The sequence below is a fragment of the Adiantum capillus-veneris genome, chromosome 7, assembly GCF_014529385.1.
Source record: "Adiantum capillus-veneris isolate H3 chromosome 7, ASM1452938v2, whole genome shotgun sequence".
NCBI classification, from domain to species: Eukaryota; Viridiplantae; Streptophyta; class Polypodiopsida; order Polypodiales; family Pteridaceae; genus Adiantum; species Adiantum capillus-veneris.
The window spans coordinates 158,342,347-158,414,435 of record NC_140937.1 but is presented as its reverse complement, the minus strand read 5'-3'; the positions used below and the strand labels follow the sequence as shown (position 1 = coordinate 158,414,435).

The window sequence follows — 72,089 nt, the reverse complement described above, 5'->3', positions numbered from 1 at the left end:
GGACTTGAGGATTGCAAACCTATTGCCACTCCCATGGAAACAGGTTTGAAGTTAAGTCTACATGATGCTGGTGATCCTGCTGATGTCACTCTTTACCAAACTGTTGTTGGCTGCCTGATTTATGTATGCAACACGAGGCCAGATATTCAATTTGCAGTCTCACAAGTCAGCAGATTTATGCATAGCCCAAGGTCTAAGCATTGGGAGGCTGTCAAGAGTATTTTACGCTACCTTAGTGGCTTTACATCTTGGCTTGTTTTATCCCAAGGGGGGATCATTACCGCGCCGGATTTACATGCTTTTTCGGACTCATATTGGGCTGGTTGTTTTGACACGTGAGTGTCCACAAATGGTTTTTTTTTCATGCTTGGCAGTTTGTATATCATGGTTGAGCAAGAAGCAACCTACTATGGCCACTTCGAGTTCTGAGGCTGAGTATAGGGTAGTCTTCACAGCTACGGTTGATGAGTGTGTATTTCAAGTTTGACCTTATTTTCTTCGATTAGGAAAAATGTATTTTTCTAGCCCTTAGTCAAACCATATACACACATGCGAGCACTAGGTGTCAAAAACTACACACATACACACACACACACACACACACACACACACACACACACACACACACACACACACACACACGTACGCACGCAAAATCAATTTGGTAGCTTTGAAAACTTTTAATATCTCAAGCTGAGTTGCGTGCGCGGGCACTCACACACACACAGAGAGAGAGAACATATACACACCTTAAATAGCAAGGTTTTGGAGATCGAGATCAGGGGGCTAATGAAGCTCAAAATGCAAGATCAGTGGCTTGTCAAAAAGCTTGCAAAGAGTGCTTCGAGAGGATGTGAGCAATGCAAATGAAAAATGAAGTTGATGAAATTAGAAATGCAAATCACACAATATCGACACAAAAGAAGCACTCTAAATGAGGGAGATTGAATCAATTGATTGGAGATTGCTTCCAATCACACAAGCATAGAGGTGAATGCTTAATGCATGACCTAATTGTGCCTCTAATGAAACTTAATGCTCCCTAATCAAGCCCGCCTAATCCATGGAGGATAATGGCCTCTTGGGTCTACCAAAGACGTGCTCACACATACATAGGGTTAGAACTCAACTAGTGAGATATGCAATTAGCTAGGAGAAAATTCCAATGGACCTAATGATGATTAAAAGATATGAATCACCCCAATGGCTCTAGGACCAATTTAAAGGATTAGAGGGGATTAGGGAGCGTACCATTCATGTTAGCATACTTAATTATTACACTAATTACTCAATGCAAAAGAGAGAGAGAGAGAGAGAGAGAGAGAGAGAGAGAGAGTAGACTCAAATGATGAACTAACACCATGCTTGAAGTGTACAAGATGAAGCTACTTTATGTAGTAGTAAGTGGCTAGGTGCACCTCTCACATAGCATCTCTCTGAAAGGTTAAGGAATCAATCAAGTGGCTACATATGGCTCCTTGAAATATGAGAGGCTATCTTGGACTCTTGTGCAACTCATCATGCCAAGTGTGCTAGGCCATGATGGCTAAATTGTTGAGTATAGAAGAGATGATTCACGCACCAACTGTCGGTAGAGGCCACAGGCCACAATCCCAGAGAGAGAGAGAGAGAGAGAGAGAAAGAGAGAAAGGAGGGGAACGGGGGTTGTTATGTGTCTATTCAAAGAATGTTTTTGGATATTTAACTTCTCAAGTTTCAATAGAGGTTCTATACTCCCCAAATAATATGTCTCGAACACAACTTTTTTGTCCACTCAAGAGGTAACCAAAAAACAATACTAGAGTTCGAATTTCCTATAAACAACAGCGATAGTAGGATTCATGTATTGATGGTCAGTTATGTTCTCATGTATTGATGGTCAGTTATGTTCGTGATCCTCCTTAAAGCATCTATACTAATATAAAGCGGGGAGGGATTCAGCCCCCCCCTTCCACGTGGCTTCAGCTGATGCCTCTGATTGGAGGTCCGCCGGATGAGGATTTGAACTTTGGAGTTGACGTTGGAAAGCCGAAGCCGCCTGCATTCACTTCGCGTGAGTAGCTTGAATGAAGGAGGTACCAGTGCCGAAAGAGAAAGAGGGAGAGAGAGTCAGCGTTGGAAGAGGAAGAGGGAGAGAAAGTCCATTGCCTGCTGCGAGAGAGAGAGAGAGAGAGAGAGAGAGAGAGAGAGAGAGAGAGAGAGAGGGAGAGACTGCTACCACCTGCTATACAGCGGGGCCACCTGTGAGAGCGGGTGAGAGAGAGAGAGACAACTGCAAGAGCGGGAGAGAGAGAGAGAGAGAGAGAGAGAGAGAGAAGCAGACACGGCTGCGAGTTGACGAACACCTGCGGGCTCTTCTCTCCAATCTATGGGCTCCTCGACTGCTGCTATTGCTGATTCTACGGCCTCCTCGACTGCTGCTGCTGATTCTACGGGCTTTGTCGACTGCTGCTCAAAGGCTCAGGTACATTCTTCATTCTTCTCGCAGTTCTTCAAGAAGGCAGTTGTTCAAGTTGCTCCTGACATGCACCCTCCTCTGTCGCGTGCATCTGTCAACCCAACCTCCCCCACCCTCGCTGTCGTCAACCCGCAGCCGCTGACCAACCTCATTGCATGATGTGCAGTCCCCCGCCCCTAACTTGCACTCGCCCAACCTCCCCCACCCTCGCTGTCGTCAACTTGCAGAGCTGAGAGAACAACTGCGAGAGTGGGAGAGAGAGAGAGAGAGAAGCAGACACGGCTGCGAGTTGACGAACACCTGCGGGCTCTTCTCTCCAATCTATGGGCTCCTCGACTGCTGCTATTGCTGATTCTACGGCCTCCTCGACTGCTGCTGCTGATTCTACGGGCTTTGTCGACTGCTGCTCAAAGGCTCAAGTACATTCTTCATTCTTCTCGCAGTTGTTCAAGAAGGCAACTGTTCAAGTTGCTCCTGACGTGCACCCTCCTCTGTCGCGTGCATCTGTCAACCCAACCTCCCCCACCCTCGCTGTCGTCAACCCGTAGCTGCTGACCAACCTCGCTGCATGCTTTGCAGTCGCCCGCCCCTGACTTGCACTCGCCCAACCTCCCCCACCCTCCCTGTCGTCAACCCACAGCCACTGACCAACCCGCTGCCCTCTGACTTGCACTCCAAACCCGCCCGCCCCTGTCTTGCACTCGCCCGCCCTCTTCTTCGCACTGTCACCACCTCGTTGCACCCACGCTGTCGTCAAACAGCAGCCGCTGACCCCCCTGCCCCACCCTCGCTGCACCCTCTTCTTCGCGCTGTCGCCACCTTGCTACACCCGTGTTGTCATCAACCAGCAGCCGCTAACCCCCCTGCCCCACCCTCGCTGCACCCTCGATGCACCCTCTCTGTCCGTTGTGCACTCGCCCGCCATGCGTGAGCTGCAGACGACCCGCAGACACTCTCCTCACCCTTTGTCAACCCGTCGCGAGAGAGAGAGAGAGAGAGAGAGAGAGAGAGAGAGAGAGAGGAGAGAGAGAGAGAGAGAGAGAGAGAGAGAGAGAGAGAGAGAGAGAGAGAGAGGAAATTATCAAAAAGTCAAAAATGACGTGTGGGACCAAACTGGCAGAGAGAGAGAGAAAGGAAATGATATATATATCCTAGGTTTGTGTGTGTGTGTGTGTGTGTGTGTGTGTGTGTGTGTGTGTGTGTGTGTGTGTGTGTGTGTGTGTGTGAGAGAGAGAGAGAGAGAGAGAGAGAGAGAGAGAGAGAGGAAATGATATATTAATGACTTATGTGTTTTTTTATGTGTGTGTGTGTGTGTGAGTGAGAGAGAGAGAGAGGGAGAGATGTAATGAAATGAAATATTGACGTCTTCAATGAAATATATTAATGACTTATGTGTTTTTTTATGTGTGTGTGTGTGTGAGTGAGAGAGAGAGAGAGAGAGAGAGAGAGAGAGAGAGAGAGAGAGAGAGAGAGAGAGAGGTAATGTGTGTGTGTGTGTGTGAGTGAGAGAGAGAGAGAGAGGTAATGAAATATTGACGTCATCATCCAAAGGTCAAAATCATCTATGAGTTAATTTTTGTGTGTGTGTGTGTGTGTGTGTGTGTGTGTGTGTGAGAGAGAGAGAGAGAGAGAGATGTAATGAAATGAAATATTGACGTCTTCAAAAGGTCAAAATGACCTATGAGTGTGTTTTTTTATGCGTGTGTGTGTGTGTGTGTGTGTGTGTGTGTGTGTGTGTGTGTGTGTGTGTGTGTGTGTGTGAGAGAGAGAGAGAGAGAGAGAGAGAGAGAGAGAGATGTAATGAAATGAAATATTGACGTCTTTGAAAAGTCAAAATGATCTATGAGTGCGTTTTTTTATGCGTGTGTGTGTGTGTGTGTGTGTGTGTGTGTGTGTGTGTGTGAGAGAGAGAGAGAGAGAGAGAGAGAGAGAGAGAGAGAGAGAGAGAAAGATATATGTAATGAAATGAAATATTGACGTCTTCAAAAGGTGAATATGGCGTTATAAAATGGTGCGGATAGGGATAAGGAGAGAAGGAGGGAAATCGAGAGATAGGTAGAGAGGAAGGATAATATTTAAAGAGAGAGAGAGAGAGAGAGAGAGAGAGAGAGAGAGAGAGAGAGAGAAGAGAGAGAGAGAGAGAGAGAGAGAGAGAGGGAGGAAAATCTTTAGAGAGCGGTGGTGAAAAAAATCGAGAGATAGGTGGAGAGAAAAGGAGGGATAGCGGATAGGGATAGGGAGAGAAATGGAGAGAAAGAGGAAATCGAGAGATAGGTAGAGAGAAAAAAGAGAAATAGGGATAGGGAGAGAAAGGTACATAGATAGAGAAGTAGCCGACGCGGAGATTTATAGGGATGGAGAGAGAGGATGAGGAAAATATTTAGAGAGAGAGAGATGTAATGAAATGAGGAAATATTGACGTCTTCAAAAGGTCAAAATGACGTTATAGAATGGCGCGGGTAGGGATAAGGAGAGAAGGAGGGAAATCAAGAGATCGGTAGAGAAGGAGGAAGCGCGATAGGGATAGGGAGATAAATGGAGAAAGAAGGATAGATAGAGAAGTAGCCGACGCGGAGATTTATAGAGATGGAGAGAGAGGATGAGGAAAATATTTAGAGAGAGAGAGGGAGATATGTAATGAAATGAAATATTGACGTCTTCAAAATGTCAAAATGACGTTATAGAATGGCGCGGATAGGGATAAGGAGAGAAGGAGGGAAATCAAGAGATCGGTAGAGATGAAAAATCGTGATATGGATAGAGACAGAAATGGAGAGAAAGAAGGATAGAGAGAGAGGTAGAGAGAGAGAGAGAGAGAGTATCGAGCCAATCCTCTCCACGCTCTGTCCTAACTTATCCTAAAAACCTATCTTAACTTTCTCAAAGTAATGGAGCAAGCCCTTGCCTCTGGAGGAGATTCATTGGAGGTGGTCTTTTCTACTCCAGAGAGACACCAAATCAACAATGTGCGAACTGCCAAGTGTGTTGCACGAGGGGGGATGGACCTTCAAAAAGGCAAATAACAAATGGATCATCAGAGAGGCAGATTACAAATGAGCTAGGTGCCATCCGCACAATGTACTCCAACATTCAAGCCTCATGTGAGAGAGTGGAGGCATCACACAAAGAGAGCATTCACGGGTTGAGCCATTTACAACATCAGCAAGGGGTTTATCTTCGCCGCTTAGAGGTGCAGATGCAAGTACAGATCAATGATGTTTTGCAGCAACAAAACATAGTGCAAGTACAACTTTGTGAGATAAAAAGCAACCAGGACAAAATCATGAGCTTCTTGGAAATGTCTCTTCTTGAGAACAAACCTGACAAGGATGGCATTGATTTAAAAAGCATTGTGTCTGAATTGCGAAGCACCAGCAACAAATTGACTTCCATAGCAATACAACATAATACAGGTGTATCTGAAGTCAGGTCTATCACAAACAAGCTCAATGCATTGGTGTCGACCCATTGGCCCAAGAAGGGGCTTAATGTGACTGGAGATATTCCATCGAGTTCAAAGCAAGGGGCCCCTCATAGGAAGTGAAGTACGTAGTGGATGATAATACTCACGTCTTCCTCATTTATATGCTTTGCGGATCTACATGTTCTTCTCTCTCATTTATAGGCTACTATGGGGATTTACGTGTTGTGGTGGATGGATGATGAGCGATAATACTCACATCTTCCTCATTTATAGGCTTTGCGAATCTACATGTTCTTCTCTCTCATTTTTAGGCTACTATGGGGATCTACATGAGGAGGGTCTATCTTATGTATGTAGTGGATGGATGATGAGCTCTCTTTTCTAAGTGTTTTTTCCATTATGTCTCTTGAGTCACCCCCCCCCCCCCCCCCCCCCCCTCCTCTCTCTCTCTCTCTCTCTCTCTCTCTCTCTCTCTCTCTCTCTCTCTCTCTCTCTCTCTACCCCTAAGTGGTCAAGCTAATTTGGTGCAAAGAGTCCTCTTCCCTTCTCTCTCTCACCTCTTTCAAGGTGTATAGATTCGCGATGATGAGCGATAATACTCACATCTTCCTCATTTACAGGCTTTGCGAATCTACATGTTCTTCTCTCTCATTTTTAGGCTACTATGGGGATCTACGTGAGGATGGTCTATCTTATGTATGTAGTGGATGGATGATGAGCTCTCTTTTCTAAGTGTTTTTTCCATTATGTCTCTTGAGTCACCCCCCCCCCCCCCTCTCTCTCTCTCTCTCTCTCTCTCTCTCTCTCTCTCTCTCTCTCTCTACCCCTAAGTGGTCAGGCTAATTTGGTGCAAAGAGTCCTCTTCCCTTCTCTCTCTCACCTCTTTCAAGGTGTATAGATTCGCCTCTTTCAAGATCTCTCTCTCTCTCTCTCTCTCTCTCTCTCTCTCTCTCTCTCTCTCTCTCTCATTAAATGGTCATGTTAATTTGGTGCACAAACTCCTCTCCCCTTCTCTCTCTCGCCTCTTTCAAAGTGTATAGATTCGCCTCTCTCTCTCTCTCTCTCTCTCTCTCTCTCTCTCTCTCTCTCTCTCTCTCAAATTGTGGCCATAACATGTTGAAAGAAGTGATCTCCAAAGTTGTGTTATGCACGAGCTCTCTCTCTCTCTCTCTCTTTTCTTTTAGATCCTCTCTCTCTCTCTCTCTCTCTCTCTCTCTCTCTCTCTAAGTGTCATGCTGATTTGGTGCACAAAGTCCCAACGCCTAATTTAAGGTGTATAGATTTGCCTCTTTCAAGATCTCTCTCTCTCTCTCTCTCTCTCTCTCTCTCTCTCTCTCTCTCTCTCTCTCTCTCTCTCTCTCACACACACACACACACACACTCTCTCTCTCTAAAATTGTGGCCATAATATGTTGAAAGAAGTGATCTCCAAAGTTGTTATGCAGCGCATCTCTCTCTCTCTCTCTCTCTCTCTCTCTCTCTCTCTCTCTCTCTCTCTCTCTGCTACTTTTCGGAGTGGTCTTTGTGAGAGAAGTAGCCCCCTCTCCCCCCCCCCCCCCCCCCCCCTCTCTCTCTCTCTCTCTCTCTCTCTCTCTCTCTCTCTCTCTCTCTCTCTCTCTCTCTCTATAAAATTGTGGCCATAACATGTTGAATGAGGTGCTCTCCAAAGTTGTGTTATGCACCAACTCTCTCTCTCTCTCTCTCTCTCTCTCTCTCTCTCTCTCTCTCTCTCTCTCTCTCAACTATTGTTCCATAGTAGTCATTCTAATCTGGTACACAAGCTCCTCCCCCCTTTGTAATCTCGCCTCTTTTAAAATGTATAGGTATAAATAAATAAATATATATATATATATATATATATCATAGTTTCCATACATGAAACGTGAGGGATGGAGACTATGAGAGAAGATCCAGTCTCTCCTTAATTCTCCACATTTAAGATTACTTATAAGAGTTCTTTTTGAGACAGATGGCTATTGGTCCGAAGGTGTTGTCTCGTAGACATGCAAGACGTAGTAGGATCTGTCAAGCCTCTCAAGCTACACGCGTGAAGCAGCAAGAGAGAGAGTTCGGTGCTCTCTAGGGGGGATTAATGTAGCTCGCTTGGAAGATTGGCAGCATTTGATAAATGTGGATCAATGCAATGAATTCTCTCAGGGAAGGGTTGGAATGGATGTAGATATTGATCCAATGCTTCTACAAAATCGAGAGGAGATTGAAGTGAGAAGCAATTTGGAAGTCAATAATGGAAATGTTCATGGGGAGCCCATAGTTGTCTCTAGAGAGGGATATTACTCCAAAGGCGAAGGGCATTGCCTATCCATCACCTACATATATCCTGAAAACACACCCTTGATGCATATCTCTATGTTGTCACTTTTTCACAAAAAGTCTATACTTCACAACATAGGCAACTTGGATTTTTCATGTTCCCTTTGTGGTGCTTTTGCTTGGAAGATAGAAGCGAAGACCATTCGCACATTTGTGGGGAAAAGTTGTTGCAACTCAAGGAGTGTTTCTTTGCCACCATTATGTGAACCTCCTTTAGAATTAAGAGAATTAATGCACGGAGGTAATACTAGAAGCAAGAAATTTCTAAAACATATTAGAGCATACAATAGTGTGTTGGCATTTGCTTCTTTAGGAGCTCATATAGATGAATCTCTCTGTCAAAGAAAAGGAATCTATACCTTCAAAGTGCATGGATCTATCTATCATAGAATTGGTCCATTGATGCCTGAAGAACAGCCAGATCAAATCCCTCGCTTTGCTCAGTTTTATTTTTTTGACATTGAGAATGAGTTGAAAAATAGGATGCAACATGTTTCTAAACTCAGGCCAGATGTTTTGGAAATCTTGCAATCAATGATGCATCGCGTAAATCCGTACGTTCAAGCTTTCAAGCAGTTTGCATCAATGGTTCAAACTTCCAATATTCCTAACATAAGGATGGTCATCATTGAGAAACGTACTAATGGCTAGCAGTACCTTGCTCCAACAGGTGCGGAAGTTGCTGCAATCATGCCTGGTCAAGGCGATGAGAGCAACATTGGCCATCGAGATATTGTGTTGAATCTTTCTGGTGGTGGTCTAAGAAGAATCTCAAATTGCCACAGGTCGTACATGCCTCTCCTATATGTGTTGCTATTTCCAAGTGGTGAAGAAGGTTGGAATCCCTACATATAGGCATTAGACACGCCATGGGAAAACAGAGAGCAAGGGGGAGGGAATACAAGGTATATTTCTACAATGGATTTCTACAAGTATAGATTGCAAATCAGGGATGACACAACACAATGTCTTCTATGTGGTGGTAGGCTACTGCAACAATATATTTTTGATGCATACAGTTGTATGGAGGAGTTGAGTCTTTTATGGGTTCGCAATCATCAAAGTGATCTACGCAGTGAGGTGTATCAAGGTTTGGCTGACAAGATCGGAGCAAGAGATGGAACAAGGGGTGACAGAGAACAGTTATTGGGTGCTAATGTTGGCAGGAGGGTGGTATTGCCTTCATCATATGTTGGTAGTCCACGCTATATGAACCAACTTTATCAGGATTCCATGGCAATTGTACGCAAAAGGGGGAAGCCTGATCTCTTCATAACATTCACATGCAATCCTGTTTGGAAGGAGATAGAGGATGCGTTATTGCCTGGACAAACATCCAACGATCGTCCTAACCTTACTGGACGTGTTTTCTACCATAAGTTCAAGGATTTGATGGGCTTGCTGATTAAGGGGGAGATTTTTGGTAAGGTCATTGGACACATTTCTGTGATTGAGTTCCAAAAGAGAGGCCTTCCCCATGCCCACATTCTATTGATACTTTATCCTGAACACAAACCAACAGAGACATCCCATTATGATAAGATGGTGTGTGCGGAGCTTCCTAATAAGGTGATGTTTCCACAATTGTATGACATTATCAGTCGGTGTAATGTACATGGTCCATGTGGAAACTTGAATAGAAATGCTCCATGTATGGTAGAGGGAAAGTGCAGGTTTAAATACCCTCGAGGCTTCAGTGGATTGACTAATGTGGATAGGGAAGGATACCCAACATACATGAGGAGGGATGATGGAAATCACACTGTTTATAAGAATGTGCAAATGAATAATAAATGGATTGTTCCATACAATCCATTTTTTTCAGTAAGGTACAATGCACATATCAATGTCGAGGTTTGCTCCACTATATCCGCTATGAAATATCTCTACAAGTATGTATATAAGGGACATGACAGGACTACTATTGCTCTACAAGACACTGCAAGGATTTTAGATGAAGTTACAAACTATCTTAATGCACGATATGTATCAGCATCCGAGGCTATCTGGCGGATATTTGGGTTTGACTTGCATCAAGAGAAACCTAACATACAACGCCTCCATGTTCATTTACCTCATCAAAATCAAGTCTTCTTTAATGACAAAGCGACTCTACAAAGTGTGGTGGAGAGAGAGGCTAGCAAAAAGACTACACTCACTGAGTGGTTTGTTGCAAATCAAAGATATCCAGAGGCCAATGATTTTTTGTACATAGACTTCCCAACAAAGTGGGTTTGGAAGTCAACAAGCAGAACATGGACTCCAAGACAGAAAGGAGACGTGATTGGAAGAATGTACAACATAGTTCCCACTGCCGGAGAGTTATACTATTTGCGCATGTTATGCAAAGGATGTAGGTCTTTTGATGATATTCGTACCTTCAATGGACGAGTAAATGAAACATTTAAAGAAGCATGCAATGCATGGGGATTATTGCAAGTTGATGATGAATGGTTTCTTTGTTTAGAGGAAGCTTCATTTCAACAAACATGAAAACAATTACGGCTACTATTTGTAATCATTTTGGTTTTTTGTGAGCCGATATGTCCTGGTGCATTGTGGAATCACTTCAATAAGGAGCTTTCTGAGGACCATGTATATCATATGAGGACTTCCACAACTAATAAGCGTATCTATGAACACATGGCACAAAACCAAGCATTGTCGAACTTGGAGACAATGCTTCAACAATATGGAAAGAGGCTCTCAGATTACTCTCGAATGCCCCAGGTGGATCACACATTGCAAGTAATGAGTGATCATGGAGTGTTTGCTGAAGAGTTAATGTATAATGTGGAGGAACAAAGAGGCATGTCTGCTCGAATTGAATCATCTTTGAATGCTGGACAAAGGGAAGCTTACAATCGAGTTTTAGAAGTCATTGGCATGAAGAGTGGGACTGTGTTCTTCTTGGATGGGCCAGGTGGAACAGGAAAGACCTATCTTTATAATGCCTTGCTCTCTCGCATACGCGGAGAGAGCAAAGTTGCTTTGGCATGCGCATCATCTGGTATTGCAGCACAACTTCTTGACAATGGAAGGACCGCACACTCTAGATTCAAGATCCCTATTGATATAACTTCTGATTCGACATGCAATATTAAAGTAAATAGCCAGCTTGCTGAGCTGTTACGAATGGCTTCATTTATCATATGGGATGAAGCTCCCATGACTCATAGACATGCTTTTGAGGCTCTTGACAAGACACTAAGAGATGTGATGCATAATAACATGGTGTTTGGCGGAAAGGTTTTCCTCCTTGGTGGTGATTTTAGACAGATCTTGCCTATTGTACGTAGAGGTGGAAGGGCAAACATTTTTGATACATCTTTGTGCCGCTCATACATTTGGTGTTGTACAGAAATTCTGCGTCTAACAGAGAACATGCGAGTGGTCAATTGTTGCAATAATGTTAGAGAAAGAGAATTTGTGCAATGGACACTTGATATTGGGAATGGCAATGTTTGTGATGGGGAGAGAGATGATAATGTAGCTTTGCCACCCTGCATGATGCCAGCACAAAATAGTTGGCAGGTCTTATTGATTGCATATATGGAGACCTTGAAACACTCTCTTGCCATGCAACCTTTTTCAAGGACAGGGCAATCTTGGCACCTCGCAACAAGGATGTGGATGCTATAAACAATTTGGTATTGCGGAAATGTCTTGGTACTTATAAGGAATATGTCAGTGCAGACTTAGTGTGTGAATCAGATTGTGATAGCATTTTATTCACAACCGAGTTCTTAAATAGTGTAGATCTTGGAGGAGGTTTTCCACCGCATGTTTTGCATTTAAAACAAAATGCTCCAATTATGTTGCTCCGCAATTGGATCCAAGAAGTGGTCTTTGTAATGGAACACGCTTGATTTGTAAGCAATTCCACAGCAAAGTGATTGAAGCAGAAATCATTACAGGGTCACATGCAGGAAATGCAGTGTTCATCCCAAGGATTGATTTTCTCATGGGAGCTAGAGAAGGCCTCCCTTTTGAGTTGAAACGTCGACAATTTCCCCTGAGATGTGCTTTTGGGATGGCGCTCAACAAGGCGCAAGGCCAAACATTGAGAGTGCTTGGATTGTATCTCCCAACACCTGTTTTCACCCATGGTCAATTGTATGTGGCAATGTCTCGCGTGAGATCGTCTTCTGCCATCAAGGTTGTGGTTGATGATGGTCACCACACAAGTGTGAGGAAAGGGGAAGACCAAAGGACATACACTTCTAACATTGTCTACGAAGAAGTGTTGCAATTGACCTCATTATGAAATGAAATTCAGGTGTAAAGATCCATTCAGCCTTGCAAGATTTGGATTATGTAGTAGCTATGTAGATATAATATATAAGTACCCATCTCGTTTATAAGCTTTGTAAACGTACATTTTTAGTCTACCAATTTGCTCATAAATATCAGAGAGGTGTCTTCTTTGGGATATTACATTTTGAGGCCTTATATAGTGATATGATCGGGGATCTCCATAATTGTGCTATGTATTTTTGCTCTCTCTCTCTCTCTCTCTCTCTCTCTCTCTCTCTCTCTCTCTCTCTCTCTCTTCCCAAAATACATAGCACCAATCTTTGATCTTCATTTACTTTTTTTTTTTTGAATGAAGATGGATCCTAACGCCTCCGTGACCTATACGCTAGGAAGGCGACCTCGGTACATCCAAGGTAAAAGATGCTACTCTCTCTCTCTCTCTCTCTCTCTCTCTCTCTCTCTCTCTCTCTCACACACACACACACACACACACACACACACACACATGCACACACAAGAATTTGAAACTCACAATCACCAGTTATGTTCTAGATCCAATATTATGGAGGGGCCCTATCAGCGCCATGGAGGTTATTCATCTACTCGAGGTTTTGGATGTAGTAAGGTAACAATGTTGATGTCGTAAAGTAACCAGGTTCTATTTTGTCTCTATTTTGTTTATACTAATAGACTTTTGATTGGATATAGATTACAAAATTATCCACAATTCTTGCTGGTGGGATTTTTCGAGGTCTCATATAATCCAAGTTTGCTCTGCTACGTCCAAGTTGCTATCCGTAGAGGATTCTAAGCACATATCGCCATTGCAAAGCTCGGAAGAACCCTTTCGATGAATGTTGTGTTTTCTCAAAGTCTAACCCATGGTAGTTGGTCCCTACGCATTTTTGTTCTAGGGTCTATCCCCCCAGAGATTGGTCGATGTGTCTTACATTGTAGACCATGGGTGGTTCGATACCGAGGTAGAGCATCTCGTAGGTTGAGCTTTAGGATGTAGAAACCTTGCATCTCTATGTACTGTGCATAGATATTATTTTGGACATTTTGACATTTTGATTGCATATTTAGAGATCATTAACAATATCTTGCCATGCAAACTTTTCAAGGATGCTATAAATAATTTGGTATAGCAACGATTTGGAATATGTCAGTGCATAGTTAGTGTGTAAATCACATTGTGATAGCGTTGTATGTTTTGCACTTGAAACATAATGCTGCAGTTATATAGCTTTGCAATTTAAACGCAAGAAGTGGTCTTTGTAATGCTATAGTTTTGGACATAAGTCATTGCATAAAAAAATCTTTTTAAATGTTCATTTCCAAATTACATGAAAGCGCACTAGAGAGAGAGAGAGTACTTTTTTTCATCTGCTTTTATGAAAATTTTCAAGAGCGAGAGGTTTGAGGCCAAGAGGGGCCATGCCGCCGCCGAAGGTGGCGCCATTTTACCTACTACTAATAATTTATGTGGTCCATATTCACCATCTCTGAAAGTAACCGTACTTTTCTCGTTAATTTATCATAGTTGCATGATGCCTTTTAAACACCAGTATACCATTACTTGTATTTTCATGAGTGTCATTGCCTTGAATTGAACCAAATTATTCCTTACACACTAATGGCACGACCTACTACTAGCTCTACTTCACAAGAAACCAATTAGTTAGCCAGAATTCGATCCGTTTGGAATCTCTCAGCTTAAAGCACAAGGGGATGGAGCTCATTAGGATGGAAAGTGGAGGATATGTGTTGATGTTAAGCCTCTAAACGCAGCCATGAAGAGGGATCCATACCCTCTTCCTTTCATAGATGCCATACTTGATTCTATTGCAGGGCATGAGAGGTATAGCGTATGTGATGGATTCTCTGGATATTTTCAGCTCACCTTGGCTTTAGAAGATCGAAAGAAGACCACATTTATCACACCATGGGGATGATTTTGTTATTGTGTGCTTCCTTTTGGTCTTATGAATGGCTGTGCGTGGTATCAAAAGCGCATCAACAAGGTGTTCTCTCCCTTTCTTGGCAAGTTTGTGAAGGATCTTATTGATGACTTTTGTGTTTATAGCTCTAGAAAGGATCATTGTGCAAAGCTTGGGGTGGCATTGAAGCAATATGATGAAAGTTGAGGTCAGATCAACCCAAAGAAGTGTCATCTTGCTCAACCAAGAGTGAAGTTTTTGGGGCATATGATCTCAGAGAATGGGACTTCCAGCGTATTGCAAAACTCACACATAGTTTCTCTTTCCATTCCCTTTTCTTTTCAAGATGGTATCTCACCGAGATACCCACTAAAAAACAAACGTTTTGCCCACCTATTTCATATCTACTAGGCCTACTCGCTCCTCTTTAAGTAAAATCCCCCCTTCCTTTGGACTATTCCCCTATCCCCTTGCCCTCCTTTCAACCTGCGTTGTCCTCCCTCCTTCCAACCACGGCTCTCCCCTTCAATCTCCTTGCAGCCATGCTCTTCCCCTCTCTTGCTTGCCCTCCTCCTTTCCCCTCCTTGCTCCATTTCCTCCTCCTAGCCCCTCCCCTCGTCATGGTACTCCTCCCTCATGAGCCATCTCCCCATATGCCCTGTTTGCTTAATTATCGACCAAGCCACCATCCAGCAAGACACGGTTCTCTAGCAGCCCATGACCAGCAATCTCATCGTGAATTCTTTCACCCTCATCAGTGTCTGTACATCGAAAGCATAGGGGATTGCCTTTGGAGAGAGGCAACAAGCAAGAGAGCAATACTATCCGTTGTTAAAAAGATGCATGTGTTTATAGAGAGAGAAAGAGAGAGAGAGAGAGAGAGAGAGAGAGAGGACACATGCTACCGACAGAATTTGTGTGTGTGTGAGAGAGAGAGAGGGAGAGAGAGGGCGAACCCCTTGTAGTTCTGCAGTTCTAGGCTACACATGCAACAAGAAGGGTGGCACGTGCAAGCTTCACAAACTCAGACAACTTTCAAAATCTACACAAATTCTACCTATTGTTTCTTTTCCAAAATCGATAGAACCTACTACTACCTGCAATAGATAAATCTAAGCTCATTAGGTCATTTCCCATTATTGACTTCTAGATCATAAGAATAAAGGGTTTGATTTTAATTTATAGTTGGAAATAAATTTATGGTAATAGACAAATTGTGGAAACTTTGTTAGTGTCTATGTAATGTTCATTTGGCCTTTATTTACATCTTCAAAAGAGAATTGTTGAGAAATTTTCTACTATTGGCTCCTCTAAAATTAAAATAGTTCCATTAATTGAAAGATTCTAGATTCTACACGCTTTGACCTTCTCCCGCTCTCCCCTCCCCCTTCCTTCTCCTACTCCTCTGCTCCTAGCACTTTTGTGCCTTTGCACCTCCCCCCTTCCCCTTTCCTTGCATGTAGGCCCAAACCTTGTATCAACAATGGTGTCGTTGTGTGCACCCTCTCTCTCGTGTCGTTGTGCGCACCCTCTCTCTCTCTCTCTCTCTCTCTCTCTCTCTCTCTCTCCAGCTCATTGCCAGATCTCTCTTGGTTGCCCTAGATGACACCCCCTAAGGCTCCAATTTGCTGAGAGGTTTCCTTTCGTAAAGCAAGCCCACACATGCACATATATATATATATATATATATATATAGAGAGAGAGAGAGAGAGAGAGAGAGAACCATGCAAGTGACACTCTCAAAGCGGAGGCTCCAAGCTTTGCACTTACCTATGCTTGCATAGATGCACTCACCTATAGTGTTGCACATCATATGACGCAGAATGCAGTCACCTATGCTTGCGCCTTGAACGTATGCGGTACACGTGCACACCATGCAAAGAGAGAGAGAGAGAGAGAGAGAGAGAGAGAGAGAGAGAGAGTGCACCATAAATTTTACCCTTATTTAATATATACAAGGGTCCCAAACAAAGGAGGTTTAGATAGATTAAATTAAAAAAAAGGTGTGTTCTATTCATTAAAAATCTACAAGTAAGGGGTTTTTAAAATAGGACTAGAACGCACATGATAAGGAGGGTTTACATGTAGTGACCCCCCTAAGTTAGTGACTAAGTTAGCTACCATGCATGATGAGGATTGGTTAGAGTTAGATGCATTGCCTAAGTCAAGGCTTGAAAAAAGCAATGTACATTATTATCATCAATGAGAGAAGCCCGCATAGTCACTTTGGTAAAAATTATCCAACATTTATAAAAAGAGAGAGGTTCTATGAAGAAGCTCTTTGATATATGAATGAAAGAAGGTAGCATTGTTGCCTCACATCTAAATGATTAGAATGCCATTTTAAGCCAATTGTAGGCATAAAAGTTTATAATAGCTGAGAAAGTGAGATTATTTGTTGTGACTACCATTGACAATTCTACACTCGTTAGTGGTAGCCTAAAATCTGATGTAGCTAGCCACTTGCTACACCCATTGGTGGTACCCTAAATTTGATATAGCTAGCCGCTTGTTATCAAAGATTAAATATGTGGAACAAGGTAAGCAACAATGCTATGTAACGTAGAAAATGTATGAAATAAATCAAGAATCACGAAAAAACATTATAAAATTAGTAAAATCTCGTTTTTAAAGGATGGTAACTTCTTCTTTTTACGAATTTGGCTTCTTCTTCAATGTGTGGACCCAGTGCCAAGAGACATTGTAGTTGTCAGGTACTGAGAGATAGTGACTTTACAATATTTCTCGCTCCATTAAAAGCTTTCAAAACTCTATTTCTCTCCATTAGAAGGTTATCTTTCTTGTTACTCTCATAACCATGACATCTTTTTCTTCCAACCCAAAAAGCTCTAGGGGTTACTCTACTCTCTCCCCAACTAATCTTACCATGAGTCTACCAAGAAGGTCGTGCACTAGCATAAGCTTTATTTCCATTTAAACTCCCTCATTACAGATAACCAATGGCAAGAACAAAGGATAAGCAAAGGTTTATGGGTTCTCATGTACCCAAGAAGGAGAAAAAAGTCATGTTCTTTGTTCAGCATGGAAAGCAAGAGTACTAGATTTTAAAGTGAAAGTTGGTAAGAGGTTTTAGTTCAACACATTTTCACTAACTCTGATGTCATTGCTCATGGCGGTAATGTCTCAATGGAACATCATCCACGATGAAACTGTGAGTGGATTCTTATGCTAGCTCTTCCATTTTAAGATGCATATCCTTCATTTTGTTCTTTTACATTTACAGATGTTTATCCTTCACGTATGAGGAATAGGAAAAGCATAGATTCAGAATTGTCCAACTATAGCATATCATCAAAATATCTAAATGGGAATCGTAGATGGTAGACTTTGCTTTGTACTGCTACCTTTTCAAGTTTTTTTTGTTTTTTGAGGACATGTAAGTATAGGTTGCACCATATAGGGGAATGGTCACTAGGCGACCATTCCCTTCACCGTAAAGGTCGTTAAACTGGGGTTTTACATAACAAAAATTAAGCACTAACCTTCAAGTGGATAAGCTCGTGTGTATTGTCCTATAAATCGATATACTGTCGATTGACCAAATGGTCTAATACCATGTTAGAGAGAGAGAGAGAGAGAGAGAGAGAGAGAGAGAGAGAGGCAATGAAACTGTTCCCCTTTGTTCAAGGGCTAAACCGGAATCCATGAGGCCGTCAACTCTGCAAGTTGCGATGTTTAGAGCCAAACCTCTTTAAGATGAACTAAGGGGTTAACCAAATGCCAAGAAACAAACCCTTAAAGAGGTTTTCCTACCAAAACCAACCTCAAAGCACTTCAACGACACCAGCTCCACATCCACAACATCACCTATTGTGGCCTCATCTTAATAATACAAATTGTGACCTAGCCTAGTAGAACGAATTGTGTTACAATTGTTTCCAGTCATGCCATAGGATGCCCAAATGCCCGAAGCCACCCCAAATCTTGACCTCTGTACAAGGACCACCAATGGGGTACCCCCATTGTGCTAGACCTCGAGGATGTGCATAACAACCATCTCTCATCCTAGTCAAAACCAAGGTACCAAGGCCCTACAGGATGAAGTACTCCTACAGGTCGTGGACGTGGTATGGTAGCTTCTATTCATGGTGAAAAGGTCACTCTTGAAGATGAAGAGGAAGAGGAAGAAAGAGCTCATACTCATGCACCTATTGAGCACCAAGAAGGAAATCAACATTTTTTTGTGATTGAAGCTCCAGTTAGTTACCAAGGTAAGCATTTCAAATTGCTAGTTGATTCTTGAAGCACACCCTCATTCCATTCCCTGTATGTTAGTTAATTCTAAGCCATAAGGTTTCTAGGAAGATGATCGCCAAACTACCCACTGGAAAGGAAATTGTGACCAAAACAGTAATGTGGTGAAGTTCAAGTGTGATGTCTTGTCTTTGGTATCCACAATAGAATCCTCGGGATAGATTGGCTTAGGGCTAAGAAAGCCAACATCCAATGCAAGATAGGAGCAATTACCTTCTCTCTTGAGCAGGGACAACCACTCATAGTAATGGGTACTACGAGAAAGCCCAAATTACAGCTTAGCAAGCTAACGAGCTACACAAGGATCTTAGAAAGAAGCAAATGGTATTTGTAACAAATCTCAATAAGGTAGAAGACGAACCTTAGGACCACAAGTTAGTTTGGTTACAGGAATACTAAGACATGTTCCCTAAAGAACTGGCCCAAATGCCGCCAAGAAGGGGAGTAGACGACAAAATTGAACTCGTACAAGGAGCCAGTCTAGTAGCTAAAAGCCCTTACAAAGTGAGTGTCCTCGAAGCTACAAAGCTCAAAGAACAGCTTTGCTATTACTAGAACAAGGATTTATCCAACCAAGTGTTTCATCATGGATGCCCCAGTCCTCTTTCAAACAAAAAAGGATAGTACAATTAGGTTATGCATCGAGTTACCGAGCTTTAAACCAATCAACAGTCAGACAAAAACAAGTACCCCATCTCAAGGATTGGTTAGCTACTAGACCATCTCCATGGGTCTAAAATGTTCACAAAAATTGATCTCAAGATTGGATATTATAAGATAAGCCTAAGAGAAGAGGAGATACCAAAACAATATTTAGCTCTAGGTATGTGCATTAAAAGTTTATAGTGATGTCCTTTGAATCGACAAATGCCCCTATTATGTTTCATCAGTTAATGCAGAATGTTTTTGAGAAACAACTAGAAAACTATGTGCTAGTCTTCTTTGACGACATCCTCATTTACTCTAAGGATGAAATGGAGCATGAATATGTTGTCATAAAAGTCCTAGAACTTTTGCAAGAGCACCCACTCTTTGCCAAACGAACCAAGTGTACCTTCCTTGCAAGGCGGTTGACTATCTTGGATACAATGATCTAGCGAGGGGATATCTCTTAACCCATCAAAGATCAAGGATATAATGAATTGGCCTCAATCAAAGAACATCAGGGAGATCAACCTATTTCTTGGGATGACTAGATGGGGTAGGATTTTTCTCAAAGATTATGCCAAGATTGCACGCTCCTTAAGAAGAATAGCAAGGCGACACGGGCCAAAGAACAAAGCCATAACTTTGAGAAGCTTAAGGTAGCCTTAACAACTACACCGCCTCTAAAATTTCCCAACTTTGATATGGAATTTAAGATGGTCACACTGCGTATGGCCAAGGTTGCATTACCCCTCTAACATGGTCATACCCTATGCACAGGGTAGAAGCATTTGATCAAATACTGGAAGAAATGAAATAGCAAATAAGGTAAAAGGAGATCAAGATTGTATGCGACGAACTAAAGCCTTATGGAGAAACGCAACATTTGGGAAAAGGAAGGCGACCTTTTCTATCTCACACTTTGACCAATACAAAGCTCTCTTTCTCTAGGGAAGTACAAAAATCTTAGCTATAGATAATCTTCAAGAAGATTAATGATCAAGCCTACAAGCTTAACCTTCCCTCATTTTAAGATACACAATGTATTTCACGACATAAGAAGCAAAATTTGACCAAAAACAAAGGTCTCTTTCTCTAGGTAAGTACAAAAAGATTAGCCCTAGATAATGCAGCCCATATCCCATCATCAAGAAGATTAATGATCAAGCTTGACCTTCCCTCACCTTAAGATACACTATGTATTTCTCGTAAGCTTGCTACAAGCCTATGTAGCAAGCCCTGACCACGTATTAAATGACTCTCATATAGCCCTACCTTCAAACTTGGGACCAATAAAGATTTTGGATGCCAAAGAGAAGACCCTCAAGAAAAAAAATAGTTTGAAAAGATCTTGTTCATAGCTTCTCTATTGAAGATGCCACGTGAGAAGATGAGCAAAAGGTGTTTTTTCAGAATCGTTCTCAAGATCAAGAAGGATGTGACAATCCCGTCCATTAGGAAAGGGGTTTTAACATTTCTTTATTAAGGGAAGAGAACAGGTTAGAGACTTGCGCCAACCCTTCCCCTCCTCTCCTTCATCAACACATATCTCACCCCCCCTCTTCCCCCTTTTCTTGCCATCATGTGGCCGACGACCACTCAACACACACACACACACACACACAATGTCACTATTATTATTGCTAACTACTACTACACCTGCTTGCTATGGCAGAGCTCTTCTCCCATACACAACAAGCATGACTTGTGGGTTTAATACCATATATACCGTCCTAGTGTGGATTGGCCCTACGGTTACTATTAAAAGTGCATTATTTCTACTGTGTCATTTTATTATGATCCCCTTCAAAGACACACACACTTTGTGTCATTCTACTATTGCTGCTACTTCAGACACATAAGAAGCCGAACAAAGGTTCATATCGTGGTCTGTACACATGTGCCTTAGACCTAATCCCTTGAAGATGGACTCGAAGTAGTGGGATACTCTTCTTGAATAACCATGGATGGTCACTTAGAATTTGGTGGCTTTAATGTGGCTGACTCTTCTCTCCCTTATTCCCTTTTCCCTTCCCTACATATTTTGTGCCCACTACTAAGCCTGGATTTTTCTACTCGTGGAATCACGCTACCCCCTCTTTATGCTAGACCACGTTACTTCTTTCTCTTTTTGCTCTATATCACTGGAATACTTGCCTATGCACACCATGGTTTGTGCACTAGTCTCACCATGGACAAATCATGCACTGCAAGGTTAATTTTTTACATTCATCAACTTTACAATCACTGCCTTGGTGCATTGTATTGTTCCCTCTTGATTGCGTGTTAGGATACACATCCCCCCTCTCACAGGATAAAAGGTATGACATTTTCGAGTTTTACTCGTGCTACGACTTCATGCATTCTAGCTTAAGGCATTTGGTTTGCATCCATATGACATAACAATGGTTGTGATGATGCTCTTCATTGCCACTTCTGATAGAGCCTCCTCCACACACTTGAAGCAAGAACTGTTGAGAACCAAGCTTGAAGCTGTATTTGTTGTGAATGAGGATGCCACCTTGTAATGATTCCTACCACTATTTAAGGTGAGGGTTTCATAACCCTCACTTAGTCTAGGACTACCTGATCTTTTGCATTTCTGGATGGCTACTACCCCAGGCTTGGAGTAAAGGAATCTACTTTTCTTTAAATGAAGGGTTTTTATTGGGCTCAAAGTGCCATCGACGGGTTCCTTTTTATGGACTACTTATATTGCTCTTAACCTCTAATAATGATGGGTTATGGACTATTGAATTTTTGGTTGCCTTCTCATGGACTTTTTATATTGATCTTAACCTGTAATAATGATGGGTTATGGACTGATGAATTTCAGGTTTAACTCTCACTCCTGAATTTCAGGCATAGCCCTGTAATTTTGGGAGTGGGTCTAGCAGCATGTTGTTGGGGACTACTGCTCCTATTGGTTTGTTGATTTCTGTTTTACGTGGCTCCTAGGGCAAAGGTTTTACTCAACTGCCTTCTTGACTTTGCACAGGACTTAACTAGGAAATTTCACTTGGAATTCTTCTTCATATTGTGTGATTTTGTTCATTAGTCTCTTAGATGAATTGCTTGGTGGTTGAAGAAAACACCTCATGATGTTTTTAGACTTATGGTTTGCTTAGGGGAAAGAAAGATCTCATACCTTGACTTTATAGATTGTTGACCTTGATCTTAAGCTATGCCATGGTGTGATAGGGATTGTTTGTGTGGAGAGGGCAAATAGATGTTACCAATGCTTCGGTGTCTGCTTGTACTCGATGCTCTACGAGTATTGCTGCCCCTCCTCTAACGAGCACACTACTACAACTATGATGCAGGTTCATCACAGCCATATGTTGCGGCTCTGAGTCAATCTATGGATGTGCATGTGAGTTAACAATGGAGAATATGCCCCCTTGCATATACGAGTGCTACCCTTACTGCTACGCAAAATGTTCAAAAGGTCGAGCCAAAGGCGTTGGCAGCTCTATCTCAAAAAAGGAGGGTCGAGCTCATTCCATTACACCACCACCACCTTCGAGCTTTGGGTGCTGAAGGCTAATAAACCTTTTTCTCTTATGTTCGCAAGATTTTACGTTTTTGTCCTTAAAACTCCATCAAGTTTTCTCACCGTGCTTGAAGAGGCAAGCCAAGATTGCTCTTTTTATCAATACAAAATTGCTTTTCACAATCCAGCACTCTTGTTACCTACACAGGTTCAGAGGCGTGTTGTAAAATGAGGCTCAATCAATTAATGAAGATGATGCATCAATTATTTGGCAGTTATAAACCTTACCCTCCCAACATTTGGCTATGAAGACTGTCTCACTATAGTAAGATCCTCTGCACAGGAGAGAGACTTGAGTATCATGGACAAAATACAATATTTGGTATCTTGCTCAATACAACTCAACTAGGCAAGTTGTCTACTGTCATGCCAACCTTCAACTCTTCGAGAAGGTTGGAAGTCTAGCTGGTGAGACATGCTGAGCTGGACAGTCAGTGGTCAAGCAAGTTGATCATTGTTGAGCCAGCAAACATTTCAAGGCTTCAGCCACAAACATGAAGACGATGTCTACAACTTCATTCACGAGGATATCATGCACTTTACCAAACAGACACGGTCCACACTACGCCATTGTCTTCGAGTGGCATCAAGATGGGGTGCTGCTGCTACTGGTGTAACTTGGTGAGCATCTACTAGAGGAGGGTGTGGTGCTCTACTCGGCCTTGGAAAGTAGTGGATCTTGATAGACTTACTTCCCGTCCCTTACAGAATGAGAGTGATTCAGAGGCTAGCCATTCTAATGTTGATCATTGATGATATCACGACATTTGAGATATACTGCCTTACCAGATCTAAATCCGATACAACGCCAGCTGAATCAGACTTCTTCCGACAATTCCTTCCAATATGGCATGATTCACACACTTGTGAGAAATCGCCTCTTGCTTGGAAGCTCCACCACTTGCAAAAGTATCATCCTTATGTTGCTTTTGCTTCTGCTTTGATCTCGTGGATGACTGTTTAGCCAAGCCCCTTCTATGTTCAGAGCTCCAAATTAGTCCTCCCAATCCAACACCAGCAGAACAAGCTCCTCCCAAGTCAAATCAGTGGTCCCCTTGTCAGTATTGTACTCCGATGTGATCGCCGATCTTTTGAAGAGATCACCTTCCCTAACGAATCACCCATTCCATTATATATACCTTCATAAGTTCAGAATAGTCTGAACTCACGAATTATAAGAGGGAATAAAGCACTCATAAAACTATAAAAGCAAGGGACACACGAAAAGAAAAGAAAAACAAAAACAAACTAACTAACTAACTAAATCACTTTGTTTGCTTCGAAACAAAACTAGATAAAACAAAATATTATTAACTTAAAAATGTTTTCAGAAAAGGCATGTGTAAAATAAGTTGACGCAACTTACTTGGCTTAAAACAAGTACTCAACTTTAAGCAAAAAAAAAAAAAAAAAAGGATAAGACATCTTAAAAACTTAATCCTAGAAATCAAACTTCACACAACAACCTATAACGAAACACATTCTTAAGTCCTCAAGTAAGCTAAATATGAAATCGAACAATGAATACTACTACAAACCTACGAAGAGCAAAGAACCAAACTTGACAATATGTGATCTCAACTTCACTGCTTGTCCAAACAGGAAGAATAAGATTATCACCTTTCTCATGCATAGCTTGGACAACCGCTATGACATCCCTACTCACGTCGTCAGTGCCCAAGAGTAGGTGCAGGTTTATATAGAGATCATTCATGCTTTGAACGTACTCTACAAAACCAACGAGCTGAGTTTCTATCACCCTCCGGAGGCGTTGATCTGAAACACTGACCTTACTACAAAAATGAAAAACACTTTTACTTCTTCTTCAGCTTCAACCAGCAATGTTGATGACTCTCAGGTACATCTTTTCGACCCTTCTTTCTTTTCAGTAGCTAGAAGTAGTCATAATCTGTATCAAGAAAGATTTAAGTTTTTAACTAAGTCTAATTTGAAGAATTTGCATGTTTTTGGTAATGGTCCTATTCGTTGGGCTTCTTTTAAGAATGTCTTAGTTAGTACTCATTACACAAGTTCTTCCATAAAAGCCCTCAATCGTTTGAGGCGTTTAAGGAAAAAACATCTTGCGGTAGATCGTCCTCTAAGTCCGGTTCATACCTCTCAAGTTATTTATGTTATTTATAATATTCACGATAGTTCTATGATGTATGTTGGCCAAACCTTTCGAACAGCTTTTGTTCGTTTTCAGGAACATGTAAGAGAAGCGAGAAAAGTTCAAAGTAACAGCACCGTACGTGAAAGTGTGAAACCCTTGAATGCGGCAATAGCAAAACATGGGTTTGAGTCTTTCCGTTGTTTTCCCATTGAGCACATAGAAGGTAATTTTAGAAACTCTAAAGAGTTCTATAAATCAGCGTGGCCTCGAGAGTTGTTTTGGATGAGAACTTTGCATACTTTTTTCCCTAAAGGTTTCAACTTGGAAGGAAAGTCTTCTTTGCGTAAAAATAAGACAATTTACCATAAGAAACCTATGCTTTGGCCAAGGCATCCCAAACCCGAGTTAGTTCTCCCTTCAAGTCAGTTTAAAAGAACTTGGATTCCTAAAAGTTCTCGTTCAGATCCGCCTTCTATCCCTGAAATCAATCCAGTTGTTTTGCACAACACTATTTCTAGTAGAGTACAAGGTCTCCCTAGGGCTTCAATCTCTAGAATTGAGAGTGATGACCCTTCTAACCATAGAATTTTTGCTTATAGAGATTTCAAACGGAGATTGATTTACCTATCTAGAGCCATGGAATTGGGTTCTTTTTCTTATAAAATATTTGAAAGGTATAATATAAGGATCCTATTTAAGCTCTTGTATACCCTTGAGAACTACTCTTATGAAGATTTGGAGCTAAGAGAGTCTCATAGTACTCAACTTCGAGTACTGTTAGGCAAATTTCTGAAGTCCAAATTGACCTAGTCTGAAAAATCCCTTGGTTGGAAAGAAAGATTTGTTGATAACTATCTTTACCTCCCCTGACTTAGACAAGATTGGATTAAGCTCCATTGCCTAAAGTCTGTGAATGTGATCCCTCATAGTCTTGACTACAAGGACCCGAAGTCCACAGCATGACCTCAAGAGCAGCCCTCTTCGTTGGCATCATATGATTGTAATTTTTTGTCCAAGTGTTGCAAGATCCCTCGAGCATTTGTCATACTTTGACAGTGTCCAAGTGTCTTGTTGAATAAATTGAGAGAGAGAGGAGCAATTCTGTCACAAGTTTGTGACGTGGCATGGCCTCTTCACTTCAGCATGGTTAACGAAAGAGTATGAAGAAGATGTCGTCACAGCTTGGCATCATCTGAGGATGACAAAGGAAGGCACTTTGGCTGCATATTGCCAAAGGTTTTGGGATACCTTTTTACCAGTGTCTTCTTTTAGAAAAATCACCTAAAAGGAGCAAGTTGGGCGGTTTTAATGCGGACTCTCAAAAGAGATACGATGGTATTGCTTGAAGCAAAAGTCGAAATCCATTCAGAGGCTTATGGGACTATCGAGGAAGGATTTGATATGCATGTCGGCTCTTTGACATATCCTACAAAAAAGCCAGCGTCCACCTCAACAGGGCAAGACTCTTCTGACGGCAAAAAGAAGAAGGGCAAGTAGCAAAAGAAGAAACCCACCCGCCCAAAATTATCAACAGAGCAGCGTGCAAAATACTATAAAGAGCGCAAGTGTTACGGTTGTGGGGAACAGGGACACATTCTTGCAAAGAATCCCAAGAAAGCACCTAAGGAGCAAGTTGAGGACAAAACAGACACTAAAGGAGCATGCAAAGAAAGGGAAGACAAAGGCAGGACAGGTTCTAGATTTTGTGGGAGCAAGCCTACAGCAAAAGGACGAGAGTACGGAGCTCTGTAGAGTGTGGGGCAAAGTACAAGGTCAGGAAGTCCTTATCCTCTTTGATGGAGGAGCCAAGGCCAACTTCATCCCACCTTAACCTGAATTGGCGCTCGACTTGGAATAATGATTTTAAAATTGGGACCACTGATGGAGGCGGTTTTAGAGGCACCAGGGCCTAATGTCCCCATTACACGTCATGGGCAAACTTCAGTTGCAATGCCAGGGCTATTTAGGGCACGAGGACTTTTATATCGTGCCTCTGGAGGGGTGAGATGTATGCTTGGGGATAGAGGCACCAGGGCCTAATGTCCCCATTATACGTCATGGGCAAACTTCGGTTGCAATGCCAAGGCTATTTAGGGCACGAGGACTTTTATATCGTGCCTCTGGAGGGGTGAGATGTATGCTTGGGGATCCCTTGGTACCACAAGAACCGCGTCGTGGTCAACTATTGGGCAAGGAAGGCCACATTAAAGAATGAGAAAGGCAAAGAAATCATCCTTGATGTAAAATTAAAGGGCAAACTCATCCCACTCATATCAGCTTTGGCCATTTCCAAATTAATGAAATCCAATCTTTTGTTTACTCGATCTATTTGAAAGAATTAGACGAACATAACAAGTCAAATTTGTATGTCTTAGAACAAGAATGACAAGAATTTTTGCAAGATCAAGGCGATTGTCTCTCTGAGGGTTTGCCTGGAGAGCTACCTCTTGAGAGACTTGAAGGTCATACGATTGATTTGACACCCAACAATTCGCCACCGAACCGGCCACTTACACAACCCAAAATGTGGAAATCATGAACCAAGTAAAGAAGCTTCTTGAAAAGGGTCTAATTCAACCCAAAACATCACCTTTTTGCTCATTAGTGCTTCTAGTTTTGAAGAAAGCTGAATCTTGGAGAAAGTGCATTGACTATCGATCTCTCAATAAAATCATCATCAATACCCGGGATCGATGATATACTTGACACACTACAGGATTCAGCATATTTTAGCACAAATCGACCTAAAAAGGGGCTATCATAGATGTATACAAGACCACGTTCAGGACATCCTTCGAATAGTACGAGTATTTGGTGGTGCCTTTTGGCCTCACAAATCTGCAACATTCAACAGGATGATGGACCGGACTTTTAGAGAGTACAAGCCATTTGTGGGCACCTTCTTTAACGACATGATCGTATTCTCCAAGAATGATGTCACGTGTGCACTTCACTTGCGCTACGTGGACATGTTCCGCTACAGTCTAGCATGAGTCTTAGCTTAGGACTGAAGTCTGAGCCTGAAACTTTGTGAGCCTCTTATGCCCAAGCCGGTCATAGTTGCATACCCTCTCTTGCACAGTACAACCAGAGTTACCGGGGAACGCCCCCTAGCCCCCGTTCCGGCGTTCCAGGGGGCAATTCCCTTCCCGAACGTTCCGAAACGTCCCGGAACGTCTGACGTTCCAGGTGGCCAGTGCAAACCGGAACGGCCGTTCCGGAACGTCCCGGAACGTTCCGGAATGCCCCTGGAACGGCCAACAGCTACAAACAAATTTGGCAAAAATTGAAAAAATTGAAGTAAATGTTTGGGCTTCTTTTTGAAGTGTGCAAGGCCTCAAGGACTCATAAAATGCACCCCCCTCCCCCTTTCTCTCCACAAGCTAATCCTCAAGGCTCAAGCTCTCTCCCTCTCACACTCTCAAGATCTCTCCCTCTCAAGACTCACTCTCTCAAGGCTCAAGGCTTCAAGCCTTCAAGCTCTCTTCCTCTCCCTCCCACTCTCTCAAATCTCTCCCTCTCTCTCTCTCTCTCTCTCTCTCTCTCTCTCTCATCATCATCTAGTCATAGCAAGGTTGAATGGTCTTCAAAACGAGTTTTTTGTAAGTATTAGAGTCAAAGCACTCTAATACTCCTTGTATTTAAACACAAGGAGCTAAAAAATGCACTATTTGGGTGTTTTTTATACCTCCCGTTCCACGCCGTTCCCGTTCCGGACCCCTAGCCATTCCCCAATTCCGCGGGATCCCGTCGCCGTTCCCGTTCCGCGTTCCGGGTAACTATGAGTACAACATTTCAGTACGCACGCATTTTACCGCGTGAAACACCCCTTAGGACCTTATTATTTGATAAGTCAATTTCAGCCTATTATTTAAATGATCGTGGGCTGGCCCATTTGTCTGCTCGACCCAGCCTTTGGTGGGTATATAGGCAGCCAGGGGGCAGCACATGGAGAGCAAGGAGGAGGAGGAGGAGACAGCCAGCATTTTCTCTCAGAGTATTCCTCAGCGCTTCAGCTCAGACAGCCAGCATTTTCAAGCAACATGATCAGCATTTTCAGCCCTGTTTGCCCAGCGTTTTCAGCCCAAGACAGCCGGCGTATCCAGCCTTCGATCGCCAGCAGATTTCCAGCCCTAGCCTCGTCGTGGTTGCAGACCCAAGCCATTGACAATGCTAGCATATTGGGCATTCAGCCATAGACCCGTCGTCGTCACCGTCATCGACACAGTACCCCAGCCCCCAATACCCCTTGTGCCTTGGCTCGGCAGAAGGATCCCCAAAACCTCGTCGTCAACATAGAACCCATCAAGAACCTCGTCATCGTCGTCAACGCAGATCCACAGACCCGTCAAGAACCTCGTCGTCAATGTCATCGTCAACGACATAGATCCATAGACCCATCAAGAACCTCGCCGTCGACATCACCGTCGTCGACATAGACCCAACAATACCTCATCGTCGACATCATCGTCTTCTACACAAAACCTCTCAGTACCAGTACCCACCATCAATACCCATTAGCATCAGCATCTCAACATTTAGTCATTGTATCAGCATTGTGCAAGAATAAAGAAAGTACTTGCTCTGGCAACAACAAGGGGGCCCTTGAGGGTTTGGGACCTGACATTCGGTGTCGTCTCTTTTCTCTCTCTCTTGTGTGTCTCTCTTTCATTCAATTCAGTTCAGTTCTTTCAAGTGAAGTAAAGTGTCCCTTGTGTTTGTGCAGAGTACTAGATCCGAGCTAAATCCATAAACACTTCCGCTGCACCTGGCATTGGTATCAGAGCTGTGTGTGCTTCGGCTTCGCAAACTCAAGGAAAGAACCAAGAACCTCAAGTACCCAAGAACCATCAAGAACCCAAGCAAAACCAAAAACCCAAAGAACCTCTCTCGGTTTTTTTCTCCTGAAAGAATCTTCAAGTCCCAATCATGGACTTATTAGCTCCCATCTTCATCGCCATGTCTTTGAAGAAAGATCGACGTCGGATAAACGAAAACCCAGATCTTGAGTACCAGGATCTACTTGCCTCTTATGCAAATATGGAAGGAGTTGGAGAAAGGACCCCTAACTCTCTCTGCATTCGCATTTGCATGTAGCGTGCATCCACTTCCGTCGCCAAGCAACTCTCGGAAATACCTCCGAGCACCCTTACCTTTCAGCTTCACCCGCAATGTTTTCACAACAAGACTATTCGAGTGGTAGTACTTGCTCACAAGGCAGCGTCAGCACCAAGGCTGGTATTCTGCGACAAAAGTAAGCCTACCTAGTAACTCGTGTGGTATGTGTTTACATCGCACCAGATCTACATCCACATTACCGACGAGTTTGGAGGAGTTTTCATTGGTTATGCATCCACAAGCATCAGAAGCAGTCAGCATCAGAAGTACATAAAGAATCCAGGAATAGAAGTTCGGCAGTTGTGCCTTACCTTTAACAAGGGCGGATGTCACGTGTGCACTTCAATTTTGCTACGTGGACATGTTCTACTACAGTCTAGCATGAGTCTTAGCTTAGGACTGAACCTAGCACTTTGTGAGCCTCTGGCAGAGCGTGCATGCCCAGGCCGGTCATAATTGCATACCCACTCTTGCACAGTACAGCATTTCAGTGCGCAGGCATTTTACCGTGTGAACCACCCCTTAGGACCTTATTATTTGATAAGTCTATTTCAGTCTATTATTGAAATGATCGTGGGCTGGCCCTTTTGTCTACTCGACCCGGTTTTTGGTGAGCGAGGAGGAGGAGGAGACAGCCAGCATTTTCTCTCAGAGCATTCCTCAGCGCTTCAGCCCAGACAGCCAGCGTTTTCAAGCAACATGATCAGCGTTTTCAGCCCTGTTTGACCAGTGTTTTCAGCCCATGAAAACCAGCGTTTTCAGCCCAAGACAGCCCGCGTATCCAACCTTCGATCGCCAGCAAATTCCAACCCTAGCCTCGTCGTGGTTGCAGACCCAAGCCATCGACAGTGCTAGCGGATCCGGCATTCAGCAATAGACCCATTGTCGACACAGCACCCCAGCCCCCATTACCCTTGTGCCTTGTCTCCGAATAAGGATCCCCAAAACCTCTTCGTCATCATTATCATCGTCAACATAGAACCCATCAAGAACCTCGTTGTTGCCGTCATCGTCGTCGACGCAAATCAACAAACCCGTCAAGAACCTTGTCGTCGTCGTCATCGTCATCATCATCGGCATCATCATCGACATAGATCCACAGAACCATCAAGAACCTCGTCGTCGACATAGACCCAACAACACCTCGTCGTCGGCATCGTCGTCGTCGACACAGACCCATCAGTACCTCGTCGTCGACATAGAACCTCTCAGTACCAGTACCCAACATCAATAGCATCGGTACCAGTACCCAGTATCAATGCCCATTAGCATCAACATCTCAGAATGTAGTCATTGTATCAGCATTGTGTAAGAATAAAGAAAGTACTTGCTCTGGCAACAGAGCAAGGGACCCTTGACGGTTTTGGACCCTACATTCGGTGCGTCTCTCTCTCTCTCTCTCTCTCTCTCTCTCTCTCTCTCTCTCTCTCTCTCTCTCTCTCTCTCTCTCTCTCTCTCTCTCTCTCTCTCTCTCTCTCTCTTTCATTCAATCCAGTCAGTTCTTTCAAGTGAATTAAAGTGTCCCTTGCGTTTGTGCGGAGTACTAGATCCGAGCTAAATCCATAAACACTTCCGCTGCACCTCTGACAAATGAAGAAGATCACAGGATTCATCTCTTACAGGTTTTTGAGGCACTACGACGACACAGATTGGTGGTCAAAAGGAAAAAGAGCGAGTTTTTCTTGCCCAAAATACACTTTTTGGGACACATCGTCATAGCAGACAGTGTCCAGATGGACCCGGCCAAGATAGAAACCATTCGGAATTGGCCAAAACTAAAGAATGTACATGAAGTTCGCAATTTATGCTCTGACTACAGCTGGTATATTAGAAAGTTTGTGGAGATTGCTTTGCCGTTGCATACCTTGACTCACGAAGGTGTTATGTTCTCTTCGGGACCCTCCCTTAGAAATTACAGTATTCAATACACTCGAGGAGAAGTTGACGACTGGTCTTATATTGATTCTACCAGATTTACAAAAACAATTTTAAGATTTACTGTGATGCTTGTGATCGCAATCTGGGAGAGGTCTTAAATGCACGAGGGCCATGTCGTAGCTTACGAGAGTAAGACCTGAGAGGGCTGCACAGATCTACGAGAAAGAGTTGTTAGCAGTAATGCACGCTCTAACTTAATGGAGACATTTCTTGCTTAGAGCAGATTTCAATATTTACAGATTATTAGAGTTCGAGATACTTCTTGTCCCAAGAGCAGCTTTCAGATAAACAAATATGATAGGCAAACATTTTGTCTTAGTTCCATTTCCAAATTGTTTACATTACAAGAAAGAAGGATTTGGTGGTAGACGTGTTGTCTTGAAAGCCACATGTATCGGCCATCTCTGGATACATCAACATAACTTTGAAGAAATGCTTTCAAGACATCTCTTACGTCCCACTCATAAGAGAGGGGATCTACCCTAAACGCCGTCGGGATGGGCGATACATGTATCCCGACGGCGTTTAGGGTAGATCCCCTCTCTTATGGTGGTAGACGTGTTGTCTTGAAAGCCACATGTATCGGCCATCTCTGGATACATCAACATAACTTTCAGAGGATTTTTATCAATTTTACTGGTTTTCGATGAAAATCGGTGTATTTCTGCTGGTCTTAGCATGAATTCAGCATACAGTAGCTTTTGAAAACCTCTTTGTAATGTCCTTCTCTGTGCGAAGCATAGAGTGATCTCCAGCAACTGCGGACGCAAGTTGCTGCTTTTGAATGTTCACAAGGTGGTCCTACTGCCACCATTCCGTACAAAACGACTAATTTCTCGAGAGAGGAGAAAGAATGTACAGAATTGGCCGTAAATAACTGGATGCACCAGTGGACCACGTATTTCGACCATGATGAACGGAGGATTCAAACGATTCCTCTTTATTTGCGCTATAGGCGCTTACCTGGTGGCGTGATATGACAGAGAAGCCTACGACATGGGCCGACTTTTGTGTGAAATTCAATAGAAATTCGCCAAAATGGATCCTTCGAAAGCTTACGCCAAACTGTAGAGTCTTTCAATGAAAGCTCTATCTTTGGATAAGTACACAACGACTTTCAAAGAAGCGCTCACCTTCTGCAAGGTGGATTCCACGCACGTTGTGCACATGTACTTGCTGGGATTACATGAGGATTACCATTGGGGCTTAATCAAAGACAAAGCCCCGACTGATGTCAAGGATGCAGTGGCAAAGGCCAGGACGTTCCATTTGATAAATGGAGAGAATTATGAGAAGAAAAGAACTTCAGACCATCAATCTGGCGAGGGCGCTTCAAGGAAGCGACCCCGTGTCACGTGCACATCTAACCCTATGTGTACGTGGACAAGCTACTTCATGACATGGGTTCAGTTCAGTTAGATTAAGAAGTGATTTGGCACTTTTGTGAGTCTATTCGCAGACCGTGCATGTCAAGACGCTTAGAGGAGATGCATATCCTCTGGTTGCACACAGCATGATCATCAATTTACAGTCAGAATCCATCACGAGCATTTTTACAGTGCATAGACCTATTTTCCCTATTTTTGACATTTTTCACTTATTATCTTTAAGCGACTTTTGTTGGGAACTGGGTAGGGCAATTTGGGCAATGATATATATAAGGAAACCTAGCGCTAGCACTTTCTGGCAGAAGAGGCAACAGGAACCGCGTGTTCAACAGGAACCTTCTAAGCAAGACCCCCAAGGACACCTAGCGTTTTTGCAACAAGACCCCTAGCGTTTTTTGCATCAACAGTTAGCGTTTTCAGCAAGAACCAGCCTTGGCGTTTTGCACAGCAGATCGGCCCCGGCAGCAGTAAGATAGCGGATCAGCCCTAGCGTTAGTAGTTTGCATCAGCAGATCCATAGCGTTTTTGCATCAGAACCAAAATCAGCCCTAGCGTTTTTGCATCAGCACGCATCTCAACGTTTTCCAGATCCACCGCGACGGAACCCCCACAAGCACCAGCGTTTTCAGTTTTCAGCATTTAGACAAAGCAGAACAAGTCCCGAACCTCGCAGACCTCACCTTCCCGCAACAGATCCTCGCCGCACGGTCAGATCCATCGAAGTTTGCAGTTTTAGCCCGGAAAACACAGATTTCAGCATCTGCGTTTTCAGTGCGTCGTCGTTGCATCGCCGTCGTCATCGACATAGAGTCAGAATTCAGCAGATAAAGGTTTGCAGATTTCAGCATTAGCATTTTCAAATTTCAATCCGTCTCGTTGTTGTCCTCATCGTCGTCGACATCGTCGGCAAGCCCAAGCATTGTAGAGATTTATGCAATCAATAGTAGACCGCTCTCACCATAGAGAGTGGGGCCTTCGGAGGAGGGTTTGACAACATTCTGGTGTCGTATTTTTCTCTCTCTATCTCGCAATTTCAGCACCTTCATTCACAGTGTTTATCCACTTTGTTTGTGATCACTTGCACTCTCTCACTAAAGGAACGGAAGGCTCTCCCTTCCGTAAGTAAAAGGAACCTTGAGCACAGTTCACAGCACTCATCTTGAGCAAAGTTCAAGAATAACTTCCGTTGCACCTTACACCCCAATTTCAGCAAAGGTCCGAATCACCGCGGAGACCTTCTCACGAGAAGAAGAAAGCCAAAAATGCTTCAATTACTTATGCAATGAAGAAGGGAGCTTGCTTCGGATGTGGCCAGACAGGTCACCAAATCAAGGATTGCCCCAAGAAGAAGACAAAGAAACCGCAAGGTCGTCCTTGGGTTCAGATTCACGAGATCTCAGGTAACTCCGACGTCATTCAAGTTGAAATCCATCATTTAGCGCACAGTTCATGCACTAATTGTACTTTTAGTACCAAAGTGTTTGATAAGCACGATCTTCTCCGTTTCCCCGAGAAGATCAATGGTAACAACGTGACCGTACTCTTTGATACTAGAAGCTCACACAATTTTGTGGATGCAAAATTGGTGCAAAAACTGGGCTTGCAGACGCGGGACGGTGACCATGAGTATCGCGTGAAGATGGCTCGCGAAGAAAATACGGATGTATGGAATCAGATGGTTCCAGATTTGCCACTCGAGCTAGTTGATTACAAAGAGAACCTAGATTTCCAAATCATGCGCTTGGATAGAGCAGATGTTATTTTAGGAATTCCATGGTTTTATGATAAACAAGACTCATTGTATATAGACTATGTACAACACTCTTGTTTTTGTTAAGCAAGACATGCCTCATGTATCTGTTTCGATTTGTAATCACATTTCTGTAAATAATGGTTTTGCAATACCAGTTGTGACTGCTTTGGAAATGTATAAAGATACAAAGTCTTCTGTTGACTTTTATCAATGTGTACCATCTGCTTGGTTTGATTCATTAGTGCTTGGTACTTCTGTAACTGGATTTCGTAAAAATGTTTCATGTTCTTCTATTGAACTTGGGGATTCCGACAAATCCAACCTTATCCGAGAAATCATGACTGATTTCAAGGATGTTTTTCCTGATGATCTACCTCCTGGCTTGCTGCCTTCGAGAGGAGTAGATCATGGCATTGAGTTGGCGGCTGGTAGTCAGTCCTTCTCAAAGCAACCCTATCGGTTTAGTAAAACTAGTAAAACCGAGGAGGACGAAATTCAACGGCAACTGAAAGATTATCTCAATAGGGGTTTTGTTCGGCCAAGTAAATCCTCGTGGGGAGCGCCAGTGTTACTTTCTCAAAAGAAGGATAACACGATGCGCTTCTGTGTGGATTACAAGGGGTTGAATAAGCTCACTATCAAATGTAAATATCCGTTCCCACGTATGGACGATCTGATAGATCGGCTCCATGGAGCATTGTATTTTATGAAGATAGACCTACAATCAAGTCTTTGTGACCAAGAATGGACCACAATATCTAGCTGAAAGCTTATAATGCTTTCCCGTTTGCATAGTCTTGGAATCCTTGGGTATCTTCAGATAGACCCATTGTCCCACCTCTAGAGTCCTAGGAGATCTCTTTTGATTGGCATAAGTAGTGACCCAATTCGAGCATTTCTTGCATGTCATACAGGAAATCAGGAGCTTGGCGTTCCTTGACTTTCTCTAAGCCAATAGCAATCAAGGATTTAGGCTCAAATCCATACATCAGCATGAACAAGCTAAATCCAATAGCAGAATGCTTGCTACTATTATAGGAAAACTCTAATTGTGGAAGATACCTTTCCCAATTAGACTACCGGTGAGAGACATAGGCTCTCAACATGTCCTCTAACGTCTGATTCATCCTCTCAGTTTGTCCGTCGGGCTCAGGATGGTCAGAAGACGACATACTCAACTTCGTCTAAAGATGAGCAAACACATCTCGTCAAAATCGCCCAGTGAACTTAGTATCTCAATCATTGACGATATCCTCTGGCAGACCGTAAAGCTTATAAATCTAATCGACAAATAAAACCGCCAACTCATGGCCTTTTACCGACGACTTCGTTGGAATAACTTTCACCATTTTTGTAAGTCTATTGACCTCAACCCATCTAGCCTTCCGGCCTCACCATGATCACAGACATAGCGCAAGGAGTGATGGTCTGTCTATGCAACAAACGTAGAGCCATACAAGTAGTGTCGCCATTTCCTCAAGGCGTGGACTACGGCGTAAAGCTCCTTCTCATACGTTGGATAACGCATCTCAGCGTCAGAAAGTTTCTTACTTTCAAACACAACAGGACGTCCATCTTGGTATAACGCCGCACCAATGACATAATCACTAGCATCCGTTTCAACCACAAACTGTATGCTAGGATCCACAATGTGCAATATTGGCGCAGTAGTCACCAAGTGCTTTAGTGTTCGAAAGCTCTCGTCGAGACGCTCATTCCAGACAACAGGGGGGTTACCTTTACGATAAGGACCATAAGTCTTTGGTCCTTTCGCCCCTCCTTTTAAAAGTTGTGTAAGCGGAGCAGCAACTTTGAAGTAGTCTTTGATAAATTTGCGAAAGAATCCTGTAAAGCCTAAAAGGACTTTACTTGGCGCACGTTCTTCAGAACGGGCCAATTTCGCACTTTATCCAACTTTTCAGAGTTGACACGAATTCCATCCCGAGTAATGATGTGAACCAAGTATAGAAGCTATTTCTTGAAGACGTCACACTTAGAAGCCTTAGCATAAACCTTCTCAATTCTCAATACTTCGAGAACAGCGCATATATGCGCTAAATGCTCAGACAAACTTCGGTTGTAGATCAAGATGTCATCGAGAAATACAACAACGATGTTGCCTAGAAACGGTCTCAGCAGATCATTCATCATCTGCTGAAAAGTAGCTGGAGCATTGGTCAAACCAAAAGGCAAGACCAAAAACTCATAGTGACCATAACGCGTATGGAAGCCTGTTTTAGGAACGTCTTCCAGTTTGATCTGTATCTGGTGATATAGATTGGCCAAGTTGCCTATAAACTGGCTCTTCCTTCGGATGTTAGTGTACATCCGGTGTTTCATGTCAGCCGCCTTAAAGGAAAATTAGGCGAAGTCGACGTTGTTGTGCCTATCGAGAAAAATGTATGGCAAGATATGCAAACTGAGTATATTTCTCGAGAGCTAGAGGCAGTTTTAGATCATCGTACCCGTCATTCGCGCCAAAAGGCTTATGACGAGTACTTAATTAAATGGATAGGTCAATCTGAAAGGTTTGCTACTTGAAAATCAGTTAGATCTTTAAAAGCTCAGTATCCCCACTTCATTGATGAGGACATCAATGGTTCTTAAGGGGGGAAGTATGTTACGTCCCGCTCATAGGAGAGGGGATCTAGCCTAGATGCCGTCGGGATGGGCGTCCAGTGTCCGGGCGAACATAGTGTGAACCGGGCCAGTGTGGCCGGCCATTATTATAAAAGGGAGGCCAACGCCTCATTTGTAGTTATCGACCCTAGAGTGCCAATGGTTAGCCTGCGAGGTCACCTCGAGGAGGTGAGGCCAGGTGGTATGGGACGCTCAATCTTACAGGTCACGCCTACATCCTCGGACGCTGGCCCCAACACGAGGGAGCTATCTGATGGTGGCTATGGTCGGGTGGTTCGTCCAACGCATGTCGTGTCTGTAGGCTGTCTGTGTAGCCGGGAGATCAACTCCCTGCGTTCGTTTTATATACTATAAGGAAGGTTATTTAATGAGAAAGACCATATTGTGTGTAACTAAGGATTTGAGGAAAAAGGTGTTGACGGAATGCCATAATCGAGAGTACCTTGAGAGGGATGGAAAAGTATTTCTATTGATCTCAGATCCAGAAGGACGTGGATGAGTTGGTACGAACTTGTTTCATGTGTCAAAAGGTCAAGTTTGACGGACATAAAACCCGAGGACTCTTACAGGCTTTACCTATTCCAGACCAACCTTGGGAGTGGATTTCATCTTCGATCTTCCAAAGACTCGAGAGTGAACATGATGGTATTTGAACAGTCATCCACAGATTCAGTATGCAGGCTCACTTCATACCCGTAAAAAAATACAATTAAAGCCGATCACTTGGCCAAATTGTTTCTCTCACAGATTGGCATGCCTAAATCTATAGTGACAGGTAGAGACCCCAGATTCACGAGCTTGCTTTGGAAAGCTGTAATAGGACAGCACCACGTGCCAACGAAAAAGAACAGACTGAACAAACTTTGGACGCTTCAAAACAATTGAACTGGCAGAGAGACACTTCACATGAGACGCAGAGTGCCGTAGTTCAACCCCCACAATGCACTGGCCCCAAACTGTAGCGCCACTTTCGGTATTTCTTTATACTGCTTCGACACGTTACAGCACTCGTGGCTCTGCTCTGCATCTCCCATGGGTAGAATGCCAAGGAGTGAGCCCTTAGTACATATTTAAAGGCCCTTAGCCATCCAAAAGCAGTTACATGAAAAGCATTAGCTCCTAAAAGCATCTAGTCCAAAAGGTGAGCGTCCCATGGGCTGGTTTGTATAGCAGCCACATCATAAAGAGTCAATGCAATTCGAGGAAGTTTCGTACAACAACCACATCATCATCCTCTTGCCCAATTTTGAGTGTGGGTGTGAGTTCTACTTTATTTTGGGGGTTCAGGCTCCTTAGCCGGTTCCATAAGTAGTTGGGGGTTAGGATTAGAAATTTTAATGGGCCACTCGCAAGAACTTGTAAAGTTGGTAAATCCTTCTTCTTCTACTGTTGTTGCTAGGGTTAGGCCCCTCGCCCAACATCAGCAGTCCCCCTTCTTGGAAGAAGAGTAATCGTCCACGATTATATCTCCAAAACAACTCAAGTTGAATCAAAAATATCTGAGGGTCGTTCAATTTTCTCATTCCATATCAAAGGTCTTGATATTCTAGCATAGAAAATTAGCCATCACACTTAAACTGCGCCGATCTGTAACAGATGTCTCGATACACTAAAGTTACGTACCCAGGCAATCTCACCAATGAGGAATATGCAATGGATCAAGGTAGGATCAACACGTACGTCCGGATCCTTTCCGTACCGTACGGGTGATCTGTAAGGATCCGTACCGTACGGATCGATCCGTATGGTGCTGGTTTTTTTTTAAAAAAAATTCTGCCCCCTTTCCAGCATGAGGGTTTCGCTAGGCCCAGGCGACCAGTTTTTTGGCCTTATTTTTTAGGCGCTTGCATTGGGTTGCAGAAAACCAGTAACGCAGTCAATTATCTCTGCAGAGAAACAAAGTGTCACTGTGCAGGTAAAGTCTCTCTCTCTCTCTCTCTCTCTCTCTCTCTCTCTCTCTCTCTCTCTCTCTCTCTCTCTCTCTCTCTCTCTCTCTCTCTCTCTCTCTCTTCTCCAAGTTCTTATTGCAGGCTCCGGGGCTCCCCCTCTCTGTCTCTCTGTCTCTTTGTCTCACTCGTGTCGCGTGTGTCTTATTGTTTGCAACAGATTCATCATGCCTAAGCCATGCAACCCGTACTGGAAGGAGCATACCAATGTCATCCGCATTATCAACACTCCAGGCCAAGCGGGTTCCGGCACTCGACGATGGCAATGCAAGTACTGTAATTTTGAGCTCACGAGTACAATTTCTCGTGTCATCAAGCATCTGACGGGCATTGGCACGACCAACAATTGTGGAGGGTGCAAAAAGGTTCCACAGGATATTAGGGACAAGCTGATTGCAGAGAATTTTCCCGAAGTACCCACACCAAAAAAAAATACAGGTAGCCAGCACACACAAGATGCTCTTCATGATGCTCTTATTGGGGATTTTGGTGGTTCATCTTCCGAGGTTCAAGAGGATCATCCCACTGTTGGTTCTAGTAGAAAGAGGGCTCGAGTTGTGCAGGAGGAGGAAGATCGAGGTGATATGGATGCACGTAGGCAAAGCACCTTGCCTTCGTGTGTGAACTCTCTCTCTTGGGTGAAGGAGCGTCAAAAGGTGGCTGAGATGGAGATTGGGCATACTCTCATTGAGTGCAACATCTCCTTCAATGTTTTGAGGACTGAGCAATGGAAGAGGATGGTCCGGGCTATAGCTGATGTTGGTCACACAGATTCATGGTCAGGGGTGGAGTATAAGAAGATGCGCACTACAATGCTTGATGAGCAGAAGGCTTTGATAGATAAGGCTTTGGTCCCGGTCAAGGCCGGTTGGCAGCAGTTTGGGTGCACCATCATATCAGATGGCTGGAGTGATGTTCGTAGGCGGCACATCATTAATATTCTTGTGTCGTCTTGTCTTGGCACATACTTCTTGCGCGCTGTGGATGCAGGCAAGGCCGGAGAGCACATCAGTGGTGAGTTTATCTTTGGGCACATCAAGAAAGCTATAGATGAGGTTGGGAAGGATAATGTGGTTGTGACTGACAATGCCTCAAATTGTAAACTTATGGGTGAAATGGTCGAGGCAGCTTACCCTCGGATTTCTTGGACTCCATGTGCTGCGCATTGTCTTGACTTACTTATGGAGGATATAGGCAAGTTGCCTTGGGTATTGCCTATTGTTACAGATGCCACTAAGATGACCACCTTTTTCCGCAAGAAACATCAAGCTTTAGCTATCTTCAGGAGCCACAGTACACTTGATATCGTGCGACCCTCAAAGACCAGATTTGCTTATATGTATTTAGTGCTACAGAGACTCTTCAAATTGAGGGATCCACTTCTCCAAACAGTTGTGGACCCGAAGTGGAGATTGATGCATCACTCGCAGACAGAGCCCACTAAATACATACAGCGACGAGTGCTCGATGAGTCCTTTTGGACACAGGTTCAGAGTTTGACAGTGGCATTGCAGCCAGTGTATGTGCTTCTTCGAGTCACAGACATGGAGGGCTCTACATTGGGCCTAGTCTATCATCTCTTCATGGAGATGAAGAGACACCTTACAGAGTGCGTGTCTCTGACACAGACCTGGTAAGTACTTGTCTTTTGAAATCTTCTAGTAGACTTGTTGTCATTTGAATTTGCCAATTCAACTTTGTTTTATTGCTGAAAATTTCAGCCGAGATGACATCATGGCCATTGTAGAAAGGAGATGGACTTTCATGAGTCGTCCCATTCACGGGATGGCTGCATTGCTTCATCCTTTCTACAAGATGCCAGAGCTTTTCCATGAGAGGACTCTCTTAAAGCTCAAGGATGATTATATCAATATGATGTACCACATGGACGATCAGCTGGAGATTGATGCAGAGATGATCAGCTTCATGAACAATCTAGGACCATCCTTTGCTAGAGCTGTGGTGTTGAGGCCAGAGGCTACCAAGTTCCCTCTTACATGGTGGCAGAATTATGGGAGACAAGGTCTTCCAACGCTTACACATCTGGCTTTACGAGTACTTTCACAGGTAATTGAGAATCTTGAGACTTACAGTTTTTGCACAATGTACTTAGTACTTACTATTGCCATATATTAAATCTCAATGCTCATTGTTGTAGGATTGCTCGGCTGGTGCATGCGAGCGCAACTGGAGCGCTTATTCCTTGATACATACGAAGATCCGCAATCGTCTCAGCACTTCTCAACTAGAGAAGTTAGTCTATTGCCAAGCAAATATGAGGCTTGTGCGAGCCGACCACGCTTTGGGAACACCCAAGCAGGTCTACTATTAATTTTCACATGAATGATCGAGTCATGAATCATGATACACTCGGCCATTGAGTACTTAGTACATACTAAATAATATTTCCTTTGTTTTCATTTTTCAACAGGCGGACCCAACCAAGGTGAAGATGGTGGCAGATCCTCCTGCTATAGAGGAGGTGGAGGCGCAAATCAGAAATGAGCAGGAGGAGATTATTCGACTGCTTCACAGGGAGTTGGAGAGTGTTGATCGGCGTGTGACGAGGTCACGCGCACGAGCTTTGGCTATTCCTCTACGTGAGCATGATCCAGACCCAGATAGTGCTCGAAGAGAGAGCATTCGTAAAGGGAAGCTACCTGTTCGTTCTTCTCGGAAACGGGCAAACGAGGCTGTTCGTCTCATTGAGGCTTCGACAGAGGCAGTAGAGGATGATCTACATGTGGCACAGATGTCCGTGATGGCAGAGCCAGAGTACGACGAAGAGGGCAATGTCCTGATGGATGGGGACTTGGTTTCTTCAACAGAGTCTTCATCTGCATCTGATGATGATTTTTGACGATGGGGCCATCACATGGATGATGTGCTAGCTTTGAGCTAGCTATTTAGTGCTTTCTAGTATCTACTACTATATAGATAGACTTTTTGAGTAGGATGGTTTCAATTATGATGGCTGATGAGCCTTTTGTTATGGCGTGGGCCTTGTAGGCTATCACCTATGGTACTTTGTCATTTGATGTTTTCAACATTAGTGTGTTCATTGTTATTTCAGATCTCATTTGACTCTTGAGCCTTGATGTTCTTGTTCAATTATCAATGTCGTCTTAACTTTTAAGTCTCTTGCAGTAGTTACACAGTATGTGGTTGTCTTGTAAAACATGTCTTTGAATGTCTCTATAAGTTGTTGGCTTCTCTCTTGATTTATATTGGAGAAGTCCTAGAAAATGAGTATTTTGCAGTTTTTTACCAAGAGTACGTATTTTTACGTACATAAAATTTTTTCCTGTACAGAACAACGTACAGTACGTACACATACGCCACGTACAGTACGTTTGGTACCACCTTGCAATGGATGGCACTTACATATGCATGTTACAAGACATAGAAACACATAGTCGCCGATGAACACTCCCCCCACAAATAACCATCTAGGTCCGGGCCATGAGATATTCAATGACTCCCTCATCACTCCTCCCACAAATATCCTAAAAAGGGTCCGAGCCGCGAGATATAGAGGCCTTTTACAACCAAACGCTCCACAAACTACAGACCACAGCCTACGTCGCTTGGAGGTTCCAAGAGTAAATACTTCTCAAATTGGAGGTTCCAAGAGTAAGTACTTCTCAGATTGTATTCAATTTTCTTTTCAATACTCCTCCCGTAAATAACCAACAAGGTCCGGGCCATGAGTAAAGTACCATTCTGCGAATAATCATTCAATACTCCTCCCGCAAAAAAAACAACAAGGTCCGGGCCATGAGTATATTCAGACATTATGAAGCATCAACAATTATTCTCTTCAGTACTCCTCCTGGGAAAGCCCGAGCCATGAGTGTAACACAACTTTGCAATCACAATTTCGTCTTGAATACTTCTCCTAGGAAAGTCCGAGCCATGAGTATCCATAAGTGTTCCCAAAAAACATTGAAGCCAATATTAAAACTAAAATCAAGCAATCTAAAATCGGCACCAAAACAAGTTCAAAACAGATAAATTCCATTTCAAACAAATTCTAGACAATTCTAGACAGTATTCTCAAACAATTTCGCAAGCAACAATTTCTCAAGCAAATGGTTCTCCTTGTTGCAAAAGAGTGGATCTCCAACTCCCTGCTCCCAAATGCTTCCAGTATTACCTGTTGTTTGCAAAAAGCACCCAAAACAAAATTTTGACCCATGCTGCCGAAGCCCTAATTTTCTACTAAAAACCCTAATTTCTCAAAATATTGTCGGAATCAAAATCGCTCGCACCAATGTATAAGGCTCTTCGAGAGGATCAACTTTGACTTCTATTGCATATCCGAATTCTCGACCGTTGAAAAGATTTTCTGAGGCCTCTAGAACACCAAAAAGCGTCTAAAAGCATGTTTTTAGAGTTTTAAGGGCAAAAACGAACTCCTTCTCCGTCATTTTCTCCTTCTCTTGTCGTTTCTTCTTCCTCCAACCGCATAGCTTCCATCTTGGCTCATAGGAGTCCGGTTTTCTCTCGAGAAAAGAGAAAAAAATTGTAGAATCTTGAAGTGTCATCTTGCTTTGTCTGTTCTTGAAGCATCGATATGCTTTCAGAAAAGCACACAGTTGAAGTTGTGATACCATTGTTGTGAGAGTGAGCAGTGGAGAGGGTGTGAGCCACGCACGCGGAAAAAGCTAGAGAGAGAGAGAGAGAGAGAGGGTGTGAGCCACGCACGCCGAAAACACTGGAGAGAGAGAGAGAGAGAGAATACAAGTGCTCTGCAAATGATGCTCTCAATACCCAATGTATGACAACAAGACCCTAACCATTCTATTTATAGAATGTTAGGTTGAGGTAGGGCAAAATCTGTAATGGTGCAAAAAACATAAAAGCCCAAAAATGGCTAAAAATGTGTGCACCCAGCCAGGCTCAGAAAATGACCGACCCGACACGTGCTGAAAATGTTCGCCCATGCAATCTACATGATGTGCGATGGGTGGCCAACCCGGGACAATCACTAGTCGTACAAAATGGCGAAGCAACGATGGTGTAACTCTAACACACCCTCTCAGCACCGGATGCTGAGACAACACAGATGAGTCGAAGGTGAGAAGCCAAAGTCCGTTGAGGTACAGCCTTCGTGAAGATGTCTGTTGCATTGTCCGCAATAGGGACATACTCCAAATGAAGATCTCCAGCCAAAACCCGCTCCCAAACATAGTGGTACTGCACCTCAATGTGCTTTGTCCGAGTGTGAAAGATAGGGTTCTTGGCAATAGCAATGCAACTCTGATTATTGCACAAAAGACGAGTCATAGCAGTCTGGGGAAAACACAACTCTCCCAGTAATCTCCGTAGCCATATGGCCTCACAAGCAGCATAGCAAGCTGCTCTGTACTCCGCCTCTGTGGAAGACGGCGCAACGGTGGGTTGCCGCTTATTGCTCCATGAAATGGGTCCCGAGCCCAGTGTGAAAACTACTCCTGTAGTAGAGCGCCGAGTATCTGGAATTCCTGCCCAATCTGAATCGCACCAACCAAGTAAGGTGCAACCCTTAGAGCGACCATAGAGCATACCATGGTCCAAGGTGCCATTGATGTACCGCAAAGTACGCTGGGCACGCTGCCAATGTCGCTGACGAGGTCGGGTGTTGAAGGAACTGAGGACAGAAACTGAGTAACAGATGTCTGCTCGGGAATAAGTCAACCATATGAGGCAACCAACAACATTCATGTACTGCTCCAAGTCAGTCTGTGGGAAAGGATTGTGAAGCGATATATTCTCTCGGGGCTCAAGAGGAGTGCCAATCGGTCTGCAACCTGTCATCTGGAATCCCTCCAGGATAGCCTTCGCATGCTTCCGATGAGAAAAGAAGATGCCATCTGACGTTTGAAAGATCTCAAATCCAAGAAAATAGTGAAGAAGCCAAGATCAATCATCTCGAAACGTGTCTCCATAGCTTTCATGATTGACTTGATCCTGCTGATCCATGAGCCTGTGAAAATGAGATCGTCCACATAGACAGACATAAACAATCACTATCGCAACCAAAGAGCAATCAAAGACAACATTACAGTTGGAATCTGATGAGGTACGTCGTAACCCCAGCTTCACAAGAAATTGTTCACCGTCGTCCAGCCTGCTTCAGTCCATACAATGCTTTCTACAACTGATAGACCCAATCCTCCTTGCCTGGTATACGAAACCCAAGAGGTTGCTCCACATAAACTTCTTTATCTCAATCTCCGTTCAGAAATGCACTTTTGACATCCATCTCGAAGATAGGCCAACCAAAATTGGCTGCAAGAGCAAACATTGTGTGTATGGTAGTCACGCGAGCAGTGGGAGCAAAGGTCTCGTCAAAGTCCACGGCTGGTCGCTGTGTGAAACCCCGAGCAACAAGTCTCGCCATGTGTTTGTCGAGGGAGCCATTTGCCTTGCACTTTGTCTTGAAAATCCATTTCGTAGAAACCACCTTCCGCTTGTTGGGCCTGGGAACCAAAGTTCAAATAGCGTCCAGCTCTGTCTGCGGCACGCTTCCAACAATCATGATGGAGTGCTTCCTCCACCGAGGAAGGCTCAACTCGTGAAGCTTGAATTTGGGACGTGAGTGCAAAATTCACGAACTCTGCGCCGTCATAAACTTGCCTCTCCTTGAGGCGTACAGAATGTCGAGGCTATCCAGGGTTTGCGAGTCTAATAACTTTGTGACTCCAGAGAAAAAAAAAGTAGAGTAGAGCCAACCAGGTACTAACTTCTCCTTGCGAAGTGGGACCGCCTCCACCAGAGAAGTACCATCATCCACAGCAGAATCGGATTCTGACATGGCATGATCGGGTGAAGTAATTGGCTTCAGTGTAGAGGGAACAGGGACAGGGATTGGGGTAGGATCAGGTGTAGGAGGTGGACGAGGAGGAGGTAGCGAAGGTATAGGCTTGGATGTTGCCCACTCTGCAGGTGTGCTAAAAAGCTCCATGAAAGTCACATCACGGCTAACTGTGATGGTCTTGGCGTCGGGATCATAAAGCCGGTATCCATCAAACTCTCGTGAATAGCCCAGGAAGATGAGCTTCTTCACCTTGAAGTCTAACTTCTGTCCCTTCTCCTTTGGCACATGGACAGAGGCCGGACACCCAAAAACTCGAAAGTGTGAGACCGAGGGCTTGCGCCCATAGTAAGCCTGACAAGGAGGCATGACCTGCAATTTGCAAAGCATGGGTAGGAGAACAGTTTTGGATGTAAACCGCCATGTTGCATACCTCTGCCCAGTAAACCCGGGGTAAAGAAGCATGTGCGAGCATCACACAAGCCATCTCCATGATAGTCCGGTTCCTCCACTCAATAAATCCATTCTGGGAAGGAGTGTAGGGAGTAGTCAGTTAGCGCTAGATGCTCTCTCACTTGCACCACTGTACAAAGTCCTTTGAGGTGAACTCACCCTCTCTGTTTGAGCGAATACATTTGACATGCAAGTCCTTCTCCTTTTCGGCCATCGTCTTCAAATTCTGAATGGAACTGAAAGCCTCCGACTTGAGCTTTAAGAACGAAGCCCAAGTGTACCTGCTACAATCATCCACAAGCACAAGCAAAAACTATTAGCCAAAAAATGAAGGAGTGCTCATCGGGCCACATAGGTCAATGTGAACAAGTGCCAGTGGTGCCAAAGCTTTGTTGGATGCCTGCTTCAGAAAGGCAACCCTGTGTTGCTTGCCCAGCTGGCAAGCCTCGCATACGCCTGATGAGGAGTGTATCGCTGGTAAACCCTCCACCATGGAGGTCCTAGCAGCCTGCTGAAGTTGCTGATAGCATAGATGTCCAAATCGTGCATGGTCCAAGACAGAAGAGCAGTGAGGCAGTATAGGGAACCATCGCGCTCACCGCGTGCAAGAACAGTACCTGTCGTAGAATCAAAAATGGTCACTCTGCCACTCCCAAAGTGTATGTCAGCTCCCTAAGAGTCCAAACTCGACACAGAGATGAGGTTGAAGGCCGTGTCCGGAACGTAAAGCGCCTCCACTGAACTGAACTTCGGGTCTGAGGTAGAACGGAAGAGGGTAATCTGGCATGTGCCAAACACTGGAATCTCATGGTTGTCACCCATAGTGACAATCTGTCCATGAGTCTCCTTGAGAGAGCTAAACCAAGACTGTTGGGAAGTCATGTGAGTGGTGGCTCCACTGTCAACAACCCAAGTAGACTGTGACATAGCAAGAGCGTGGTCCGTCGTCACAACAAGAGCGGTCTCCGCCGTCTCGTGAGAGGCTAAAACTGCAGTCGAGGCTATCTGTTTCTCCTTTTTGGCCTCTTCGCGCTTTTTCTTTCTACATTCTGCTTCTTTGTGCCATTTCTTGTGGCAGTGGTAACATTCAATGTCCTTGTTCTTCTTCTTCTTCTTCTTATCTATACCTTTCTTGTTGCCTCCTTGAGCTATCAAAGCTCCTTCTGCATCAACAGCACCTACGGCTCGGAATGCGGAGTGCCCCTCGATCTGTCTGAGGGAAGGAAGAAACTCGTCCCACGTGGGAAAAGAAGTACGTCCCAAGTGAGCAACCTCTGAAAGTAGGGATCAAAGCGTGGGAGAAGCTTGAATAGTAAGAGGTCAGTCATGCGTGCCGAGGTGATGTCGCCTCCGGCAGAGACAAGGTCGTCCCAGAGTTCCCGCATGCGGCGGGTCAACCCATTGAGTGAGTTGAAATCCTTGAATTGGACGTTGTACAACTCCCGTTCAAGTGTGATTTGTCTGGCAAATGAGGTCTCCTCAAACTGGTCAAGAATCTGTCTCCACAATGGAGGTGCATGCTCCTCTTTGAAAACTTCCTTCGTGCTGCAGTCCGAGAGGTTCATCATAAGAAAGGTGAAGACTCGTATGTCCCGATCCACCCACTCGTCGATCTGTGCCTGAGTGGCAGTGGGAAGGGTAGGCTTCGTAGCCGAATGGGTGAAATTGTTCGACCATTCCCACAATCGACACAGGATATTTGTGACTTCTTCTCCTCAGCAAACTAGGTGAGGGCATAATTGTTGGACGTTGCGTTGGCAGATGCCGCCGTAGTCGCAGAAGACGTGGTGGTCCCCTTCTGGGATTGTTGTTGTTGTCCCTTCTACTTCGGAGTCGACGTGTCGCGTGCTCAAAGAGTGGTCCCAGAGGTAGATCGATAAGATCACAAGTCACCAACGAAGGTACCGTCTCCAATGTTGTAGCAGTCCAAGATAACCGCTCAGACAACCACCGGATGGTGTCCTGACGAGCAAGGGAGTGATCAACCGCACAAAGGGTAAAAATTCAGCTTGCTGTCTGCCCAAAAAACGCTGCAAAGGGTGCTGAAAACGCTGCTGTAATAGAGATTTCAGCGTGCCTGTACGCCACCGTTCGGTGCGGGAGCGTCGCAGAGTGTCACAGGAGGGGGTTCTCGCACTTCTCAGCCGTTGAGGGGCTGAAAACAGAGAAAAACCAGCAAGTAATCAATGCCAAAATAGTGCCGATTGGATGAAGATACCTGACCAAGGTGTAGATCTGCAAGTGCCTAGCAATAGGAGGCTCTCTAGGCGAGTGTAGGCCGCTTCCTCAAGTGCGCAAGGGAAACGTGTGAATGAAAACGCAGCAGGTCTTCAAAAACGCCGAGGGATCCAAAAACGCAAGCAAGATGCAAAAACGCAAGCAGATGCCAGAAAATGCAAGGTTTGGGGCTTGTTGGTGCTCTCTCTCTCTCTCTCTCTCTCTCTCTCTCTCTCTCTCTCTCTCTCTCTCTCTCTCTCTCTCTCTCTCTCTCTCCAGCCTTTTCGGCATGCGTGGCTCACACCCTCGCCGATGCTCACTCTCACATGGTATCAGTCGCCAGATTGTGGAGGTTCTTCATCGATTGCACCTCCTGAGGCTAGCGCTAGCAATCGTGCTCCGTTCCGTCACGAGAAACTGCAAATTTAAGCCTAGCATTTTTGGACCAGCCAATGTTTTTTGCAAAACAGCCCTGTGTTTTTGCATAAGAAGCTCGATCTGCACACCTCTCTGCAGGTGCTACCAAAGAGAGAGAGAGAGAGAGAGAGAGAGAGAACACAAGTGCTCTGCAAATGATGCTCTCAATACACAATGTATGACTACAAGACCCTAACCATTCTATTTATAAAGTGTTAGGTTGAGGTAGGGCAAAATGTGTAATTGGTGCAAAAAACATAAAAGCCCAAAAATGGCTAAAAATGTGTGCACCCAGCTAGGCTCAGAAAATGACCGGCCAGACACGTGCTAAAAATGTCTGCCCATGCAATCTACATGATGTGTGATGGGTGAACAACCCGGGAGAATCACTAGCCGTACAAAATGGCGAAGCAACGGTGGTGTAACTCTAACGATTGTAACGGGACCGCAGCACGTGCCAACAGTAAAGAACAGACTTTAGACGCTTCAAAACAACTAAACTGAGAGAGAGACACTTCACGCAAGACACGGAATAGCGTAGTTTCACCCCAAGCGTGCACTGGCCCCAAACTATGGCGCCCCTTTCAGTATTTCTTTATATTTTTTCGGTATTTCGGTATTTCTACCCGCGAGAGATGCAGAGCAGAGCCACGAGTGTTGTACCATGTTGAAGCAATATAAAAAAATACCTAGGGGTGGCACTACGCCACTCTGTGTCTCGTGTTAAGTGTCTCTCTCTAAGTTCAGCTGTTTTGAAGCGTCTAAAGTCTCTTCGGTATGTTCTTTTCCGTTGGCATGTGATGCCGTCCCATTACGAAAACAAAGTGAGAGAATATATGCACTCGACTTAAATTCTCGTCCTTGTTTCATCCACAGACAAATGGGCAATCGGAGATAGCGAGCTGAGTGGTTTTGGACTTGTTGAAGTCCAATTTCTCTGATCACAAGACTCGTAGGTGAAGTATTAGCCCCCGGTGGAGTTTACTTACGAGTTACAACAACATTGTTCACACATCCACAAGGAAGGCACCATTTGAAATTGTTGAGGATGTCACAAAGGTTCCATCAATTCTAAGCACCAAGGACAAGATTTTTGAAGCAGATCAGTACACACCATAGTTACCCGGAACGGGAACGGGGAACGGGAACGGGAGGGTCCGGAACGGGACGGGAACGGGGAGGAGGAGAGGGGGGCCAGAACAGGAACGGGGCCGGTCGACTAAAGTAAGGCTTGAATTACCTCTATTCAGTTTAGTCACAAATAAACTCCTAAACAACCCCAAACCTGCCCTCAAACTGCACCAAATATGTTTCCCAAACAGCCCCAAATCTGCCCCCAAATGCCTACTTTTGCCGGTTCCGCCCCACGTTTCGCCGTTCCGTCTCATGTTCCGCCTCGTTACCCCTGTTCCGGAACACCGTTCCGAACCCGACTCCGTTTCGAGAACAGGGCTCGTCCGGAACGCCGTTTCGGGAATGTTTGGGCTGTGTTCCGCCCGTTCCCTGTTACACTCGTACATACAAGATCTAGATATTGCTTTTGCCAAGGTAAGGGAGGCTTTGCAAAGGTCTCAAGCACGGCATAAGAAGGCAACAGACAAGCATCGACGTGACTTGCAGCTGAAGGAGAATGATTTGGTGCTACTCCGATTTGAGAAAGCACGCCTACAAAAGCCGAAGGGTAAGGAGAGGCTTTTCCCAAAGCTTAGTATGCAATACTATGGGCCCTTCCGCGTACAAGAAAAGATAGATGATGTATCCTTTCGACTAAAGTTACTAGATACTTAGGAAGATTCAAAATGCATTCCATGTGGGTCTATTGAGACCTCTCAAAGGTGAAGTGCCAGTGGACAAGAAGCCAAAAGAGCAACAAGAAGTGGAAGAGACAAAAGAGAGTCTCGTTCCAGAACAAGTCCTAGCACATAGGGAAAGTGGAAGGTAAGTTGGACCGTGTAACAAACTTGGGCATCTCAAGTCTAGAATCTGTCGCGACACGAGAGAGATTCGTTGAAAATACTTCACAACTTTAAATCACGGTTCAATTCAAGACGACACGGCCCAACGTAGTTCCGTGCCCAGAGGTATTGGCCCCAAAACTTGGCACACCTTTTGGTATTTCTTTATTATATTAAATCTTGAGCAAAGTACAACTCTCGTAGCGGTCCTCTACTCTCAAACTCTGCGTCCAGATGCTATGAGAACTAAGGCCCCTAGGGTCTTTATATTCTTACAAGGGTTGCCAAAAACAGAGCCCCAAAAGCTTAAACTCAAAAGCAAGAGTCCCAAAAATCAATTGGTCAAAAATCTGCCAACAAAAAGCATTAGTGCAATTTGCGGAAATCCGTTCAGCAACCGCGTCATCAGTCAGTGTGAAATCCGAAGATCTGTACCGTGTGCCACGTCAACATCTGAATTGCATGCCATGTCAACGTCCGTACTGACTGCCACGTCAGAAGTCTACAAGCGGGGGTCCGTACAATCGTCATGACACGTCACAGACCCCCTCTTGAAAGAATTGTAATCGCCCTCGATTACGCCTGCAAAACAGACGGAGGCCATAAACCAGTTCAATAGACACTGACTCTTAGGTACCGACGCACTCGATAACCCAAATCCAGCACTTGTACAAAGATGACAGTCACATCACATCACAGTCAGATCACATCACATAGAATCTAGGACCGTGATTCCTGGCGACATATTTAGCAATCGCATCTAGATCCGCAGTGGACCTCACTAATGTCGATTAACTAATCCCATATCGCGACCACGTCCATGGATTTTGAGACCGAAATGCTGCAGTCATTTGGTCAATCATTCCACTCAAGCACTGTTGTGTGCAAGTAATCTTTTTCGGGGATCCCATGTTGAAGTACTTCTCTCATAGTCATTCAGTAGAATACTGTCAACACATCAGTATCCCTGAAACCCAAAGGGAAATCAATGACTTTATTCCATCCAGGTAATATGTGACAAAGGAGTGGAGTAACTCCCCTCTCCTATAGTCCCGCCTGCACTAGATTCGACCCGCTAATCTGTGGGAACTCTTGGAATAGCCACAGCTAGACCAAAAGCGTCGAGGTAAAGTTCCAAATCTGAGGAGTATCTGCTAGGTCCTCCTCCTCCATCCAATTCGCATTTAATGTCGGATGGTCCTTAACTAAGAACCATTGTTCACTTTACCTTTCTCTTTCCCGTCTTGGAAAGCCAGTGTCTATTCCTGAACGAGTATCTTCTCGTTCTTTTTCACTTCAGGTTTATCCGAGAGCTATCACCACTCCAAAGCCATCATCATCATCTCATTCATAATCGTGTTATATGCTCACATAGAACACGTTCTTTCATACAACATTGATTTCATCCAAAAATTCAAAATCTTCTTTCGAAAAGTCTTATTTCATAAATTCATAGAGAAAAATAATGCTAATTTATCCATAATGTTCTATCTAAAATTTGTTCAAGAATGAGTATCTCCTCAACCCGCTGTATTTCCATTTTGTCACTCATCCTTATTCTTGTGCCTTGTTGGGGAACCGTGCAACGATATTTCCTTGTTCTCCACATTCAAAACACTTTCTTGCTTTGAAATATTCATCTTTCTGGTCTTCTGTCAATCACGATTGTGTATCTTTCTATTCTTCTGTCAGTCGAGTTCGTGTATCTGTCTGTCATCTGCTTCTGTTCTGACTTGTCTAAGGTTCATCTGATGGGTAAGTCAAGTTCCCCGAATGCATCGCAAATCCCCGCTTAGCATGTCCCATCAATTGTTGAATGGACTCTGACTTCTTCTCAAGACAGTAGTCTCAAATTTCTTTGGGAAGTCCACAACAAAACCTCTCAATCTGCTTCGTAAAACTGATCTTCTTGAAAGAAGCGGTCGGAAGGAAAGTATCCCAAAATCTTTCACAGTAATCATCCAAAGTGTCACCTCTAATCATCCGAAGGTGGTTCCAATCAGTTCTCACATCTCGTTCATACTCTTGAGTGAGCCATGAAGAAATAAAGAGTTGAAATTCAAGAAATAAAGAGTTTCTTGAATTTCAACCACTCTGTTGGTGCTTCTTTTCTTAACAAAAGAGTGGACCACCATGTCGATGCATTGCCTTTCAGAAGGGATGTTACTAGTCTAATCTTGGAGTGCTTTGTATAGCGGCCTCCAGAAAATGCTATATCAAACTGTTGGATAAAGGCTAAAGCCCTTGGAGCATCTCGAAACCCTCAAAATTACTCAAACTTTACTGCCTGTCCTCAATCTTTGAATTCTTTGGCCTTTTTGCCCTTATCGTCGAGGAAATCGTACTGATTGGCTCTGTAAAAGTGCTTCCTCTTTGCATAAAACATACGATTTTTCCGTCCTTTCTTGCCCTTTCTGTCCTCGTCACTCGAGTCACAAGAAGATGAGCGTCCGAGCTGTCAGAAGAAGATGAGGACAAACTGGGAAATCCTTCGAAGCGTACACGCTTCTTCTGTTTTTTGGCGTTTTCAAAAGAGGATTTTTGGCCCCCGTTTTCTTCAATTGCTTTTCTTTTGGCCCCAATAGTTGGTTGACTCGTTTTTCAACAACATCCTCGAGTTCATCTTCAGTAAACATCCGTGGAACATGAGGTTGCTCGAGGGCCGACTTGTTGGGGAATCGATGGCAATGGGTGTGCACCTCGTCAATCGGGTGCCGAGTCAAAAATTTTGCATAATGTGGATCCTTTGCAAACTCGAGCATCTGCTTTGCGCACTCATCAACCTGCTGTTGACATTGCATCTCCATTAGCTCATGCCATGTAGGCCGAGGTGGCCCGTATTCGTAAATTGCTAATCCATTTGAATTTTCCGTACCGCCTCCCGTTTCAGAAGTATCAGGAGGGTTCGTCTGATTCTTGCGGGATTCATTGTTTGAATCCATGTGTAATCTGGGATTCTTTTTGGCTTATGCCCTATAGGACAGAGCGATGAAGACAGGAGCCCGTCCGATGCGCGATGAAATAAGGGTGGGAGTGGCTAATAAGTCCGGGGTCACGACACGAAGATTCTCCAATAACAATTTCCAAAGTGCCCAAGTGCCCTGTCTGCTCTTTGGTAGGACCGGTATGCTTTGAGAAAAGCACACGCCTGATGCTCTGATACCACTGTAACAAACTTGGGCACCCTAAGTCTAGAATCTGTCGCAACATGAGAGAGAGAGAGAGAGAGAGAGAGAGAGAGATTCACTGAAAATACTTCACAAATTTAAATCACAGTTCAATTCGAGACGACTAGTTCCATGCCCAGAGGTATTGGCCCCAAAACCTAGCGCCCCTTTCAGTATTTCTTTGTTATATTAAATCTTGAGCAAAGTACAAGTCCCGTAGGTGTCCTCTGCTCTCAGACTCTGCGTCCAGATGCTCTAAGAAGTGAGGCCCCTATGGTCCTTATATTCTTACAAGGGTTGCCAAAAGCACAGCCCCAATAGCTTAAACTAAAAAGCAAAAGAGTGCAATTTGCGAAAATCCATACAGCAACCACGTCATTAGTCAACTGAAATCCAGAGATTTGATAGCGTGCCACGTCAACATCCGTACAGCGTGCCATGTCAACGTCTGTAATGCCTGCCACGTCCACAATCTGCCAACGGAGGTCCGTACAGTCGTCATGACACGTCACCATTTTGTGACAGACCGCTAATATTTGGTCAAGTTCAAGAACTATCCGGCTCTTGATGTTACAAACTGTCGACGTGTCAAGCCACTAAAGAATGGAGCCAACCTGCAGATCCTAGGGGACGGAGTACCGACATTGTAATGAGTTCAAGCAATATAAAGAAATACCGAAAGGGGCGCCAATGTTTGGGGCCAATGCTCTCTTGGGGTGGAACTCAGCCACTCCCCATCTCGTGTGTCGTGCATCTCTTTCAGTTCAATTGTTATTTAACGTGCTTAAAGTTGTTCACTCTGTTCTTTTCTATTGGCACGTGGTGCCCACCCCGTAACACCTGATGCCAAGTGGATGGAGAAGGAGGACTCAGCAAAATTTTCCTTAGATACTAGAGTTGTACCTTTAGGCTTTAGGCTTTTGGCTTAGCACCAAGTTACCGATAAATCCGCAGGTTGAATCTGGTGTGGTGCAAACTGCACAAGAGGGGAGCCACTCCACTCTTTTGTAACAAGTTACTGATTTCTCTCTGAGATTTTCTTTGACAAGTTGATAGTGTTTTGTTGAATGACTTTATGAAAAGATATACATTGAAATGGGAATTCCTAAAATAAACTTGTTACATGTGCTCTCTCATGAGTGTATTGAGTAACTGTCGAAAAGATGAAATGATTGCAGCATTTTATCTATTCACTTGACGGGTGATGTAAATGTGATAGTAATGAGAATTAGTAGATCACGATATTCGTAAAAAGATTAGCGCGGTTTGGATGTGATTGCTAAATAAGTTACAATGATCGTGATTCTCATTTGAGATCTCAATGGAGATAATGATGTGAATGTTCAGTGACTGTCATGACTCGTCTTCGTGCAAGTGTTGAATGTGTGCAGTCTAGTACATGACTACTTAGAGCCAGTGTCTACTGAGCTAGTTTTTGTCCTTTGTCTTTTTTGCAGGCGTAATCGACGGCAATTATAATTCTTTCAAGAGGGGAGTATGTCACAAGTTTGTGACGTGGCATGACCTCTCAACTTGCAGATTCTAAGATTAATAACCTAACCCCTCCCAACTTACCAAAGTATGATTGAGGGGTCTAAAACCCCAAAATAAAGCAAATCGCGCATCAAGCTGACATCTGACATTGCCAAATGTTGAAAACGCGGACTGCTTATGTGGCATCCGTACAAATCCGTGTTTCACGCAATCAGCCTTTTGGAGGCAAGCTTTTGGAGGGAGCGCTTTTGGCAGCCAAAGCTTTTCACAGAGGTTGCTCTTGGCCAGAGGCCACATGTAAAACGTTGATAAGCACAGGGAGGACCTCTTCTCTGGCAGATTAGCTTGAAAGCAATTGAAGAGAGACGACTGTAAGGTGCAGCGGAAGTGAATGTTGAACTTTGCTCAAGATAGTGCTCCGAACTATGCTAAAGGGTTCCTTTTACTTACGGAAGGGAGAGCCTTCCGTTCCTTTAGTGAGAGAGTGCAATGGACACAAACAAAGTGGTGAACACTGTGAATGAAGGTGCATGAGACTGAGAGATAGAGAGAGAAGAATACGACACCAGAATGTTGTCAAACCCTCCTCCGAAGGCCCCACTCTCTATGGCGAGAGCGGTCTACTATTAATTGCACGAATCTCTACAATGCTTTGGACTTGCCGACAATGAGGACTACGACGAGATAGACTGAAATCTGAAAACGCTACGGGCTGAAATCTGCAAATCTTTATCTGCTGAATTCTGATGCTATGTCGGTGATGACGGCAATGATGACGATGCAACGACGACGCACAGAAAATGCAAATGCTGAAATCTGTGTTTTCCGGGCTGAAACTGCAAACTACGCTGGATTTGACCGTGCGGCGAGAATCTGCTGCAGGAAGGTGAGATCTGCAAGGTTCGGGGGTTCTACTGCGAAATCTTGAAGCTGAAAACTGAAAACGCTGGTGCTAAAAGTGATCTTGTCACGATGAATCTGCAAAACGCTGATCTGCCATGCTGATGCAAAAACGCTAGGGGCTGAATTTGTCCAAATGCAAAAACGCTAGATGTTGTGATGTCCCTCTACTGCCGGTTGTCCTTCAAATGCAAAACGCTAGGCTTCTTGATCTGTCTATTGTCGCCAAGCTACTGCAATGCAAAACGTTGGCTTGATTCTTGATGGAAAAACGCTAGGTCTGCTGTGTTGCAAAACGCTAGGTATTGCTGTGGGGGGGAGGGGGGATCTTGATGAGAAGGTGTCTATTGAACCTCACTTCCTGCTGCCTCTTCTTCTAGATTTGCTAGCGCTAGGTTTTCTTATATACTTCACTTGCTAATTTTCCCTACCTAGTTCCCAACAAAAGTGACTTAAAAATAATGAGTGAAAAATGTCAAAAATAGGGAAAATAGGTCTATGCGCTGTAAAAATCCTCCTGTTGGGTTCTGATGGAATCTGATGATCATTTTGTGAGCAACTGTCTCACGGGGACGTAGCAGCTGTTAACTATGTCACGAGGACGTGGCAACTGCTAACCTTAGTTGTTGGTTTCTTTCCAATGATTTTTGTTTTATTTTTGAGACCCTCTTTTTGAAGTAGCAAACGGTCGGACATTGTATGGCCAATGTGAACGGTAGTTTCACCCGCAGATGGGAAGTGGTCCACACTGGAATTCGTATACTAAGAGGATGTCTAGACTCAGAGCAAGATCATATAGGTCCCCCCATCGCACTTAGCAAGTTGGTGGATACTAGGAAGTGAACTCAATAAAGACATAAAGTCAAGGCGGGACTACCAACAGAAAATATCCGACAGTTGGGACCACCTTGCACTTTTGGATGCGGTCCCAATGAGGATAGATGGTCAGATGACAAGTGGGAGCCAAACGGAATCATTTCCTAAAATTTAGGGAACTGCTATTTTGGGCCGTGAAATGTGTTCACGTCATTACCTCCGGTATGACTAGGGGAACATTTTACAACTCTGCAGCGAAGTCTACTGGGCAACCAATCAAGAGATTTTTAAGCGGCAAACCCGAAACGGGAAAATGCTTGTAAATGCGCCAAGTGTAACCGGCCCGTAGGGCAGTAGGCGTTGGCTTTCACCCGAAATTCTTTACTTTAAGCACACACACAGAGCACTTTGCAAAGGAGACCTGTAACGGGAATTAACACTTAATCACACACACGGCTCGGAAGCTAGAATGCTCCGAGCAGACGCCGACAACCTGTAGGCCCCAAAATTGGCGCCCCTTTCGGTATTTCTTTATTCTTAAGGAGGGTAAAGTACAAAGAAGAGTCCTGGGAATCCTTTGATTGTATCCCACTAGCTACCGCCTGTTTTGGCCAAATTTAGGTAGCATAACAACCCCAAAACTTACGCGAAACCAATTCCCCTGCTGGAACTCGCTTCTACTGGCGTATACCCTCTGATTCCTGTCCAAAAACAGTAAATTCAGCACGCTGTATTTACTGGTTTTTGCCCTGTTTTCAGCCACAAACAGTCCCTAACTGTCCTCTGCCAGTGGGGCACGATTCCCAATGGTCCTGGCGTCCGTATAGCTGAAAAACAGTAAAATTACAGCGCATACACAGCGCTGATTTTGCACCTGTACGGTGAGGTTATGACCCTCACCAGTGCCTGCTTTGGAGCAGCAGCTAGCTACCCCTGTTCCTGCTCAAGGAGGCTCTTGCCTCAGCACAAAAGCATGAACCCACACAACTGTACATCAGTCAAATGAGTAGCCCTCTTGTGGGGCATCACATAACTGCACGTAGGGGAGAGAGAGAGCAGTGTGTAGCATGCAGGGCATCACTCCTAGCACCACACTGTACATGAAAGGGAAAGGAAGCACTCCATAGCTCTTAACCTGTGACAAACTGCAAATGAAGGCCTCTCCCAACTTAAAAATCAGCGCCCATTTTTCTGTAGGAGGAAAGTTCACGAAAATGTGACACTTGGCGCATTTACAAGCATTTTCCCGTTTCGGGTTCGCCGCTTAAAAATATCCTGACCGGTTGCCCAATTGACTTCGCGGCATAGTTGTAAAATGTTCCCCTAGTCATACCGGAGGTAATGACGCGAACACATTTCACGGCCCAAAATAGCAATTCCCTAAATTTTAGGAGATGCTTCCGTTGGGCTCCCACTGGTCTTCTGACCATCTATCCTCATTGGGACCGCATCCAAAAGTGCAATGTGGCCCAAATGTCGGATACTTTTTGTTGGTAGTCCCACCTTGACTTTAGGCCTTTATTGAGTTCACTTCCTAGTATCCACCAACTTGCTAAGTGCGACGGGGGGACCTATATGATCTTGCTCTGAGCCTAGACATCCTCTTACCATACGAATTCCAGTGCCGACCACTTCCCGTCTGCAGGTGAAACTACCGTTCACATTGGCCATACAATGTCCGACCTTTTGCTACTTCAAAAAGAGGGTCTCAAAACAAATAAAATAAACCCCATTGGAAAGAAACCAACAACCAAGGTTAGCAGTAGCCACATCCTTGTGACATGGTTAATAACTGCCACGTCCTCGTGACACCAAGTGGCAGATTTTCATGGACTTGCCTCCTACAGAAAAACCGGCGCTCAATTTTATGCTGGGAGAGGCCTCTTTTTGCTTTTTGTCACAGGTTAAGAGCTATGGAGTGCTTTCTTTCCCTCTCATATACAGTGGTGCTAGGAGTGATGCCCTGCACGCTCCCCTACGTGCAGTTATGTGACGCCCCACAAGAGTGCTCTTCATTTGACTGATGTACAGCTGTGTGGGTTCATGCTTTTGTGCTGAGGCAAGAGTCTCCTTGAGCAAGAACAGGGGTAGCTAGCTGCTACTCCAAAGTAGGCACCGGTGAGGGTCATAACCTCACCGTACAGGTGCAAATTCAGCGTTGTGTATGCGCAGAAAATTGACTGTTTTTCAGCCAGACGGACGCCAGAACCCTTGGGAATCGTGCCCCACTAGCAAAGGACAACTAGGGGACTGTTTGAACTTTGGGGCTGAAAACAGGGCAAAAACCAGTAAATACAGCGAGCTGAATTTACTGTTTTTGGGCTGGAATCAGAGGGTATACGCCACTGGAAGTGAGTTCTAGCAGGGGAATTGGTTTCGCGCAAGTTTTGGGGCTGTTATGCTGCCGAAATTTGGCCATATCAGGTAGTATTTAGAGGGATACAGGTAAAGGATTCCCAGGACTCTACTTTGTAATTTACCCTCTCAAAGAATAAAGAAATACCAAAAGGGGCGCCAATTTTGGGGCCTACAGATTGTCGGTGTCTGCTCGGAGCATTCTAGCTTCCAAGCCGTGTGTGTGCTTAAGTGTTAATTCCCATCGTAGGTTCCTTTGCACGTTCTCTTTGTGTGTGTCTAAAGTAAAGAATTTCACGTGAAAGCGAGCGCCTACCGCCCCACGGGCCGGTTTCAAGGTTCCGTTGCCGGGACATCAATCGCTTTTTCCTCAAAGTGTGATTCTCGGTTGTTTTGGGTAAAGACACAGTGCACGAACGCGGGATTACACTATGGCCAACAAAGGGAAGGGCATTATGGAAGAGGGTTCCTCTTCAAAGGACAGACAACAAATCACTATGGTTTTCGAGATTGGCGAGAGCTCACGGCCACGTCAGTCTGTACCTCCTGTCAATGTGAATGTCCCTCCAGTAGTACAGGGCTTTATGACTGGGCAACTTGAGGATGATGCGTTCAGGACTCAGTTAGTTGCCGCGGTGAATGTCTTTTCGCAACTGCTGCAAAATCCAAGGTTTATGGAGTTCTTGCAAGCGCCACCAGTGCAACAGCAAAATAGGCAACCTACACCGCGTACGGAGCTTGTTGAGGCTCAAGCCCAAGTACTTAATGCCACTCAGCAGGAAAGGGAACACTCGCGTGTTGCGGAGTCGCGGGTTCCAAAACAGGTTCCTCCTGTGGTTGAGCAGGTGGCTAGAGCGCCTATTCCACAAGTTATGCCAATTCAGCCCGCCACCTTTTAGAGCCCGCATGCTGTCTTGAATGGACGGGGAACTGGATACCAGACAATGCACCCAATTTTTCCACCACCCACGGTACATCCTGGGTATTTCGGGGGTGGATCAGTGTTCCAAAGTATGGCTGGTTATGCGCCTGGAAGTCAGCCGTACATGCCAGGAACAGTGTTTGGGGGTATGCAAGGCATGATGCCAAACCCCATGTATGGTAGTATCGGCATGTAGCAAGGTTTTCAGTGCAACCAGGGCCAGTTTGGGGTGCCACAGGGTCATTTTGGCATGGCTGGTTTTTCTGGACAGCAGCGAGATATCGCACCTTTGACGCAAAATGTTAATGGCCAAGATGTGCCGATCATGCCTACTGCAATGCCCATGTTGCAGACTATTCCTTATGACAACTTGGGGGCACTAGAGAAGCCGAAAGCTTACAAAGAAGGTGGTGCAACTGTAAAGTTCAGTACTTTCAGTGGCTTTGAGGATAAAGCAAAGGCTCTCACTCTCCTCCAGCAGTTTGATACAGCTTATGCAGGAGGGAATTTTACAGAGGCCTCGAAAGTAAGCAAAACTGCCACTTTCTTAAAGGACAATGCGCTTACATGGTGGACGACATTGTTAATGCAAGGTCAGGAACCCGCCACTTGGGTTTACTTCAAGCAAATGTTTGCATCTACTTGGCTGTCAAATGAATTTGAAGCCGATGTCATGACAGATTGGCACCAGCTTACTTCAGCTACATGCAAGAGCTTGCTAGAGTACAATCGGAGGTTTTGTAAAGCGTTACTCTCAGTGACCTCCTACAGATTTGTGCCACTGACAAAGCAGATAGAGAAGTACTGTTGTGGGCTGCCTAAAGGGCTTCATGATTACTGTACCAAGAACAGAGTGGCTACTCTCACTCAGCTTATGGAAGTTGCGAACACTGGTCTTGCCTTGTTGAAAGGAGAGGACAGTGGGTTTCCGAGCAACGAGAAAGGAGGGCAGCAAAAGAAAAATTCAACGAAGAAGCCCTTTGTGAAAACGGCTCCTGAAGCGTCACAGGGGTCGGAAAAGGCCACCAAGGACAAGGATTCAGCCGGGACTTCTGGAGCGCAAGCAAAGAAACAGAAAAGGAAGCCCTTTGTGCGCAAGTCGCTCGAGGAAAAGAAGGTCCTAATGGCTGAAAATAAATGCTTTATATGCGAGCAGCCTGGTCACTTTGCTACCAGTTGTCCACAAAGGAAAAGACCAGCTACTCAGATGATAAAGAAGACCAGAAAGGCAAGAAGCCTAAACCCACGGCAGGTTTGATGCCAAACATGGTGGGTGACAAGCCAAGTACAAATGCCAGTGAGTTATGCAGAACATGGGGTAAAGTTAGCGATCAGACGGCACTCATCTTCTTTGATCCAGGTGCCAAAGCCAACTTTATCTCACCAGATTTAGCTATGAAGTTGGGCATCAGAGCTGAAGAGATGGGGTACACAGCACAGGCAGGGTTGGCATGTCCTGGCCACTTAGAGTGTGTTACTCCCATCATTGGAAAGATGCGTCTGCATATTCAGTCGTATGTGGACACAGAAGAGTTCTACATCATGCCGCTGGAAGGATGTGACGCCTTGTTGGGGATCTCGTGGATGTTCCGAGTGCATGGAGTCTTGGATGCCTACAACAAAAAGATCTGTACAGCATAGGGACAAAACTCACATCTTGGATGTAAAGCTTAAAGGAGAGTCAATCCCTATTTTATTTGCTTCTGCTATTACTTCTGTAATAAAGAATCTTCTTTCTGTGTACTTGATTTTTGCACGTGATGTCTCAAATAGTGATCAGTCAAATTTATCTGTGTTAGATAAAGAAAGGTCAGCATTTTTGCAAAAGTTTAGTGACTGTTTTTCCGATCCATTACCGTCGCAATTGCCGCCAGAGAGACCTGAGGACCATCGGATAGATTTGGTGCCAGGGTGTAGCCCACCAAATAGACCTCCCTACAAGGTTAGCGCGGCGCAGCAGAAAAAGATTATGGGCCAGGTTGAGGAGTTATTAGAGAAGGGGCTGATTCAACCTAGTTCTTCACCCTTTTGCTCCCCAGTGCTCCTAGTGCAGAAGAAGGATGGCTCATGGCGCATGTGTATTGATTACCGTGCGTTGAATAAGAATACCATCAAGAATAGGTTTCCTATTCCTAGAATTGATGATATTCTCGATCGTTTAAAGGGTGCTGCAATTTTCAGCAAGATAGACCTTAAGAGTGGGCACCATCAGATTCGTATAAGGCCAGAGGATGTTCACAAGACTGCGTTTAGAACGACATTTGGTCTTTATGAGTTTCTAGTGATGTCATTTGGGCTAACAAATGCTCCTGCCACGTTCAACAGAATGATGGACCGGATTTTCCGCTCGCATCAACAGTTTGTTGGGACGTTCTTCGATGACATGATAGTGTATTCGAAGAATGAAGAGAAGCATAGGTGTCACTTGACCATTGTGTTCGAAGAGCTGCGCAGTCACATGCTACTTGTCAATCCTAAGAAAAGTGAATTCTTCTTGGAAGAGATCCACTTTCTTGGCCACATAGTCTCAAAGGATGGTGTCAGAATGGATCCTGCAAAGGTCGAAGCTATTAAGACATGGCCAGACTTGAAGACTGTGCACGATGTCAGAAGCTTTTTGGGATTATGCTCCTACTATAGAAGGTTTATCAGAAATTTTGCAGAGTTCACGCTTTGCAAAAGAAAGAGGTCACTTTCAGATAGGCCCAAAAAGAGATTTCAGCTTTTAGTCTCTTAAAGGAAAAGTTGACTGCAGATCCCGTAATTGTTTTGCCAGATCTCAGGAAGTCATTTGTGGTCCAGTGTGACGCGTGTGGCAGTAGCATCGGAGCAGTGCTAATGCAATACGGACGGGTAGTAGCTTATGAAAGCCGAATTTTGCAAGGGCCAGAGAAGACTATGCAAGTCTATGAGAAAGAGCTCTTGGCTGTGATTCATGCGCTTTCTAGCTGGAAGCACTACCTCTTAGGTGCTGATTTTGTTGTCCAAACAGATCATCAAACCTTGCCATACTTCTTGACACAGTCAAAGTTATCCGAAAAGCATATGCGATGGGCAAACATTCTTTCCATGTTCCACTTCCAGATTATGCATGTGGAAGGCAAGATGAATGTTGTGGCTGAAGCCACAAATTTCAATTGTGTCAAGGAAGCAACAGTATGCTACTCATGAAGAGTGTGCAAGGATCTTTGAATAGTTGCAAGAGGGGTAACATCATGAGCACTACCTCCTCAGAGATGGTTTTATGATGATGCATGGCAGACTTTGTCACTGGGCCATTGCGACATAAGGTCATGGAAGAGAGTCATGTCCCACCGTATGCACGGCATCGTGGTATTGATGCGACAATTAAAGCGGTAGATATATACCTTCATAAGTTCAGAATAGTCTGAACTCACGAATTATAAGAGGGAATAAAGCACTCATAAAACTATAAAAGCAAGGGACACACGAAAAGAAAAGAAAAACAAAAACAAACTAACTAACTAACTAAATCACTTTGATTGCTTCGAAACAAAACATTATTAACTTAAAAATGTTTTCAAAAAAGGTATGTGTAAAATAAGTTGACGCAACTTACTTGGCTTAAAACAAGTACTCAACTTTAAGCAAAAAAAAAAAAAAAAAAGGATAAGACATCTTAAAAACTTAATCCTAGAAATCAAACTTCACACAACAACCTATAACGAAACACATTCTTAAGTCCTCAAGTAAGCTAAATATGAAATCGAAAAATGAATACTACTACAAACCTACGAAGAGCAAAGAACCAAACTTGACGATATGTGATCTCAACTTCACTGCTTGTCCAAACAGGAAGAATAAGATTATCACCTTTCTCATGCATAGCTTGGACAACAGCTATGACATCCCTACTCACGTCGTCAGTGCCCAAGAGTAGGTGCAGGTTTACATAGAGGTCATTCATGCTTTGAACGTACTCTACAAAACCAACGAGCTGAGTTTCTATCACCCTCCGGAGGTGATGGGCATACTCAGCCATGATAAAGGCTAGCAATTGTCAAGCTATAGTGAAAATACTAGAAACGCTAAAGATCAAAACAACAACATAAGGTGTTATTAAGTCAAACAATAAGTCGGCTTTTTAGCTCCCCACTTCTATTGAATTTACTACTGATTATCTTGAACATTCCAAAGGAAGAAACACTAAAAATAAACTTACTACGATGCAAAAATGAACGAACTTTTTTCATGATTCTTTTGAATGAGTATCCTTTTTCAACTAGTAAAGAAATAAGATGGCAAGATTGAACAACAAAAGTAGATTTACTAGAACAAAGACGAGAAAATCTAAATAGTTGAGAGCAAATGACACTGTACTTAGCTAAAAGAGAAATGTTCGAAGAAATGTGAGGCATGCGGATGATTTTTAGATTGGCATATTCTGGTTCAAGGCGCTTATCATAGATATCTACTTCTAATCCCAAGGGAGTCTGAAAAATCTTAAGGTCTAAAAAGGCACAACAATCACTATTTGTGATACAGTTAAGTTCACAAAACTCCTTGGGATAAATCCCTCCGCCTACAGAACTCGAATTCAAGTACATAAAATCTTGAAAAGAAGGAACGTCAGGGACAAAAAGATCATCTACAAAGCGTCTTACATTGCATAACTTGTGCAAAAATATTGGGCAAGTGTTATCAAGGACAAGACGCTCCATAAAATCAAACTCATAAGTAAAAAGATAGAAATTAGCAAGAAAAACAGCACAATTGGTACCCATAGGGATACCAATTGTTTGCTTGAAAAGAGAGTCGCCGATGGTTATATATAAATTGTCCAAAAGAAAATTTAACCAAGATATGATGTCAATGTCATCTACAATCCTGGTGAATCTCTTTCTTCCTTTGTCTACATCTACATTCTTATTTTTCAGCCATAAGAAGTCAAAGTTCAAGGCTTACTTTTCTACTAGCAATGCCTTGTACCTATCCTTCTCAAGCTTGTACGCAAAAACTTTTGAAATAAGAGACTTGACTCTAAATTTAAGGTTCTCCAAATTTAGCTTCGTGTATAGCGTTGTAAAGTCAAAAGTTTGGAGACATAAAGGAGAAGATTTCTCCTTAAGGCTTCTTGAAGAGTTCAAAAACTTTAAAACAGGAATCACACCTACTGAATCATTTAAAATCCAACTTGAATCGGTAGGTACGTCTACTTCCTTTAGCATATTATTCCACAATTCATTTACGCTAGGTAAAATGGCTTTGAAACAATAACTAAGCCATTTGGAAACCTCGGTCAAAGAGGTGTTACAAGAAGCAGCTATAAATCTAGGCTTTATAGGGTTCTTGTGGAACTTCCAAACGGTATATAAAAAAGGTAATTTAGGCTGGCACTTAAAACCAAAAGACGTACAAAAGTCTTCATGTTTCAAGATAACCTCTTGCATTGAAAGATCACAATCACTGTAAGTCTGAGAATTTACTTCACCTAACAAGCATTCTAAATAGAACTTTTTGCACGTAGCAACAAAGTTATTAGAGCACTTATCTACATAAGAGATTACAAAATCACGATGAAATTTCCTAAGAGCATCTTGATCAGAAGAAGATAAGCTATTCCTTCCTGAAGAAACGTTCCGAGAGCAAGATGCTAATTTCAAAGAAGCTTTCTTGAGGATTACAGACTTCCAATGGGTAAAAATACCTTGAACTCCTAAAGACTCCTCAAACTTTACTACGGAACTAGAAATTCCTTTTTCTATGGCTTTGAGAAGGCAAGAGTCGTTTGAGGAAGGGAGCCTATATTTAGTACCTCTTGAGAAAAGGTCTTTCAAAGAATCCGAAGGAAGGATAGAACAATCGGCAGTAACTACATGACCCAAAGCTCCATTTACGTAAGAAGAAAAGGCAGTTTTACTACAAGGGCAATCAATACTTGAGATTGCAAGCCTCTCTTGCTTTTTAAGATTACGTCCTATGTCACTATAGTTGAAAGCTTTTTGTCCTAAAGTTTTCACATATTTGAAAGCTACGACAGGATGGTTCCATACCTTTCTCACACAAGGAGGGAGAGCATCCAAAGCCTCTTGAGATCTCAAAATAGAGCTTAATCCAATCTTGTCTAAGTCAGGGGAGGTAAAGATAGTTATCAACAAATCTTTCTTTCCAACCAAGGGATTTTTCAGACTAGGACATTTGGACTTCAGAAATTTGCCTAACAGTACTCGAAGTTGAGTACTATGAGACTCTCTTAGCTCCAAATCTTCATAAGAGTAGTTCTCAAGGGTATACAAGAGCTTAAATAGGATCCTTATATTATACCTTTCAAATATTTTATAAGAAAAAGAACCCAATTCCATGGCGCTAGATAAGTAAATCAATCTCCGTTTGAAATCTCTATAAGCAAAAATTCTATGGTTAGAAGGGTCATCACTCTCAATTCTAGAGATTGAAGCCCTAGGGAGACCTTGTACTCTACTAGAAATAGTGTTGTGCAAAACAACTGGATTGATTTCAGGGATAGAAGGCGGATCTGAACGAGAACCTTTAGGAATCCAAATTCTTTTAAACTGACTTGAAGGGAGAACTAACTCGGGTTTGGGATGCCTTCGCCAAAGCATAGGTTTCTTATGGTAAATTGTCTTATTTTTACGTAAAGAAGACTTTCCTTCCAAGTTGAAACCTTTAGGGAAAAAAGTATGCAAAGTTCTCATCCAAAACAACTCTCGAGGCCACGCTGATTTATAGAACTCTTTAGAGTTTCTAAAATTACCTTCTATGTGCTCAATGGGAAAACAACGGAAAGACTCAAACCCATGTTTTGCTATTGCCGCATACAAGGGTTTCACACTTTCACGTACGGTGCTGTTACTTTGAACTTTTCTCGCTTCTCTTACATGTTCCTGAAAACGAACAAAAGCTGTTCGAAAGGTTTGGCCAACATACATCATAGAACTATCGTGAATATTATAAATAACATAAATAACTTGAGAGGTATGAACCGGACTTAGAGGACGATCTACCGCAAGATGTTTTTTCCTTAAACGCCTCAAACGATTGAGGGCTTTTATGGAAGAACTTGTGTAATGAGTACTAACTAACACATTCTTAAAAGAAGCCCAACGAATAGGACCATCACCAAAAACATGCAAATTCTATTCTAGCTTCCGAGTCGTGTGTGTGCTTAAGTGTTAATTCCCGTCGCAGGTTTCCTTTGCACGTTCTCTTTGTGTGTGTCTAAAGTAAAGAATTTCGGGTGAAAGCCAACGCCTACCGCCCCACGGGCCGGTTTCAAGGTTCCGTTGCCGGGACATCAATCACTTTTTCCTCAAAGAGTGAGCCTTGATTGTTTTGGGTAAAGACACAGTGTAGGAACGCGGGATTACGCTATGGCCAACATAGGGAAGGGCATTGTGGAAGAGGGTTCCTCTTCAAAGGACAGACAACAAATCACTATGGTTTTCGAGATTGACGAGAGCTCACGGCCACGTTAGTCTGTACCTCCTGTCAATGTGAATGTCCCTCCAGTAGTACAAGGCTTTATCACTGAGCAACTTGAGGATGATGCGTTCAGGACTCAGTTAGTTGCCGCGGTGAATGTCTTTTCGCAACTGCTGCAAAATCCAAGGTTTATGGAGTTCTTGCAAGCGCCACCAGTGCAACAGCAAAATAGGCAACCTACACCGCGTACGGAGCTTGTTGAGGCTCAAGCCCAAGTACTTAATGCCACTTAGCAGGAAAGGGAACACTCGCATGTTGCGGAGTCGCGGGCTCCAAAACAGGTTCCTCCTGTGCTTGAGCAGGTGGCTAGAGCGCCTATTCCACAAGTTATGCCAATTCAGCCCGCCACCTTTTAGAGCCCGCATGCTGTCTTGAATGGACGGGGAACTGGATACCAGACAATGCACCCAATTTTTCCACCACCCACGGTACATCCTTGGTATTTCGGGGGTGGATCAATGTTCCAAAGTATGGCTAGTTATGCGCCTGGAAGTCAGCCGTACATGCCAGGAACAGTGTTTGGGGGTATACAAGGCATGATGCCAAACCCCATGTATGGTAGTATCGGCATGCACCAAGGTTTTTAGTGCAACTAGGGCCAGTTTGGGGTGCCACAAGGTCATTTTGGCATGGCTGGTTTTTCTGGACAGCAACCAGATATCACACCTCTGATGCAAAATGTTAATGGCCAAGATGTGCCGACCATGCCTACTACAGTGCCCATGTTGCAGACTATTCCCTATGACACGTGGCACTACTAGCACAATCTGCAGGCTGTCAGTACAAGTCTTACGTCATCGTCTGCTTGCACGCTTTGTGTGTGTGTGTGTGTGTGTGTGTGTGTGTGTGTGGGATTCCGCTTTATTTGAATGGCTTAAGGTCCCTTGGGCCCCATCGGACGGGGTCACATAAGTTGGTGGGAACTCTTCTTTTAAAATAGGCCACTCGGCAAGACGTTGCAAGTTGGTAAAACATCTTCTGCTGCTTCTTCTTGTTCTTCATAGGGTTTAGGCAGAAAAAGAAAGATACTCGTTCCCGTCTGACAGAGGAACGGAAAGTGGAGTACCTCTAAGCGGGGAAGTGTTTTGACTATGGGCCTCGGCCGCGGGATCTGCAGCTTGGCTCCATTCTTCAGTGGCTTGACACATCAGCAGTTTGTGACATCCCCCCTTCTTAAAAAAGTAATCGTCCGCGATTACAGCATATTTGAAAAACAACTCAAGTTAGCTCAAAAAAAAATCAGAGAAACATCCTGAGGCACAATCAGTTTTCTCATTCCAAATTGGAGCTCTGGATATGTTGGGTCGTTGGCTTCCCAGAAAAATCTCATCCAATAAGGAGTATATTCTCATTCTATATCGAAGCTCTTGGTATTCTGACGTAGTAAAATTAGTCATCACACCCAGACCGCACTGATCTCCAACAAGTGTCTTGATGCGCTAAAATTACATACCCAAGGTAATCTCATCCAAAAAGAAATATTCACTGGTTGGCACATCACAATGCAACACAAATGCTCACATATGCATGTTACAAGACACAAAAACATAAAGCCGAAGATGAACACTCCCCCCGCAAATAACCATCTTGGTCCGGACCATGAACTGTTCAATGACTCCCTCATCACTCGTCTCGCAAATAACCTAAAAAGTTCCGTGCCGTGAGATATAGAGACCTTTTACAACCAAACGCCTCCCACCCCGCAGCTTGCGTCATTTGGAGGTGCTGAGAGTAACCATTGCTCAGACTTCTTGATACTCCCCCCCTAAATAACCATCCAGTTCTGGCCATGAGTAAAAACAGCACCTTTCAAACATTCAATACTCCCCCCGCAAATAACCAGTTACCACAAGGATCCGGCCATGAGTATGTGCAAGTATTCTCAAACATCATTGAAACCTTTATTAACACCAACGTCAAACAGTTCAAATCGACACCAAGACACGTGTAAAACAGATACTATCCATTTCAAACAAATTCCAAAGAGGATCACCAAACAATTTCTCAAACAAAGTTCAAACTTAAAAAGCTATCTCGACATCAGTCAAGCTCGAAAAGACGACTGGCTTTCCATCCTGAAACTTGTACCGAAATCAGGGTTAGGTTTCTTCCAAAAAAAATTGTAGCCAACTACGGCATGGTCCTTCAGCTCTTGAATAGTCGAAACAGGCCTTGATAGACAGTGTTCCTGGAGCAGTGATGATAGTCCAATGAGAAAGCAATCATATTTGGCCTCCAAGGTTATCAGTTCGAGAAGAGACATCTGCTAAGAGATATCGAGAAATTTCAAGTTGTAATTTACTAGGGTTTCCGTGGCAAGCATAATTCAGGATACCCCACTCTGCCAGAAGCTGCAATCCGAATAAAGATGTCTTAAGGCATGTAGCTTCGGGCAAAAAATTTCTTGGAAGCTTGCCAAGTCCTTGGAGTGTGCAGCTTGGTAGCTATAGACATCCACCACTTCATGTCACTTCCTCTGAAAAAAACGGCGGCTCGAGAAAAAATCTTGGATCCTTCTCTTGCAAGTGATCTTTACGGCTTATGCCCTGTAAGACAAAGCGATAAAGATGGGAGCGCGCACGATGCACGATGGAGTAAGGGTGGAAGTGGCTAATAAGTCCGGGATCAGGACACGAACGTCTTTAATAAAATTTATTGTGGAACTTGGAAGCATCATCTTGCTTTCTCTGCTCTTTGATGGAACCGGTATGCTTCAGGATACCCCACTCTGCCAGAAGCTGCAATCCGAATAAAGATGTCTTAAGGCATGTAGCTTCGGGCAAAAAATTTCTTGGAAGCTTGCCAAGTCCTTGGAGTGTGCAGCTTGGTAGCTATAGACATCCACCACTTCATGTCACTTCCTCTGAAAAAAACGGCGGCTCGAGAAAAAATCTTGGATCCTTCTCTTGCAAGTGATCTTTACGGCTTATGCCCTGTAAGACAAAGCGATAAAGATGGGAGCGCGCACGATGCACGATGGAGTAAGGGTGGAAGTGGCTAATACGTCCGGGATCAGGACACGAACGTCTTTAATAAAATTTATTGTGGAACTTGGAAGCATCATCTTGCTTTCTCTGCTCTTTGATGGAACCAGTATGCTTTCAGAAAAGCACACGCCTGAAGCTCTGATACCACTATCACAGGGACGGGTACCACGTGCTAACAAAAAAGAACAAACTGAACAACTTTAAGCACTTCAAATAACAACTGAACTAAAGAGATAGAGAGTGCACGACACACAAGACGGGGAGTGGCGGAGTTTCACCCCTAGAGAGCACTGGCCCCAAACGTTGGCGCCTCTTTCGGTATTTCTTTATATTGCTTGAACTCAGTACATCCTCGGTACTCCAT

General features: G+C 43.9%; 3 protein-coding genes and 1 pseudogene across 3 annotated transcripts; 2 read left to right on the top strand and 2 right to left on the bottom strand.

The window, feature by feature from the left end:
- The first annotated feature begins 5,346 nt into the window (after nucleotides 1-5,346).
- On the top strand, nucleotides 5,347-6,018 carry LOC147454916 (uncharacterized; annotated as a pseudogene).
- Nucleotides 6,019-9,131: 3,113 nt separating this feature from the next.
- Nucleotides 9,132-10,706, top strand: LOC147454915 (uncharacterized). The gene has a single exon (XM_086517093.1). It carries the CDS (start codon nucleotides 9,132-9,134, stop codon nucleotides 10,704-10,706), a length of 1,575 nt encoding a protein of 524 aa, XP_086373219.1.
- A 12,373-nt stretch (nucleotides 10,707-23,079) lies between these two features.
- On the bottom strand, nucleotides 23,080-23,926 carry LOC147454914 (uncharacterized; the record flags this gene model as incomplete). The annotated part of the gene is made up of 3 exons (XM_086517092.1): nucleotides 23,080-23,584; nucleotides 23,670-23,674; nucleotides 23,748-23,926. Coding segments are annotated over 3 exons (366 nt in total), but the record flags the coding sequence as incomplete, so codon positions are not given.
- A 22,445-nt stretch (nucleotides 23,927-46,371) lies between these two features.
- LOC147454913 (uncharacterized) lies at nucleotides 46,372-48,596 on the bottom strand. Its single transcript, XM_086517091.1, has 6 exons — nucleotides 48,304-48,596; nucleotides 47,718-48,244; nucleotides 47,450-47,648; nucleotides 47,168-47,312; nucleotides 47,012-47,104; nucleotides 46,372-46,950 (listed from the first exon to the last, which is right to left on the bottom strand). Exons 1-6 carry the CDS (start codon nucleotides 48,594-48,596, stop codon nucleotides 46,372-46,374), a joined length of 1,836 nt encoding a protein of 611 aa, XP_086373217.1.
- Between the last annotated feature and the right edge of the window lie 23,493 nt (nucleotides 48,597-72,089).

Bases quoted from the DNA above. Each gene is read 5' to 3' on its own strand.
- LOC147454915 (XM_086517093.1), top strand. From the start codon at position 9,132: ATGGATTTCTACAAGTATAGATTGCAAATCAGGGATGACACAACACAA.
- LOC147454913 (XM_086517091.1), bottom strand. From the start codon at position 48,596: ATGAACCTCTCGGACTGCAGCACGAAGGAAGTTTTCAAAGAGGAGCAT. The intron at 48,245-48,303 runs GTTGCTCACTTG...TCCTTCCCTCAG, and splicing joins TTTGATCCCTACTTTCAGAG to ACAGATCGAGGGGCACTCCG. The intron at 47,313-47,449 runs GTTGCCTTTCTG...TGATTGTAGCAG, and splicing joins AGCTGGGCAAGCAACACAGG to GTACACTTGGGCTTCGTTCT.